At 31.7% G+C, this 72,089-nt stretch overlaps 3 protein-coding genes, 1 long non-coding RNA gene and 2 pseudogenes across 16 annotated transcripts; 4 read left to right on the top strand and 2 right to left on the bottom strand.

Annotated features, from left to right (window-relative positions):
• Window positions 1-406: 406 nt before the first annotated feature.
• LOC123896901 lies at window positions 407-4,905 on the bottom strand. 13 transcript variants are annotated; one of them, XR_006804675.1, is made up of 9 exons: window positions 4,400-4,885; window positions 3,969-4,278; window positions 2,905-2,938; window positions 2,691-2,764; window positions 2,544-2,593; window positions 1,567-1,699; window positions 1,317-1,393; window positions 1,047-1,130; window positions 407-790 (listed from the first exon to the last, which is right to left on the bottom strand). It is a non-coding gene; the product is annotated as an uncharacterized LOC123896901 (long non-coding RNA). The 13 variants fall into 13 exon arrangements; XR_006804677.1 differs by having other exon boundaries at window positions 2,544-2,764; window positions 2,839-2,938; window positions 4,400-4,894; XR_006804678.1 differs by having other exon boundaries at window positions 3,969-4,876.
• Window positions 4,906-16,506: 11,601 nt separating this feature from the next.
• LOC123896900 (inducible nitrate reductase [NADH] 2-like) lies at window positions 16,507-22,148 on the top strand. The gene is made up of 4 exons (XM_045947323.1): window positions 16,507-17,557; window positions 17,650-17,790; window positions 18,627-18,859; window positions 20,199-22,148. Exons 1-4 carry the CDS (start codon window positions 16,576-16,578, stop codon window positions 21,531-21,533), a joined length of 2,691 nt encoding a protein of 896 aa, XP_045803279.1. The 5' UTR covers window positions 16,507-16,575; the 3' UTR covers window positions 21,534-22,148.
• Window positions 22,149-22,614: 466 nt separating this feature from the next.
• Window positions 22,615-28,005, top strand: LOC123895834 (annotated as a pseudogene).
• Window positions 28,006-31,582: 3,577 nt separating this feature from the next.
• On the top strand, window positions 31,583-36,249 carry LOC123896899 (inducible nitrate reductase [NADH] 2-like). Its single transcript, XM_045947322.1, has 4 exons — window positions 31,583-32,659; window positions 32,826-32,966; window positions 33,054-33,286; window positions 34,745-36,249. Exons 1-4 carry the CDS (start codon window positions 31,708-31,710, stop codon window positions 36,050-36,052), a joined length of 2,634 nt encoding a protein of 877 aa, XP_045803278.1. The 5' UTR covers window positions 31,583-31,707; the 3' UTR covers window positions 36,053-36,249.
• Window positions 36,250-47,649: 11,400 nt separating this feature from the next.
• LOC123896898 (30S ribosomal protein S13, chloroplastic) lies at window positions 47,650-48,921 on the top strand. Its single transcript, XM_045947321.1, has 3 exons — window positions 47,650-47,878; window positions 47,957-48,181; window positions 48,552-48,921. The coding sequence occupies exons 1-3, from the start codon at window positions 47,771-47,773 to the stop codon at window positions 48,711-48,713; spliced, it is 495 nt and encodes a 164-aa protein (XP_045803277.1). The 5' UTR covers window positions 47,650-47,770; the 3' UTR covers window positions 48,714-48,921.
• Window positions 48,922-64,462: 15,541 nt separating this feature from the next.
• On the bottom strand, window positions 64,463-69,758 carry LOC123895833 (annotated as a pseudogene).
• Between the last annotated feature and the right edge of the window lie 2,331 nt (window positions 69,759-72,089).

Genomic DNA, 72,089 nt, shown 5'->3' with positions numbered 1-72,089 from the left:
CTTTAGCGACCGATTTAGCAACCGAATTTCATCAAAATCAGTCTCTAAATCTGTTAGCGACCAATTTTGCGACCATCTAAAATCAGTATCAACGACCCTGGTCGCTACTACGTTGTGACCAACCCAGCGACTGATTTTGCTAGCGACCGATTTAGCGACTGCTCGTAGCGACCGATTTGGCGACCGATTTGGCGACCGAAATCAGAGACTGGCTTAGAGACTAGTTGGCGACGCTCGTTGCGATGCATTGTCCGACGCAATAGCGACTGATTTAGAGACTGATTATAGCGACTGACTGAGCGACCGATTTATTTAATTTTTAAAAAAAATTTGGTCGCTAATTTGGTCACTAATTTCAATTTTTTTTAAAAAAAATTGTAGCTCCATATTAACATAACAAGACACATTAGTAAGTTAAATTCTTATAAAGCTCTGCTTAATCAAAGATTATATAGAAAAATTACAATAGAAATAGTGCAAATCAGGAATTACTCAAAATTCATAACATAGGAATGGTCAATACATACATAAATTATTTTGTCAAAAAAAAAAAAAATACATACATAAATTATATCCATATAAAGCTTAGTTTTTTTCATTCTAATACACTTTGTAACTATAAGAGACTCCAACACCTTCATAGCTTCCTTTCATCCGGCAGAAAGTATATCCATTATTGTATCATGTGGTGGAGACACTCCAAACAAGAAGATCCATTATTGTATCATGTGGTGGAGACACTCCAAACAAGAAGGCTCTTTGACCAAATAAACCAAAAAGTACCTAGTACCTGCATCAATGATAGTCGCGTCTGATCTGAGCACCAAATCAAATTTCTTCTCATAATGTCTTCATTGTTTATATCATGTGAACAAACCCAAAATAGTCACTTACTAAAAAACAAACCACTATGATCACAAATCTCACTTAAGTCACAAATGTTACTCTGCTGGTTATTATATCTACCTAATCTAACAAAACCACTATGATAAAGATAGAAATTTTTAATACGCAAAATTCAAGCACAAGGTTCAACGAAACCATACCAAAAGAATATGTGTTGGCCACGTAAACAGAGATCGAGCAGCCATAACCTAACAGTCCAAATTTTTGTTTTACTACATATATCCCTGAGATGAAAATTAAGTACCACCAAAGATTAATTATGACATTTCTACTTCCTTAATAACAAATATAATAATTATTGGGAACTCTTGTAAATAAACGTAAAAATAAAACCATTGAATTTCAATTAGATATGCATTTTAGTTAGTAATATGGTCTAAGAAAATCTATGTTGAAAAAAAAAAGCTAACCATTTGCAACTCATAGTAAAGCTTTTATGAATGCTTCAATTTAAGGCAAAGAGCTTCCGACGGGATGAACTTGACCTCTGAACAAACATAAAGTAACACAAGCAATTAAGTTAGCCTTCAAATCATGTTCTAAATGAAAAACATCACCAAATCAGCTTATGCAAAAAATGTACCCATCGAAGCAAAAACACCACCAAATCAGATTTGAATGAATAAAATAAATGAGATTGAGAAAGAGAGGGAAACAAACTTGTCTTCAACATGACGCAGTGTTAGACGATGTTCATGCTCGCACTGACGCAGCATTGGATCAAGTCATTTGATCTAAATGTATTCAAGAAGACATTTATAAGATTTTTCCCACCATATATGCTTCTTTAGATCTGCATATTAACAAATCAGCGAGTCTTAGGCAAGAGTTCTATGCACCCAATTAGTGACAGTTATGGTTCTACCAACAATAGCCATACTTTCAGCAAAATACAATTATGGTGGTTCAAAGATGCATATAGAAAATTTAATTGGACATAAATATGGCATGTAAGTGACAATTGAAATGCATACAAGAGTCTTAGCTTAGCTCAATTGGCACAATATAAGTCACTGTCACTATAGAGACTATTTTATACATAACTATAGGAACATAAAAAAGTTCTTGGTTGCTTTCCCAGTACCGAGGTATACCATCCCCCACACAAATTAATTCATAGACCTCATTTATAGAAACATAGCAGAAGTAGATTCTGCACACAAAAATAGGAAAATGATGAGAATTGAGAACTGACATGGGAATACATTAATGTTTAGCTTTTACAATTAAAACTTGTTTATTGTTTTGACCTCGTGATATACTAAAAAGTTTAGCCTATGCTGAAGTTTCATTAACTTGAAAGAAAAGCCTACACCACTTATTCCTCACCAAAGAACAACACTAACACACAAGCCAAAAGAAATAGAAAATAACCAGCACCAGACCATGATATCGTTTGCTAACACAACCCAAACCAATGCACTCACAATTTAGAACAAGAGAGCCTTCCAGCTCTCTATAGCCCCAGCCACTCTGATTTATGCAGTTGTAATCTACATTACTCGATGCGTGATTAAGAGCCGACAAGAAACGACAACATCGATCAACAAACTAACACATTAATCAGACCTTTTGCACTACATCACACAAAACCAAGATATATCTACGCAAATGACAGCAAGGCAGTTACATAGTACCTTGTCATCTCTAAGTAATGCAGACATCCAGAATGCTCTTATTCAAGGAGCTGGTTTGCGCACATGGATAAAGGCTAATATTGAACTTTCAAAAAATTCAAAAAGAAAAAGTCAGACATTGAAAAATGGAACAAGTAAAGCACAAACCTCTAATAACTTTGGCGACCTACTATAGTGTAGGTAACAACCCTATCTTTCTCCCGTTTCAAACACTCCTCAGTCTGTAATGAAAACTACAATATTAAATAAAAGCCATATGATATTGTAGATGAAGAAACCAAGTTATAGCTATCACCATTAAGGAATAATATGTTGAGCATATAATCAGGACAAGAATCTTCTAGTAACAAAACATATTTACCATGAAACTAATCTTAGCAACTGCTTCATGCTTCCTGCAACATAACATTCACAAGAAAACTCGGTCCTTAAAATTCTAATTCAAACATATATAGAAAAAAGGAGAAAAAAAACTTGAGCACATCATTCTTTTAAACTATCAATTGCTTCAAATTCTAATTCAACTATATGCTGCTACAACTGTAACTTTCCATTTAAACTTGGGAAAAGTAAATAGAAAGTCTGTTCTAGTTCAAAATAGAACAAATTGCAAATACACCAAATCAGATAATTGAACTTACCTTTTAACTAAGAAGAATTCTCCGAGTCAATTTAGTTCAAAGTACTCAACAATAACTCAATTCAATTCAAACTACCAACGACAATTAATTAAGTTCTTATATATCAATTAATCACAATCATTAAAAATAGATTAGTAATTAAAAATTGAAATATCCATCTAACCCATATCAATCTCCAATGTGTTTTTCTGCATACATTTATCCTAAAACTAGCCAACATATGAAGACAATAAAATCAGAAAAATAAATAGAAGCAATAACTTTCTACAATTTAAAATCTATTAATGGGAACATTTCATTACAGGAGAAATTCCAATAGAATTTAACTAGGTGTATCGTCTAACGAAACTTTGCTCTTGAACCAATTGTGACATTAATTTTTCTCGCATTTGAAAGCAGGTGCAGTTAATTAAAGTAGCAACACAGTACAATGTAAAACTAACAGAGGAACAAATAGGTATGTTTATTGAACACATTGCTGCAGATAAAAAAAAGGAAGGGTAAGTATGTAAGCATTGACCTAATGTCAAAGGACAGGGTAAGTAGTAGAAGCCAGTTTGCATCATTAATATCTGGTTATTAATTGTTATTATTCCAGGATAACTACAAACGAAGAGTACATTTTATTCAATAAATCAGGCATGACCGCAGTTATCAAATTCACAACACAAGTAAACAATCAAACTACACTCTGAATGATGTGATACCAATTAATCCAATATATGTAATAGATATATAGATATATACAAAGATAGACACATTGCAATAATTGAATAAAGCTTACCTGTACCAAAGAATAACCACCAGATGAGTATATGGTTTCAAAGGACTCCCATATTGACGAGCCAACCCAAAATCACAAATTGTTAGCTCACCCCTGTTATTTAAAAGCAGGTTTGAAGTCTTCAAATCCCTATGAAGCACTCAGTTGTCATGAAGTTACTTCACACCTTCTAAAAGCTGGACCATGAAGCACTTCACTTCACTTTGGCTATATGGTTGCTTCATTGACTCTAGTAATCCTTTAAAGATGGGTTTTGTGGCCATCAAAACACTATCAAGGCTACTTCCAATCACTACTTCCTTGACATCAACTATGTTTTGTGGCATGAGATTGGTTTTGTGAAGGAACACATGAATCAAAAACCCAAAAATCTACTCTCAAATAGAATAAAATAAATCAATATATAAAGACGGGTTTTGTGATTCACTTACTAACTATTGAGAATGAGTGATACGACTGCGTCTGTGAAGAAGCCCTTGAGCAAGAAAATCGCTGATGATTAGAGATTCGTCGTCAGTACAGTGGCTGATGGCGAGAGATTTGAAAGAAATCAAATTAGATCTAAAACACAGAATGATATAGAGAGAAAACGGAGAGAGGTGCGATCAAATGGTGTGACAATGGTTGTGGTCGATGTAATTGTTTGCAGTTCAGGGTGGTGGCTCTGCTGATTTTAGGGTTTCAGAGAAAGGGTTGGGGAAAAAGAAACCCTTGCTCAAATGAAAAGAAAGAGCTCGTACAGAGAAAGACTTCGAATAGGTGGTCCGGTGGTGCAGGAGTGAATCAATTTGTGAAAAGAAGGAGTAAACTTCGAATTAAGTGAATGAACGAAGGAAGGAAGCCAGAGAAGATTTGAAAAATATGTGATCGAACGAAAAAAATTATATAATCTATTACCGTTCTCACCAAAAAAATATATAATCTATTAGCGACAGATTTGCCGACTGATTTTTCAGTCACTAAAAATTGGTCTCTAATTCAGTCACTATATTTTGTTAGTGACCGATTTGGTTACTGATTTTTTTTTGCATTTGTAGCTTAATATTTCGGTCTCTAATTTGGTCTCTATAGTGACCAAAAATTTTTGGTCTCTAAATCGGTCTCTAAAAGCAAAATTTCTAGTAGTGAGATGTAAAACTGGGTTCATCTTAAATGGGGTGAATAGCAGCATCCGACATGATGTAAAACTGTGTTGGCTTATCCAAGGGAGATAAGATGGTTCGGTAAGTTCCGACATATCCAGCATGATATAAAACTGTTCTTGGTCCACCGTTGGTGAGACGCTTATCCAGCATGATGTAAAACTGTTCTTGGTCCACCGTTGGTGAGACGCTTATCCAGCATGATGTAAAACTGTTCTTGGTCCACCGTTGGTGAGACACCTTGGTACCACATGCATTAGTCGTGTCTAGGGATGACATGACATTGGATAATTGGCATTAGATGCATTAGGGTAAATGCACATGTATTTGATAATTGTTATGTGACAATATCTGATTGGATTGTAATGTGTTTTCCGTATGTGTTAAGCTTTGGAATTTACTAATTGTTTAATACTGTGATTGTTGCCATGACTTGGTATGTGAGTAGAGTCCGTCATGACTATAAAATGAACAAGTGTAGAGTCAGTCATGACTATAAAATGAACAAGTGTAGAGTCCGTCATGACTATAAAATGAACAAGTGTAGAGTCCGTCATGACTATAAAATGAACACTTTAGTAGTGTCCGAGAAGACGTGAAACTATATGATTGGTGTGTTTGTAAATGAATGATTGATTGGTAGTCGTATTTGACGATGTATGTGCGTGAGTTAGAAATGTATGATAGCGTGTGAAGTGTGTAGTATACTACTCACACTTATATTTATGTTTATGTTTTCTAACTCTCTGCTTTGTGTTAATTGCTGGACCTTTGGGGGTCCAGGTTGACAGGTTATGTGTTAGCCTCGTCCGAGTGCAATGGTGAAGCTCTGCTCTGATTGAGACACGGGAAAAAGGGGTTTTTATATGTATATGCATGTAGTCCTCTTAGTATACTCTGTTGGTCTTAAGCTTTCATTTGAAAAGTATCCGTTTTGTATAACTAATAACGCATCGTTCGATGCGAGGTTTTGTTTTTAGTTCATTCGAATATTTTACTAGATAAATGTATTAGTATTATCTTTGAATGAAGTTTGTGATATTCAAACCAGCGCTTTATAAATCAGATTTTCAATTTTTCCGCGGCGTATTTTCGAAAAAGATTTTATAAAGGCAGAGTTAATTAAATAACGGGTTTGGGTGTTACAAAGTGGTATCAGAGCAGGTCGTCTTCGGACTGTGAGGTTACGTGTCAATCAGAGCCGGTCTGTGCAGTCAGATCGAGTGAGCGTGTGTGCCAGTTGTGTCTGTCTTTTCTTGTTGTGTGTACTTGATGCGATTGATACTTATCATTGTTATAAGTTATCAAGTCAAGTAGTGGTTGAGTATTTTTATGCTTAAGTTTTAAAAATTTGTGTGGTTTGAACTTTTGGTTTGTAGATGCTTATTGCTAACAGTTGATGATCCAGCATGATGTAAAACTGCATGTGATGAAGATTTTGTTGAAAATATAAGATTATTTTCTTTTGAGTAAGTGAAAATGAATTTTTCACTAGAGTGAGAAAGGAGTAGGATGTAAGTAGATCCTAATGTGTGTTGTTATATGTTTGTTTATAACATGTGGTAGATTGATTACTAGTACTTAGTGTGGTTCTTTAATTGAACTATGTGAATGTATTCTCATGATGAGAACTTGTTTGAGAACATGCTATGTTTTATACATGTTTGAGTAGATGTTGTAAGTATGCGGACAAACGAAATGTAATGCATGTACTTGACTCGATGTCTTGTGTACATGGATGTTTCATTGTCTTACATATAGTTTAGTTATAAATATATGTATAGACATGTGGTAGTAATTATGTATGCTAGTTGTTACGTAGGTTGTTACGTTAGCATAGACGGGAATAGTGTGTTTATGTATTTTGCAGTGGTGTGTTTGTCAAGAGGACTGCACAGGGGTTTTGAGTAGATGCTTAGATATCTTACCTTATGTTTACCCTTTTCATACGACATGCATGTGAATGCTGTCGGTATTAGATTTCTCTTGGGAGGAATAAATTTGGAATCGATAGGACGGTTAGGTGCTTACACCGGATGTTCTAGTGGAAGTATAAAGGTGGGTTTGAGATAAGTGGGGGAGAAGATTTTGTCTCTCCAAGATGTTTCGAACGCGAGAAGTAAGGACGAATAGAGATGTTCTTGAAGTGGGTTGTTTAAGATTGAGTAGCGTTGTTCGAAGTGGAATTCTTATTTGGAGAATACTTTGGAGGAAGTATCAGATGATCATTTCGGAGTGAGTCGGAATGAAGTTGTTTAGCCGTAGGGAGAATGTGGCCATTGGGGAACGATGGAGCAGATTGAATGTTAAGTGAACACCGTTGCTGGGAAACGGAGAAGACGTGTGCATCAAGGGTAAGAAAACCTAGTGATGATCATACGACGAGTATGCGAATGGTGAATACCTTGAGGGTTAAGTTAAGTGGGAGGTTGATGTCAAGGATGGAAGGTGTGGTTAGGGAACTGAAAACCCGACTACAATAAGTGGGACTGGTGGTGTTTCTAGCGGAACTCGTAGGAAGAATGTTCCATTGTTTGGTTGTCTTTCACTTGATGGTTCATCCTCAAAGAGGAGGAAGAGTGATAAAGATGGAAGCTTTGTTGATGAAAAGTTTTCAGAGGAATCTGATGAGAGTTGTGTTGGAATCAACAAGACGGAGATCATGGTTGTTTGGAAATCAACTTTTGATAGTAGCTGAGATTAAATATGGAATTACTAGGTGATCGAGAAGAGCCTAGGAAGGATTTATAGCGGCTGAGTGTGTTAGAACCGAGTAGTCATTTCTTGGAAAGATTTGAGAAGCTTAGAAAATAGATGTGAAGGTTGGAGAACCGTTAGTGTTATTTAACCAAGGAAAAAGAAGTGAATTCTCAGAAGTAGATGAGAATGGAATTAAGAAATACCGTGTTAGAAATTGGTATACTTGTTAAGTTATCGAGTGGTAGTGGATTGTACGAGTAGTAGAGTTATTCCGAGATGGAAATGGGATAACAATTTGATGGATTTTGAAAGAGTTTGTCGAGAAGGAAATATTTTCATTTAGATGGTGATCGGACAATTAGTGTCGAGGGTGGATGAACCTTTGGAGGTTGAAATAAAGCTAAGTGTGAAGTGTCGTATTTGAATAATTGGAAATATGAAAGTATCAGAGAAAGTGTTTTGTACCATTCGGAAGTAAGAATGAGATTGACAACGACTTATTGGAAAAGTCGGTGGAGACTAAGTGATGTTGGGAACATCGTATATGTTAGAGTAGTATAGTAATACTATGTGGGAAGGAAATAAATGATTATGGATATTTTCGTCGTGAACGGTGGGATGATAGTGAGTCGACGAGTGACTTAAGGTAATATTTTGGATAAGAATATTTCGACGGGAAATGATATCGGGAAGGTCATGTTAAGGAAGTCAGAAATTGGATAAGAGATTATTTGGAAAATAAAACAGTTATGTTGAATGTTCGACGCAATGATTTGGGGAATTGCAAGGAAAAGAATTTGACGGTTGGATAGTATATTTTTGGCATGTGTTAAGAAATTTGAGAAGTTAGACAGCAGATGAGCGTAGGAGTTGTGCTACCGAATGAATGGTTGGAGTGAGATTCGACGCGGTTAAGAACTTATGGAATTTGAAAAGTTGTGAAGTGTGCAACGGAAGGGTCTTTCGGAGTATTTTGGGTTAAGTGGTTTTGTTTTGGAGTGGTGCTGCGAGTACCGTAAGATGTTAAGAGAAAGTTTTAAGTAGTTTGATGAGAATGGTTTATGCCATCATCACGATTGTTGACTATCTATCGACAAATCAAGGGATTAGCTGTCCTTGATCTATTGTTGATGAGTAGATGAGATTGTGTCGATTGGGATTGACTGATTTTGTCAAACTTGGTTTGGTTTGGAGTTTGTATGTTTTGTTGGTACGAATCCGGAAGAAGTGTGAATTTGAATCGGAGTTTGTGTAAGAGACCGTATCGGCTAAGGTATTATGACTAGAAAACCCGTTGGATTGAATGCAAGTTGGGAATTAGAAAGTCGGATGAGGGAGTTTATCCGGAGTTGTGTTTTGGTCGGGTAATTTTCGAGGGCGAAAATCTTTTAAGGGGGGTAGAGTTGTAACGACCCAAAATTTAGTATTCGTTATTTAATTATTTTATTACGCGAGGGCGTGATTTATAATTAAATTATTAAGCGGTGAATAATCATTTAGCGAGAACGTAAGTTAATGAGCGAGAAGTTATGTTGTTTGGGCCTTTGGGCGTGGAATAGGCATTGGGCCTAAGCCAAGTGGGCTTTGATCCATGAGAATAGAGAGAGAGCTATAAGTAGCCAAGTCAACCATGAATAGTCTCATAAGTTGCAATTCTTGAGAAGTTGAAGAGCTTAGCTAGGGCAAGGAGCTCATGGGGGAGAAAGAGAAGAGCAAGCTTGTGGATTCGTCGAGCTAAGGTACGAGAGTTAGATTACATATTCGTGAGTGATTCGGAAGAGGGGAGGATGTCGATTCCTCCATTCCCAAACTCTTTCCACTCTATTTTCTTGTGGGTTTTGTGGGTGATTTTCTTAATGGAAAATGGATTCTTTTGATCCTAACATGTGTAGTGAACTCATGGTAGATGAGGTAAACAACTTTGGGGAGTTGAAAATGGGAATATGTAGATGTTTGATCAATGATTTGCATGTTTATGCAACTTTGCTTATTTTGCAAGAAATTGGCATGATTTTGATTATTTGAGGTATTTGGATGTTTGGAAGGGATGATTAATGTTCCTTGATACCATATATGTTTGGAATGGCTGTTTATATGAATTTATAACATGTTTGGATGAATTTTTGAGTTGATTCAATGTTAAACCGCCTTAGAAAACTCAAGAACAGATATTTCTGGTGTAGTTCGCTACGGATTCGCTACGGATTCGCTTAGCGAATAAGTTCGCTACGGATTCGCTACGGATTCGCTTAGCGAATAAGTTCGCTACGGGTTCGCTATCTGTTCGCCATGTACCTGCAACCCTCTGATGTAGTTCGCTACCTGTTCGCTACAGCGAACGTGTTCGCTACGTGTTCGCTACGTGTTCGCTACGTGTTCGCTACGGGTTCGCTACGGATTCGCTCAGCGAACAGCACTGTGACAGCAACTTTTTGATAATTGTTTTAAGTGCAATTAGGCGCTTGTAACATGGTTTAAGGGTATCCTTACATGTTTGTTGATACATGTTGATGTTGTTAATGCTTATTGTTAATCGTTATATGATTCGCACGCGTATGCAATGACTTGTAGTTCAAGTGACTATGTTTATGTTTTAGCATTAATTTACAATGTTAAGGAAATGATGTGTGTTTTATGACATAAGTGTAAATGAAACCTTATGTGTATAAAAATGGTTATGCAGATAATTATCATGTGAATAATTATGATTGGAGTGATAGGATATTGTGTTATCCTAATGTGTTAGATGTTGGAATTGTGTTTCCGCATCAGTGAATGAATAGCTTCGAGCTAGATAGCGTCATGTATTTGATGTGTTTAAAAGTAATCATGCATTCATGAATAATTGTGTTATGGGAATCATGTGAATTCCAATAATTGATGAAAATGGACTATGTTTATGAAAAGTGGCCGAAGATGGGATTATGTTATCCGAGATCTGGAGCCCATATCCAAACATGATATAAAACTGTGTGACTCCTCTTTATGGGAGAGATGGTTGATGATAACCATATCCTACATGATATAAAACTGTTATTGAGCTTATCCAAGGGAGATAAGGTGGTTCGGTAAGTTCCGACGCATCCAACAAGATGTAAAACTGGGTTCATCTTAAATGGGGTGAATAGCAGCATCCGACATGATGTAAAACTGTGTTGGCTTATCCAAGGGAGATAAGATGGTTCGGTAAGTTCCGACATATCCAGCATGATATAAAACTGTTCTTGGTCCACCGTTGGTGAGACGCTTATCCAGCATGATGTAAAACTGTTCTTGGTCCACCGTTGGTGAGACGCTTATCCAGCATGATGTAAAACTGTTCTTGGTCCACCGTTGGTGAGACACCTTGGTACCACATGCATTAGTCGTGTCTAGGGATGACATGACATTGGATAATTGGCATTAGATGCATTAGGGTAAATGCACATGTATTTGATAATTGTTATGTGACAATATCTGATTGGATTGTAATGTGTTTTCCGTATGTGTTAAGCTTTGGAATTTACTAATTGTTTAATACTGTGATTGTTGCCATGACTTGGTATGTGAGTAGAGTCCGTCATGACTATAAAATGAACAAGTGTAGAGTCAGTCATGACTATAAAATGAACAAGTGTAGAGTCCGTCATGACTATAAAATGAACAAGTGTAGAGTCCGTCATGACTATAAAATGAACACTTTAGTAGTGTCCGAGAAGACGTGAAACTATATGATTGGTGTGTTTGTAAATGAATGATTGATTGGTAGTCGTATTTGACGATGTATGTGCGTGAGTTAGAAATGTATGATAGCGTGTGAAGTGTGTAGTATACTACTCACACTTATATTTATGTTTATGTTTTCTAACTCTCTGCTTTGTGTTAATTGCTGGACCTTTGGGGGTCCAGGTTGACAGGTTATGTGTTAGCCTCGTCCGAGTGCAATGGTGAAGCTCTGCTCTGATTGAGACACGGGAAAAAGGGGTTTTTATATGTATATGCATGTAGTCCTCTTAGTATACTCTGTTGGTCTTAAGCTTTCATTTGAAAAGTATCCGTTTTGTATAACTAATAACGCATCGTTCGATGCGAGGTTTTGTTTTTAGTTCATTCGAATATTTTACTAGATAAATGTATTAGTATTATCTTTGAATGAAGTTTGTGATATTCAAACCAGCGCTTTATAAATCAGATTTTCAATTTTTCCGCGGCGTATTTTCGAAAAAGATTTTATAAAGGCAGAGTTAATTAAATAACGGGTTTGGGTGTTACAAATTACACTTAAACAATTAACAAAAATGTTGTTGTCACAGTGCTGTTCGCTGAGCGAACAGTAGCGAGCAGTGGCGAACCTGTTCGCTGAGCGAAGGTTGCCGAGCTCTGGCGAACCACACCAGTGGAACACCTGCTCGTGGCGAGCAGTGGCGAAGACCTCCTGTCAGGAATGCTCAAACCTTGCGTTTTCCACTCAAATTCACCCAAAAATTCCATTTTTCATGTTATAAACCTCATATAAGTTTATATTTAAGTGCAACAAACATATCTAAACACAAAAGGACCGTTCATTTCACCGATCTACAATTTTTACTACGAAAAAGTAATGATTTATCATTTTTACTCAAAAACTCATAAACCACAAAGTTCTTGATCAAACATCTACAAATTCCCAATTTTAACCCACAAAATCGTTCATGCTACATGATACAAGTATATTAAACATGTTATGAACATTCTCTATCATTTTCTTTAAGAAAATCACCCAAAAACCCAAACGAAAATGGGGTGGAGAAAGTTCGGGTACGGAGAAATCGACATTCTCCCCTTTCTCGAGTCACCCACGATTATGAAACCTAATCTCATACCTTAATCCGACGAAAGCTCGACGATTGACTCTTGACCTCTCTTGCTCAAGCTTGCCCTAGCTCCCTCTTGCTCTCCCTTCTTTCTAGCTCCTTCACAAATGTTGAGAAAATGAGTTTCTCTTAAGTAGCGCCCCCCAAACATGAGACAAGGCCCATTGGGCCTCAAGCCCAATAACTTGGCCAACTCGCGTTAACTCTCACTAACTCGCGCGTTAACTAAAACTCTCGATAAATAACTTAAAGTTACTATCTTATTTAAAATCACGTCACCAAATAATTAAATACTTACATAGTGAATAATAAATTTGGGTCGTTACAAAAATCGTCATTCACAGCCCTAAAATTCAATTTTATTCAAAGTGATGAAGTGTATGGGGTTTCACTGGTATAATACACTACTTCGGTTCGTAAAAACCGAAGACTAACGTTTTCGTACGGTATAATACGAAACAAAGCAAGTTCGGGTCTTAATTTACAAAGTCATGCGTTTCTTGCTTTTTGCCATTTTCGACCTCATGATGTAGCCATAGGACACTACTTCGGTATGCGCGAAACGAATTGGAGCGTGTTCGTGTCATGTGATACGAAATATTTTGCGTTTCAGATTGTATGAACGTAATTAAATTGGATTCAAAACCAAGGATATTTTGGGATTTTTTTTGGGGGGGGGGGGGTTTAAGAGTCACATAGGGGGCTTAAAAAGCAATTTTCCCTAGGATCACGTCAACCCAATGATAACATTCGTTGTTGGATTTTTCTTGTCCTTTTCTCATTACGTACCTCTGCTTTCTAATAATAACATATATGTTCACCTGCCATATTCCTTGGTTGAGACTAGGGTTGAGTAGTGGGCGGATTCGGGCTCAAAATATCAAAGATATATAAAATTAGAAAACCATTGTTTGCCCTTCCCTATTTTTATAAATATTCAAATTTTTTAAATATATGTACTTTCACAATTAGAAAACCATTCCTTTCTTCTTTCAATTTTTCTTTTTTGATAAAATTTTACAGTTTTTATTATTTTTATCTGCAAAAGCAGAAAGACAAGACAGAAAAGTTGGTGTATCGATCTCAACGTGTGCACAAATAATGTAAATTAGTTTTACACTTAATTTTAAAAATAATGTGGTTATAAAGTGCAATTACGTGGCAAAACACGACTTCTCATTAAATCTTAAAGTGTATCTCTATTTAAACTCTAATTTTTAAATACCCGATTTATTTTTATTTTTATAATATATGTTTCAATTTAATTTTTTTATTTCAATTTTATGACTTGTATATTATTTTTACTCATCTAAATTTTGATTTAAACATTTATGTTCTACTTTTTAAATTCAAATTTAAATTTGAGAAATGTTAGTTGTTCGCTGGAACTTTATACATTACAGTTAAGATCAATCAAATTCGTATTTAGTTTTTGAGTTCTCTTTTTGAGTTTTCTTAAGTTATAGTGTAAATTTAAATTTAAAATATATATATGATTCAATTGTTAACCTTGTTTAGAAAGGAAAAAATCCCTACCAAACACATTAACCTTATATTTTCTTAAAATTATCTTAAAGACATATAGTTAATCATTTTTAATCATTTATATATATATATATATATAGAGTTAGGATCCGTTGACACCAGGTGTCAAATATTAATTTGACACCAAATCTCAACCGTTTATCTTTATATTTATTTTTTAATCTAAAGGCCACAATTGTTTGTTAAGTTAGCTCATGTGAGCCTTTCTCTCCCACAACTAACTGCCTTTATTTTAGTCAAAAAAACTGGCCTTTATTTTTTGCTCAAATTTGCATCAACGTCGTCTTCAAGCTTTTGTATAGTTTGTTCCGTCATCATCAAAATTAATGAACGCGGGAACACACAGAGAATCACAGAGAATTATGTGCATATATGATATGATAAATAATACGACGCAAGCAATGGAACGAACAAGTATTTTTCTAACCCATGTACTTAAGAATTGATATACAACAAGCATGGTTTTTGATTTGTTAGAAAAAGGGTTTTAATTTTAATTTGTTCATGGCCAGAACCTCCTTTCCCAAACTTCACTTTTAGTAATTGTGTACCTCATACTCTCCTATGACCTTGTAAATCGATATTGAAAAAAGATAGAGACACCATGATAATTCCTATAGGGTGTCGCTGGGGATTGAAATTAATTAGAAGATTGTTAGTTGATCCACCGCGGAGCAGGGATGTAAAACTAGAATTGTATTTAGCAACCATCAAATAAAAACCTAAAACACGTGAGTCTAAGGAGAGTCCACACAAGTTATCATGTTGCATAAATATTAGCCGCTTGATAAAAAATTTAGACGGATAAGATTTGGTGTCAAATTTTAGATTGACACCTGGTGTCAACGGATCCTAACTCATATATATATATATATATATATATATATATATATATATATATATATATATATATATATATATATATATATATATATATATATATAATACTACCTTCTATCCTTTTTATAAAAGACATATAAATTAATAAAAATTAATATATTTAATTTATAATTGGCTTAATAACTAAATTTTTGGTCCCTTATGTTTATTTTAGGTTTTAATTTGGTCTCTTACGTTTAAAAATTATCAATTTGGTCTCTTACGTTTCCATTAGGTTTCATTTTAGTCATTTCCGTTAGTTTTGTCACTAACACCGTTTGAACTATACACATGTCGGTGTGTCAAAGTGTTCACGTGGCTGTACACATATGCAAATTGGATGCCACATGTGACAAAACTGATAGAAAGGACTAACTAATGTAAACAGTAAAAACGTAAGGGATCAAATTGATACGTTTTAAACGTAAGAGACCAAATTGAAACATAAAATAAAACAGTTATTATAGTATATCAACGGGTAGTACCTAATTGAGATTTGGGTGATAGAGAGACATATATTATAGGAGTGACATAGATAGCCACCAGAAAACCAGTGACTCCATGCTTCATCAAAGAGCCAACACGATATATTAACCTTCTCAGTTTTTAAGTAGCCGCCCCTAGTTAGAGACTTGTGTGTCCCTTTTTTCCATTCTCATTTTGTTGCCAAATTCCAAAACATGACCCATCCAATTCATATGTCTTTTGCCTTTGTTACGTAAACTAGCTCACTGTTTTGCTTAGAGTAACGATGCGCCACTTCACATTTGCATTTTTTGTCCCTCCCATTTTGTACCAATTGACTAGTACCAATATAGTACTTTGCTTGTCCCTTACGGTTTAATTTAAATTATATATCTGCACTGTCACACTGTGGCACCCTGTTGTTATTTTATTTTAACAATATACTACTAGTAAAATATATGCTGAGCATTGAGCAATTAAAGTAATCTTATTTTTGTAATATCCTAGTAGTCACAGACAGGTCCATTCAATTAAGATCGGATATTTCCAACTTAAGATAAGTAATTTAAATTAAAAATTAAGATTGAACGATCAAATATGTCTTGAATGCATGAAAAACTCGATTGCAGTAAATTGAATCTCGTAGTACTAGTACATCCTATAATCCAATATAATAGAGATAATATTGTTTGTTTGTGTGCTAGAAGATAAACTACTGTTAGAAGCTAGAATGACCTTGATTCTGTGGGTGGGTGGGTGGGTGGGTGAAGAAATACTTAACACTGAATCAGCTGCCCGATTAACTTTGAATATAAGTCCAACCAGGTTACTATATTACACAAAAGAATCAATATAGTACCAGCAAAGTAGCAATTAATTAAATAATAATTTTCCATATAATTTGATCACGTCACATCTCTCCCATAATCCATCATCCTCACAACTTCTCTATAAATATTCCAAACATTTACTCCATCTTTCCCCACTCAAAACCAATTCACCTTTTCCATATATCCAAAAAGCAAGCAACTACTGATCTCATCAATGGCGGCAGTAGATAACCGCACAGTTCATGCCTTCAGGTCAACCTCAGACGTCAAACATTTCTATAAATCATCACCCAAACCGCCATTACCATTCGATAACTATTCTTCTTCCTCAAGCGACGAAGAAGATGAGATTGAAACTGAGAATTTCAACAACAACCTTATCATGAAATCGAAACAAACAACCGAAAAAGAGTTAAAACAACCGTCCATCTTCGTTACTCGCGACGACGAAGACGGAACATCCGATCAATGGATCCCACGGAATGCCTCACTGGTCCGTCTCACAGGCAAACACCCTTTCAACTCAGAACCACCACTCCAAAAACTAATGCAACACGGTTTCATAACACCCGTCCCACTTCACTACGTTCGCAACCATGGGCCTGTTCCAAAAGCCCAATGGGATAATTGGACTGTTGAAGTAACAGGCCTAGTCAAAAGCCCAGCCCAATTCACAATGGCCCAACTAATCAACGATTTTCCAAGCCGTGAATTCCCCGTTACACTCGTTTGCGCTGGTAACCGTCGCAAGGAACAAAACATGATAAAACAGAGCATTGGTTTTAATTGGGGTGCTTCCGCTGTTTCCACTTCAGTGTGGCTCGGTGTACCGTTACGTACCGTACTCAAGCGGTGTGGAATTTATAACCGTAAAAGTGGGGCCCTTTATGTTTGTTTTGAAGGTGCTGAAGAACTGCCAGGTGGCGGTGGGTCTAAATATGGAACTAGTATCATGAGGGAGGTTGCATTGGATCCTTCCCGTGATATTATACTTGCGTATATGCAAAACGGTGACGTTTTGTCACCTGATCATGGTTTTCCTGTGAGAATTATAATACCGGGTTTTATTGGAGGGAGAATGGTGAAATGGTTGAAGCGTATTATTGTTACACCTCAACAATCTGATAGTTATTATCATTACAATGATAATAGAGTTCTTCCTTCTCATGTTGATGCTGAACTTGCCAGTGCTGAAGGTAATTTTTTATTTTATTTTTTAATTTCATTTATAGTTATTTTTTGTTTTTAATTTATGGAATTATATAAATTAAACAAGTTAGTTTATCAGCTTGGTGGTACAAGGCGGAGTATATTATCAATGAGCTGAATATAAACTCCGTGATAACGTCACCCAGCCACGATGAAATACTGCCCATCAATTCATATACTACTCAAACGCCTTATTTACTTAAAGGTTACGCATATTCTGGTGAGTTTTAGCATTATTAATTATTTTTTGTTAATTTGAGAGATAAACTTTTTAACATTTTTTTGACCCAAGATAAAAACTTATAACTAAAGTCTAAAGGTATTTTTATATATACCTTCTGAGTTTGACTATTAATAAAAATAATTATTATCCAGATTTTATTTTATTCACATAACTACTCTTTTGAAAACTAGAGAATTACTTAAAAAAAATTTAAATATGTTTTCGGTCCCTATAGTTTTCTATAATTTTTCTTTTAGTCCTTGGAGTTTTTGTTCATACTTTTTAGTCCCTGAAGTTTTTTCGTAAATGTTTTTAGTCCCTACTTTTCGTTCACCTCGTACATACCATTTTAAATTTTAAATTTTTTTTTGTGGTCATGTTTAGCACATTATATGAATATCTATTACAAAGCTTTATATTTTTTTAACAAAAGAAGAATAAAATATGAATTTTTTAGTTTTTTGTACATAAAAATTCATAATAATTCATCTTATGTTAAAAAATTCTAAATTTTTATCGAAAATGTTCTTATAATATTATAAACATGAATATAATAAATCATTCAAAAATGTGAAAGTATACACGAATTGAATGAAAAATAGGAATTAAAAACATTGATAGAAAAAACTTCAAGAACTAAAAAATGTGAAAAAAATCTTCAAAAACTAAAATGAAAATTTTGAAAAATTATAGGAACTAAAAACATATTTAACCTAAAAAAAAATACAGCATGAAATAGGAATAGGAGTATGCAGAATTATAGTTTCCGCTTGGAAGATTTTATAGCTGGTAACTTGTTGTGATATGTATTTGAATTATTGAATTACTTGTAGGAGGTGGTAGAAAAGTGACACGTGTTGAAGTAACAATGGACGGTGGTGAAACGTGGCAGGTATGCACATTGGAGCACTCAGAAAAACCAAACAAATACGGTAAGTACTGGTGTTGGTGCTTTTGGTTCTTAGAAGTGGAAGTGTTGGATCTTCTTGGAGCCAATGAAATTGCTGTTCGAGCTTGGGATGAGTCTCTCAACACCCAACCTCAGAAACTCAATTGGAATCTCATGGTAAGTTTATTTAATCGCGGATCTAAGTTCTCTACATTTTAAGTTTTCATGCATTTAAATAAAGAAAATGCTAAACAATTAGAGGTGGGACAGGCCAGGCCGGCCTACATGGCCTTAAGGCCTAGCCAACATAGGCTCAGGCCAGGTCAGCCTATTTCTTTAAATAGAGCAGGTCAATGCTTTTTTATAAGCCTATTTAGCTAAAAAGGCCAGGCCACATGCCATTAAAAAAGCCTTTGAGGCCTACTAGGCCGGCCTATTTAAGTTAACATGAATAATATTTTTATTACGATTATTATTTATATATTAAAATTTATACTTTGATTAAATTATAAATCTATTAACTTTTTAAGTAATTTAAGTTTATTAATCTACATTAGTTTTTAACATATATAAATGTATTATTATAAACTAGAATTGAAATATGATGACATATATAGTCAAATTCTCTAAAATATCAAATGGAACATTATTTTATTAGTTCATAAGTATATTTCAAAATAAATATAATTATTTATTTAAATATGTTCATATGAAATAGGCTTTTAAACAGGCTAACAGGCCACATCAGACTTTCAAAAGGCCAGGCTCAGGCCTAGAATTTAAGCCTATGATAGGTCACAGGCCAGGCTCAGACCTTCGATTTTTTGACAGGCCAGGCTCAGGCTTGGCAAAGCCTAGCTCGGCCTAGCCTATTCCCACCTCTATAAACAATGAAGTAAGGCAATTTTTTAACATCTTAAATAATAAGGTTATGTAAAATATTTTTGGGAATCCCTTAAATGAATCTTAATTATTTTAAGAGAATTAGTCTCTGCACTTACGCGCAGAAAATATTTTTGATTTATCAACGAAAAAATCTTTAAATGAAATGCTTAAAGAGTATCTGAGGATACTAATTAGCAAGACCCTTTAAACAAATCTAGAATGTTCGTTCAAGATTTAACTACTCACAACATATCAATAAAAAATAATTAATTTTTTAAATTGCCATGCCACCTTGATTTTGTCAAACACTAGAATTTCAAAAAGGACTTAAAACTAATTTTTTTACTCAAAATTCATATTACTGCTTTCGGTTCTTATTATAAGATAAATTTTATTTTTTAAATATATTGAGTAACTAATGTATCTAATTTATATTATAGATCAGTTGCCTTAAATTAATTATTTAATATATTTAAAAAATTAATTTTTTCTTTTATTAAAAATCAGAGGAAGTATTACATAATAAATCATAAAACACATTTAAAACATTTCTTTTTTTTTTTTGGTCAAGATTTAAAACATTTCCTTAATAAAGTATTTGAATAAGCTTTGATCACTATGTGTTGTACAGGGTATGATGAATAATTGTTGGTTCAAAGTAAAATTTAATTTATGCAAGGCTCACAAGGGTGAAATTGGTATATCATTCGAGCACCCAACCCAACCTGGGAACCAATCAGGTGGTTGGATGGCAAAAGAAAAACAGTTGGAGAAATCATCAGCGTCTAACTCAATCCTCAAGAAGAGTCTCTCTTCACCTTTCATGATCACTAGCTCAAAAACCTACACACTTTCTGAAGTAAAAAAACATAAAAATGTTGATTCGGCATGGATCATCGTCCATGGCCACGTCTACGATTGCACACGCTTCATCAAAGATCACCCTGGCGGTGTAGACAGCATCCTCATTAACGCTGGCACCGATTGTACGGAGGAGTTCGAAGCCATCCATTCAGACAAAGCTAAGAAAATGATTGAGGAGTATCGAATCGGTGAACTCATAACCACAAGTAGTCACAACTCCAATTTGTCGCCAAATAACTCAATGCACCACAATAATGCTACCACAAATTTGGCCCCTATCAAGGAAATTATGCTTATACCCATGTGCAGCAATATAGCTCTAAACTCGCAAGACAAAATCCCATGCAAGCTTCTCTTAAAAAAGACAATCTCTCATGATGTTAGGCTCTTTCGTTTTGCATTATCCAATGAGAAACAACTCTTGGGATTACCTGTGGGGAAACACATATTCTTATGTGCAACTATCAATGAGAAGCTATGTATGCGGGCTTACACACCAACAAGTGGTGTAGATGAGGTTGGATATTTCGATCTAATTGTCAAGATTTACTTAAAAGGAGTGCACCCAAAATTCCCCAATGGTGGTATAATGTCTCAACATTTAGACTCTTTGTCTATTGGCTCTGTTTTGGAAATAAAGGGTCCATTGGGACATATTGAGTATAATGGTAAAGGAAATTTTCTTGTTCATGGAGAACACAAGTTTGCAAAGAGGTTAGCTATGTTGGCTGGCGGAACTGGGATAACACCAATTTACCAAGTGGTTCAAGCAATTTTGAAAGACCCAGAGGATCTCACTGAAATGCATGTTGTGTATGCTAATAGAAGTGATGATGATATATTGCTAAGAGAAGAGATGGATGAATGGGCTAAGAAGCATGAAAGGTTCAAGGTGTGGTATGTGGTACAAGAAATTAAAAGAGAAGGGTGGGAGTATAGTGTGGGGTTCATTAATGAAAGTATTTTAAAGCAACATGTTCCACGCGCTTCTCAAGATACGTTGGCATTGGTATGTGGGCCACCACCCTTGATTCAGTTTGCAGTAAAGCCCAATTTAGAGAAGTTGGGCTACGATGTTACCAACAACTTGCTCCTCTTTTAACGCAACCTAGTCCGAATGGTTACACTACAAAGGTGCAAACAATATCTTTTGGTAAGACTACATTAGCGAAAAAATATTTTTGATATGATTCGCATTACTGAGTAAGAGGTTGTACTTGTATGTATGTATATACACTATAGTCTATAGGCTTGTCTAATATGAACAAGTTGATCAAGTGGTGCATGGTGCACCTCTATGCCGAATACAAGTTTTACAAAATTCATCGTTGGATTGAAAATTTATATCATATAGATCATCTATACAAATTTTTTTAAAAAATGAAAATCGTTTTATGTGTTATTTAGTATTTAGACCCATCAAGATTAACCGTTTATAAATTTTTGTTGAATATCGTTAATCTTGGTGGGTCTCAATAACACATCAAATGATTTTCAATTTTTTTAAAACTTTATATGAATAATCTATATGATATAAACTTTTAATCCAACAATGAATTTAGTAAAATTCGTATTCGTCGTAGGGTTATTGATAAGTGGTGCCCCGTGCACCACTTGATCAACTTTTTCATGATAGAACTCGAGTACTCTATGAATATGAACGAATATATCTTTGTATAATATGAATAAATAATTTCGCCAGTTCCGTTGTTTCCAATTTATTTTTTTTATATTTTGAAATGCTTATTTACTATCTCACTAGTTGTTCATGCAGACGAAAAAAATTTAGTGTGTTCAAATGGTGTAATCAGAGGATTTAAATTTCCATCATAATTTTTTGTCATTTTAAAAATTCTTCCAAATTAATCATTCAAATAAAAGAATTTAAATAGAATTTGAATTTTCTCAAAAAAATTACTTTACCTCAAAACATGTTATCATCTAAACACGTACTCTTAATGTTTTTTTCTAGATTATTCTAAAAAAATTATGAATAGTTTATCTAACAACCAATAAAAATTAGCCATATAAAGAAATTTGTAAATAAAGTAAAAGTTAATTTATAAAACATCTCTTCCTTTGTCTAATAGTTGCTTATATCACTTTTTTTAGCATGCTAAAGATGGAAAAATATTTTAAAAGGAAATTCACATCAGACTTAGAGTCTCAAGAATCTGTCGAGAATGGAAAATTACCAACACGTACTTGCATTAAGGTTAAATGTGCGTGTGGAAAATACATTTTTAGAAGTTGATTTGAAAAATCCTGCAAAGAGGAATAAAATATCATTTTATCATCCAAATGACCGAGATAACATCCGAAGAGCTTATAAGCAAAAAGGACCTTGTCAACCAAGAGAGCATGATTTTCCAAAACGAAAAATTGGAGCTCTTTTTCAGAAGTTTAACCCTGATTGGTTTTCAGAATTTGGCAATTGAATGGAATATAAAGAAGCTGCATTTCACAAATATGTGGTGATGCTTTTCCAATTGACGGCTTTTCCAATTGGAAGAAAAATGAAATGTTGGATATCCATGTTGGAAGCTTTAACATTGCTCATAATCAAACTTGGAGAAGTTGTGAGGCCTTAATGAATAAAAATAACATGTTGAAGTTGTTATTAGTAAACATTCAGACTTAATGAAAAGGGAGTATAAGATTCTTTTGACTTCAACAATTGTATGTGATCAATACCTATTGAGGCAAGGTGTAACACCCCTTTTTCGGCGAGTGAGAAAAGAGCGTCACATTTAAATAAAACAAAAGATTACTTATATTTTATTTCTTTATCTTAAATAAAACAATAAGTCCTACACTAGAACAATAGAATAGGAACCAAAACATCTTGCACAATCACTACTCAACACAGACCTACAGAATTAAGAACATGAAGCAGCATCTGGAAAAGAAAAAAAAAAACAGAGGCGTGAAACATGCCTTCCCCATGACAGGAAACAAGTTGTTCTCAATACATATTCAATAGAGATTTTGATCTCTATTTTTCATTCGAAAAATTAGTGTTTTATACACTAATCTAAATCAATTTTTCATGAGGCTAATAATCCTTCTACATTTATGACTTTAATTAGTCCTTGAAATTACATATCATTAACTTCCTAACCCGCATACCACACTTCATTAATATTATACAACCCTGTAGTCTAAGAATCATTGTTTTCAAGAGTCATCACAACTACTATCTCACAAGGATGAGATAAACATTACAAGACTTATTTAGCTTAGTTAGGAACAAACTAGCTTAGACTTCTTAGACCACTTAAGTTAGGTATTTTCAAAAGGAGAATTTTTAAGGGAAAAATATTACAAAATAACTAATTTAGACACCCTTAAAACTCTAGTCCACGTTAGGTAGTCATGCGCTTAGAGATGGTCGTTTGGACGGAATTCTCCTTCCTCCCAATGAAGATAAGGATCTTCTTCCGGATCCTCTTCTTCAGACATAAAGTTAATTCCATTATCATCTTCAACCACTTCGTCGGGAACGACAACCGGCACTTCATTTTGAGGAACCAAGGGTTGTTGAGGTGTTGCTACCAAACATCATTAAGTAATATAACCTTTCAAGCGGGAACGACAACCGACACTTCATTAAGTGGATTGACTCCTGTTTGTGCAAGTGGATTATTACCAAACATCTGATGTAATGATAAATATAACCTTTCAAGCGGTACAGGTTGTTCTAATGTCTCGCGAACTAATGACACACCGTATCCCGTAGCCATATTAACTAGTCCATTGAAGATTAATGATATGTTTACACCGTCAATCTCCCATAGATCAATACCTGCTTCCTCAATAAACTCAATTTGTCGGACGCCCGAATGAGCTAATTAAACGATTGGGTTCACCTATAAACACTCGACATATACAAAGAAACAACAAGATCCAAAACAAAACAGAAAATAAGGTGAATTACTAATAAACAAGTTTAATATCAATTATAGCATGTTAAGCATATACACAGTTTAGCATAATGAATTTGAATTATAAGTAAAATCATTTTATAGGAAAGATTCACATAAACACAGTGAATAAATGAAGACATAGCCATTTACACTATAACAAAATTTATCATACTAATAATGAGCAAGCAATACCATTTTGTTAGATTAGTTTTCATTTCGTGAATATTATTGAATGTTATTAGACTTATACATGAAATTTTCCCTATCTATTTCTCTCTTTGATTCTTTTCTCTCTTTCCTATTCTTCCAAAACACTACTCCATGGAGTTTACATACATCCTAATGAGCATAAGGCCGTTTCGGCAACTCTAACATGACTGTTTAAACTTTAGGTAGTCAAACCCCAAATCATTCTAGTCCGATCGGACAACCTTATTTCTATATAGTATAGTTTTGTCAGGCTCACCGTGTCGGGTTTTACGAGTACCTTTAGTCCGGAAGCAATCCCCGACTATTGATAGGCGTTCGAAACACAAGTGCCCTTGATAGGTCCTCAAAGTAACCAAACCATAATTATCTTCATTCCCATCTACACATAAGTGCATAAGGACTTGTTATTGCTCCTCTCTTGTCCTTATTTCCTCTTAACAATTTTTATGTCAAATAATTTCTCAAATTCAAGACATCTCTCCGATGCATAGTATATCATTAAGAAAACATAAGTAATAATTAAGACAAAATTACAATATAAGTTTATCACGATCATAGACTATACATAAAGAGTATTAAATTAAATTACAAAGATAAAATTTTATAACTGTCAGACATGAATTTACCATTCATAAAAGGGGATTTATTAAAATAAATCATGTGAGTTAGAATTTTCTTCTAGTAATTTGTAGCTATCTCTACAATCATATTGTCATTCAAAATTTATGTAAGCAACATAGTCATCATAGTCATCAGTAGCAGACATCTTTTAATTATCATATGGTAATGAATTTTCTTAAAAAGCATATGTGTATTATATAAGTCATGGTATTTTGTTTATCGTCCAAATTAAACCAAGAATAGAACAAATCAGTACCATACTATTTTTCTCTTTTTATTAACTTACTTTACTCATCGATTAACACATCCTCAATAAAAGTTCACACGAGTTTACTTACATATAATCAAACATTCATACAATTTATGCAACTTTTAAACTTGTTAGAAGTAATTCCCTTTACCGTGATCAAGTTCTTCGAAATCTTCTTCGTGAGTTCCGAGGTTACCTATTAACTCATAAACATATTACTTATTAGGTTATCACTATTAAAATTGTAAACTTCATTTTGTTCTTCCTTAACTATCTGATTTTACTAGTTTTCCAAAATATTATATTATATGTAAAAATAAATGTTTTTGAAGAAATCAGGTTAGAATAACTCTTTATGTTTCCAGTCCTAATTAAAATAATATCTTTGATACAATTACTGAAATTTTCTGAACATCTTTTAAGGTAGAAATTAGAAGAGTAATTAACACAACATCAATTTCTTTAGGATTTTGAAGTTTTAAACTGAAATTTAACTTTTTTTTCTTTACGTAACAGTGAACCCTAGTTTTTTTTCCCCATTAAATTAGAACTTTGGGTCAATAAAATTAGGTCTTAAGTCTTCAATATATAGCATGAGCAGCATGAGCTTTGATGAGCAAACGGGCTGCACAATACTTCAGCTCCAAGCAACCTTGTAGAAGAAAAATATATTTTCCACAAATATATTTTCACCAAATATTTATTCCTTCCATAAATATATTTATTGTCCATAAATATATTTTCAGTAATAATCTCCTTGAATATATTTTCAATAATAATCTCCTTGAACCACAAAGATTTATTTGAAATAAATCTTTTATATTTTCTGCAACAATCTTCACAAAATATATTTTAGAATCAAATCTTTTATCTCTAAATATTTTATGACAATCTTGAGGAACAAGTAACATATAAACCGCCTTCTGAAGATTCTGGAAACACCTGTGTCTTGGCACAAAAGTTAAAAGGCGTGGATTAATTCTTCAATCAAATCTTTCAAAGATCTCACACAAAAATATATCATTCGCGAAAACAGAGCGCACTGAATGTGGTATCCAATGTTGAAGCACTGGATGTCGTATCCAATGTTGAAGCATTCTATCCAACATCTTGCTTGAATATTTGTTTTAGCAAAATGAGGCCAACACAAATCTCCAACAACAAGGTAGAAGAATAAAGAATATGAGAAAGGGAAAGAACACTAACCTTGGTTTCTCTTCTTTCCTTTTTCTCAGGTGTTTTGTGAGCATGTTTTTATGTTTGCTTTTGGGGACCGGTACCGCTTATACGGGGAAGTTGAGGGTGTACATGTGATATGTATGGTGAAGCAGACAAACTATGTCTGTTAAAATATTTGTATCGTCTCTGTATTTTTTTTTTCTTTTTAATTCAAATAGGTTGATTGCTAAATATACATCTTTATATTTTTTTTTTGTTATTTTAAACTAACATTTATACGGATAATAATATTAAAATTTCGGGGTGTTATTCAAGAGTTGACATTCCGCGGGCATGACGAGTCAGTTGATTCCAAAAATAAAGATAATTTCCTTGAGCTTGTAGGTTTAGTTGCCAAACATGGTAAAGAATTTTCTATGGTGTTCTACAAAATGTTCGTCGAAATCTCAAATTAGTGGCACCTTCTATTCAAAAGGATATTTTGGCAGCTACTGCCTGTGAGACCACAAGACTTATTGTTGATGATGTTAGAGATGACTTCTTTGCCATTTTAATTGATGAATCTCAGGACATATCACTTAAGGAGCAAATGTCTGTTGTTTTGCGCTATGTAGATAAAAAAGGAAGTGTCATTGAGTGATTTCTTGGTCTTGTTCATGTTACAAATACAAGTGCTATATCATTAAAATTAGCATTGGAGTCATTGTTTGCAAAGCATAATTTGAGTTTGTCAAGAGTTCGTGGACAAGGTTATGATGGGGCAAAAGTTTAATCTTGAAAGAAAGCAATTCTGCATTTTTTGCTCATTGTTTTGCTCACCAACTTCAATTGGCACTTATGGCAGTAGCCAATAGACAAATTAAGACGTTGGCTGTTTTTTAAGTTCGGTTAACAAAGTATCTAACCTGCTTGTTGGAGCTTCACGTGAACGACAAGAGATTCTTAGAGAAAGTCAAACTCTTAATATTCATGAAGCATTAAATAATGGGGCTCACATTTTGGTACACTACTTAGCTTGATCTCTTTGTTTAAATCAGTGATTGATGTCCTCGAATATATTGAGGAATGTGGTGTAACATCAGAGCAATGAATTGATGCTTGTCATTTATTGAAATGTGTACAATCTTTTGAATTTGTTTTTAACTTTCACATGATGATGACTAATTTTGGAATCACTAATGATTTATCTCAAGCATTACAAAGAAGTGATCAAGATATTGTAAATGCTAAGCTACTAGGTTTGGTCTAGTGATAAAGGGTTTGGGTAGTACGATATAGGTTATGGGTTCGATTCCCAGCTCATTGTATAAAAAAAATAAAAATAAATTGTAAATGCTATATCATTAGTTATAGTGTGCAAGGAAAGATTGCAAAGTATGAGAGATGATGGTTGACATACTTTGTTAAATGAAGTATCATTATTTTGTGAGAAGCATGATATTAGCATTCCAAATATGGATGGTGCACTCATTACACAAGGAAGATCGAAGCCTAAAGCTCAAAACATTTCAAACTTACATCGCTTTCAAGTTGAGTTATTTTATGAAGTTAAATGGAATTGCTGATCTTCCTGAAATGTTGGTGAAAACTAGAAAGCATATTGTGTATCCAATGATATATTTACTTCTGAAGTTAGTTTATTTGATTTTGCCTGTGGCAACTACGACTGTTGAAAGATATTTCTCTGCCATGAAATATGTGAAGAATAGATTGCGCAATCGTATGAGAGATGAATGGTTGAATGATTGCTTAGTTACATATATATAGAGTGACAAATTTGATAATGTTGATACTGACAAAATTCTAACATTTTCAAAATATGAAGTCTCGGACAATTGTAATTTATTTAAGCTTTTATGTATAATTGTGTAGTTTTTCTTTTTTGGGTCACTAATTGTGAATGAGTTAAGAGGGCTTCAAACATGGTAGGTTGTTGGATTGAATGGTATTGATTGTTTGTTATCGAAAAAAATATATGAAGAATAGATTGCGCAATCATATGAGAGATGAGTGGTTGAATGATTGCTTAGTTACATATATAGAGAGTGACAAATTTGATAATATTGATATTGACAAAATTATCTAACATTTTCAAAATATGAAGTCTCGTAAAGGACAATTGTAATTTATTTAAGCTTTTATGTATAATTGTGTAGTTTTTCTTTTTTGGGTCACTAATTGTGAATGAGTTAAGAGGGCTTCAAACATGGTTGGTTGTTGGATTGAATGATATTGATTGTTTGTTATCGAAAAAAATATTAGACACCATTTTCTAGCCCCCACCACCTAAAATTCTTGGATCCGCCACTCGTGTGTTTTTGATGAGAACAGATCCTTTCAATTGAAAAAATTGTGAACCACACTTATTAATTATGTATCACTGTATGTGGTCAAATATAATTGAAGGAGTAGAGTCACATGTGCTTAGCTCAGCTGATAAGGGACATCGTATTGTATATTCAGGGGTCGGGGTTAAAATCCCATACACCCCATTTATCTATTTTAAGGATGAAATTTCTAGCCACTATACTATCTGACAAAAAATTAAAACAGTAGGATGTGTGCCGGACAGTCTCCAATAAAAAGCCCACGGGAGCATACTTCGTGTTTGATAGTGTTATTCTTAACACTATTAAACAATATTTTTCTCAATAAAATAAAGGCAAATACTAACGAGCGTTCCCGAGACACTCTTTAAAACCTTAAATAGTAAATTTTTTATAGAATTTTAATGGATATGTGTAAAGTCAACGCATTAAAAATTTGTGTTTAATCGTTTGAATAAATTTTTTATTTAAATACCCCTTAGCAAGACCCATAAATCTATTACTTACTTAATATATTAAAATCGATTACCACTAAAGTTACTAATTTATCCTTATTACTTTTAACCACGTTGCTAGTTTGATATCCTTCATTTTAATTTCACTAAAAAAATATTTAAAAAAAATATAGAAAAATGATAGGCTTAAAAATAGAAACAAAACAGATTATAGACAGGAAAAAAACATAACAGTTTATACATAAAAATAGGGAAAAAAACAAAAAAAAATGATAGAAAGTTTTGTCAATAAAAAAATATAGAGAGAATATAGAAAAAAATAAGAAGAAACCCCATAAAAATAGAAATAAAAAAAATACTCTCTGAAAAAAAAGAAATATAAACAATATTTTTCTTCAAAAAAAAAAGAAACATAAACAATTTTTTTTCTTTATAAACGAAACATAAACAATATTACTACAGAGTTTACTACTAACCGTTAATAATATATAGTAAAGTTAGTTAGTGTCAAACTTACTAAATTACCCTAAATATTCATAATAAAATTTTTAATTTTTGATTAAAAATATACACAGGACCATTATTTGTCACTGAAACAAAAAAATTGAATAAATAAATTTACAAGAAATAATTAATTAACACAATAATTCCACTTATATTTTAACAATATTACATAACAAATTTTTAAATAAATTTTCAACATTAATATAGTGACAAACTCAAATATCGAATAAAATTCAATTGACCCGTACATTCTCACGGGTCTTTAAACTAGTAAATAAATAAATAATTTAGTTTCTTGTGAAAAACTCCTTCCCCTCGCACAGTTCTTTAAACTAGTAAATAAATAAAATAATTTAGTTTCTTGTGAAAAGTTCCTTCTCCCAACATCTACTATAACGTGCCAAAATGTATTTCATGCTAGTAAAAATAAAATAAAAAAGTAATGACGTGACAACAAGAAATTAGCATGTTCCTTGAAAAGAAAAACAAGAAAATAGCAAGTTTAAAATTCATCCCAATATTTTTTATTTTATTTTCTTATGTTTAATTGAAATTGAATCCAGAATCTCTATCATATTGTTCAAATCCTTCACCATTAGACAAAACACAGTGGCTTAAATCCATTCCATTTTAATTATTATGTGGTTGTTCTTTTTTTTATTTTTTTATTTTAAACAGCTCCCTTTTGTTATTATTCACTTATTCCCAAAGAAGAAAACAATGTCAATTGCTGGAAAGGACTTACTAAAAGGATTTTTTATTTTTTTATTTTTTTATTTTGGTACAAACTTACTCAAAGGAATTTATTTACGCTAAACAACTATAATAGCACGGAACATACGTGATCATTACTTATATTTTGTATAAATAATTAAATATTTGTATTTTTTTTACTTATAAATATTTGTATCTTGTTAACTAGTGTCTCTAATTATAAAAGCACTAAAAAATTTATATTTAAACTTTAAAAAGGATAGATACAACACAACTTTTTGTTATATATATATATATATATATATATATATATAAATCCTAGATAGTTGTACAATTGACTATCTAAACCCTAATCCACATCACTCACTTAAACCAATGAAAACATTTCATTTAGCCGCATCACCCACTTATATTAATTAATTTTTTTTTTGGTACATTATATTAATTAATTTAATGAGTGGTACTAATTGTTATTATTATTTTGAGTTACTATTTATTTTTTTTTTCATTTTATTATTTTGTGTATTTTATTATTTTTGGTTCAAAATAGTTAATGTTTTTGCTAATAATCAATTTACTATCTATACAAATAATTTTTTGACGTTATAGTATAAAACAACGCATAAGACCCGTGCATCGCACGGATAATCGTCTAGTAAATATATATATATATGTCTTTAATAAGTGTCCTAAGTTAAACTTTCTATATTTTTTTTTTTTTTGGTTTTTACTCGAGTATTCGGCTCATTAGACCATTTAATTTGATTTGGGGTCAGTTATGATGGTTTTAACCTGATCGTGATTGTTATTTTGTAAATTAAAAAATTGCAAAGAGTGTTTGACGGAAATAAAATCACTTTAAAAAATCATTTATTATGGGAGAGGAAATAAAAACGTGATAGATTTGATTCACCATCGTCCACCATGATGCCTCTATATAAACTCCCCTCACTCTTTCATTTTTCATCACAAACTAAGATTCCATCTTCCCTTGTACCAAAAAAAAAAATAAAAAAATTCCATCTTCCCATTTTTCAAGGGGTCTTGCTAAAACACCTTGAACAAACTGTACTAATATCAATTTCTCTCGATGTCTACTTCGGTTGAAAATCGTCGAACCTACTACACTACCCTTGAATATGGCGTTGTTGAACCCTTAAAGTCAATTAGCTCAAAAACCTCTTTTATATCGAATTCTTCAAACAAAGAAGATGATGAAAATTACTTGAACATGATAAAAAACATAATCTTAAATGGAAGATCCGAAGTAGAACCTTCGGTGTTAGACCCTCGCGATGAGGGTACCGCGGATCACTGGATCCAAAGAAACCCTTCCTTGATCCGTCTCACGGGAAAACATCCTTTCAACTCAGAGCCACCACTCCAAAGCCTCATGCACCATGGCTTCATAACTCCCATTCAACTCCATTATGTTCGTAACCACGGGCATGTTCCTAAAGCCCGATGGGAAGATTGGACCATCGAAGTAACAGGTCTGGTAAAAAACCCGACCCAACTCACGATGGACCAACTTGTCAATGACTTCCCAAGTCGTGAATTCCCTGTCACGCTCGTTTGTTCTGCAAATCGTCGTAAGGAACAAAATCTGGTGAAACAAACTATTGGCTTTAACTGGGGCCCAAGTGCAACTTCCACTTCGGTGTGGCGCGGTGTACCATTGCGCAACGTGCTCAAGAGGTGTGGAATCTATAGCCGTAACAATGGAGCCCTCTATGTTTGCTTTGAAGGTGCTGAGGAACTACCAGGTGGTGGTGGGAGTAAATACGGAACTAGTATCTTGTGTGAGGTTGCATTGGATCGCACACGCGATATCATCCTCGCGTATATGCAAAATGGTGATGTTTTATCTCCTGATCATGGTTTTCCGGTGCGGGTTATCGTGCCTGGTTTCACTGCAGGGAGAATGGTGAAATGGTTGAAGCGCATCATTGTAACAACCAAAGAATCTGATAGCTATTACCATTACCACGATAACCGTTTACTTCCCTCACACGTTGATGCTGAGCTTGCAAATACTGAAGGTATTATTATTCATGAATCACGATATGAAGTCATTTTATAAAAAGAAAAAAAAAACTTAACAATTAGACCATCTCCAATGGAGAGTACTTATTTTTCACTTTCAATAACTAACTTTTACTTCTAATATCTATATTGATTTTTGATTTTATTTCAAAACTATACTAGCATGGTTCTACAAACCCGAATATATTATCAACGAGTTGAACATAAACTCTGCAATAACCACACCAAGCCATGGCGAGATATTGGCCGTCAACTCGGACACTACTCAAATACCTTATTTACTCAAAGGCTATGCATATTCCGGTGAGTTTTATTCTTATATATGTCATGCGTGCATCGATAATTAAGAAGAGTGATTAATTTGTATGTTATGTATTAATGTGAATTAAGGGGGTGGGAGAAAGGTGACAAGAGTTGAGGTGACGATCGACGGTGGTGAAACGTGGAAGGTATGCAAATTGGAGCATCCGGAGAAACCAAGCAAATACGGTAAGTATTGGTGTTGGTGTTTTTGGTCATTAGAGGTTGAAGTGTTAGACTTGTTTGGAGCTAAAGAGATTTCAGTGCGTGCATGGGACCTGGCTAACAATACTCAGCCTGAGAATCTCAATTGGAATCTTATGGTAAGAATGAATATTCGATCATATAATTAATTAGAATCTAATTTATAATAATTCTTAGTTTAAATTTTTTTTTTCTCAAACAACAATATGATAACCCTCAATGATAAAAAGGTCAGAAGATTATGAGGTGACAAGTTATATAATATATAATTATAAGGGTCTTGTTAACATGTGCCCTTAGGGCACATGTTAAGATATACCAAAATAGAAATTCATCATTTAATGATACAAGAAATTTAATGCTTCAAAAGTTAAAATGCACAAATTAGCATTTAATAATTTCTATTTTTACTTCCTTAACATGTGCCTTAAGGGCACAAGTTAACATTCTCCTAATTATAATTATATGGTGAGATAGAAAAGAGAGTACCAAGATAGAAGGAAGGGTAACTATAAACAATAATATTTCCGTACCATAAAACTTGGTTTGCTATTAAATTAAAAAGACCTTATTTTATGTTATTAAACTTGTACCATAAACAATAATAGTGTATGATCAAGAGTCATGACCACCAGGTCAAGGGGCACAAGACCTTATTTTATGCCACCATAAAAAGTGCTTCACCTTAAACTATAAAAAGCCGCCCGGTACTATTTATTTTGTAGGGCAGGTCTTATTTTATAGACAATCAAAGTCAACAAAAAGAATTCACCACAACGCCAAATAACTATATTGATGTAGTGAATTATTTGAGGATTAAATTCAGTTTTAACTCCTTATTTTGATTGAATTTGAATTTTAACTTCCCTATTTAAAAATTTAGAATTTTAGGTATATATTCGTTATTTGAAAATAAATACTTTTTCCTTATATTTTATTATTTGTTTTATTGAAATTTTTACTTGTATTTTTCTTAGTTTTTTACTAACAATTAATTTTATACTACTTTATAGTATTTTTTTATTTTTTTTTTAATTTTATGGTATTTTTATTTATATTATGACATTTTTAAAAATTGGGGTTAAAATCCAAATTCAGTCAAAAATATGTAAAACAAAAATTCCATATTTTAAAAATACGAGGGTTAAAATCCAAATTTAGTCAAAACAGGGGTTAAAATTTTCAAATAGAAGAGTCAAAATCCAAATTCAATCAAAATAGGAGAGTCAAAACTGGATTTAAGTCAAAATTTAATAACACTTTTTTTTTAAGTAAATCACTTTGATGTATAGAATTATTAAGTTCTTATATTTTGTAAGCCAATTAAAAATGTTTGGTCATGTAAATACAATTTAAATTGTAGCTATATAAATTTGATATTTTGGAATAAAATTTCGAACCTGCAATTTCTCACTTTTTTTATATTTAATGCGTAAAATTTTCGTCATTAGACTATTTGAAGCAAAATAAAGAATTTACATTTTAATTTTGCTTGATACTTTGATGTACCGAATTCAATTCTCGTCATTAGACTATTTATTAATTGTGTCTGCATTTTTACTTTTGTAATGTTACAGGGCATGATGAATAATTGTTGGTTTAGGGTAAAAACAAATTTGTACAAACCTCACAAGGGAGAGATTGGCATAATGTTTGAACATCCAACTCAACCAGGAAACCAATCTGGTGGTTGGATGGTCAAACAAAAAGAAGAAGTTGATAAAAAATCATCGATTTCAGACCTAACTCCTATGAAAACAAATATTGTGTCCTCATCACCTCAAACAAACACTACTAGCTCAAAACTGTACACCATGTCTGAGGTGGAAAAACATAATAACTCTGATTCTGCTTGGATCATCGTAGACGGTCATGTCTATAATTGCACTCATTACCTCAAAGACCACCCTGGAGGAGTTGATAGCATCCTCATCAACGCCGGCACTGATTGTACCGAGGAGTTTGAAGCCATCCACTCTGATAAAGCAAAGAAAATGCTTGAAGATTACTTGATTGGCAAGCTTGTAACCAATGACACCAATGGGAATAATGTTGAAATCACCAACAAAGTTATTATCACACAAATGCATAACAATGTGGCTTTAAATAACCCACGTGATAAAATTACATGCAAGCTTGTGTCAAAAAGATCAATCTCCCACAATGTTAGGATCTTTCGTTTTGCTTTACCATATGAGGACCAACTCTTGGGTTTGCCAGTTGGGAAACATTTATTTTTATGTGACAATATTGAAAAGAAGCTATGCATGCGAGCTTTCACTCCAACGAGTGGTGTAGATGAAAAGGGTTATTTTGATCTAGTGGTTAAGATTTACTTCAAAGGAGTGCACCCAAAATACCCCAATGGTGGCTTAATGTCTCAACATTTAGACTCCTTGTCTATTGGTTCTATTTTGGATATAAAGGGTCCATTGGGACATATTGAGTATAATGGTAAAGGAAATTTTCTTGTTCATGGAGAACACAAATTTGCAAATAAGTTAACTATGTTGGCTGGTGGAACTGGGATAACACCAATTTACCAAGTAGTTCAAGCGATTCTGAAAGACCCAGAGGATCTCACTGAAATGCATGTTGTGTATGCTAATAGAAGCGAGGATGATATATTGTTGAGGGAAGAGATGGATGAATGGGCTATGAAACATGAACGGTTCAAGGTGTGGTATGTTGTCCAAGAAAGTAAAAGAGAAGGGTGGGAGTATAGTGTGGGATTCATTACTAAAAGTATATTGATGAAGCATGTTCCAGAAGCATCGGAGGATACACTGGCATTGGCATGTGGACAACCACCCATGATTGAAGGAGTGAAATCCAATTTGGAGAAATTGGGATATGACATTAAAAACAACTTGCTTGTGTTTTAGGGTAGTGATCATGATGAGTAGATGATCATGATCATTAGGTTTTATGTATAATTGTATACTTTATTGCTTTTAGTTAAATAATTATTATCATAAATAAATTCCATCATGTATTACAAGAATTTATCCATCATGTATTGCTATTTCAAGAAATTATATATTTTTGGCATATTTTTATATATAATTTTTGGTTTTTTCTACACTACCTTTAGATAATTTGGAGTATTTATCTAAAATCAATGAGAACAAATCATATGCATGTGAAGTAAAAATTGGTTAAAATTAGTTGTGGGTAGAGTACATAAATGCAGGGTCAATTCTAGGATTGTTGTATTTTGTTTTGTTGAAAGGTGTAGTCTACCATATTTATAACTCTTTACATTATAAAGAAAACAAAACAAGCAATTATAGAAAAGTTTTTAGAAGATTATAGAGCTCAAGCCCACCAGATACTCTTATGTAGAAATTAAGAGAATTACAAATAATTTTAGAGACAAGTTAGCTGTATATATAAAGGGAGATTTCAAAAGAATTCATAGTTTAATTTGCTGTTAGGATATTAAATTTTCCTCAAGGGATGGGCAAGATTTCCTCAATGAAGTTGGTACAATGGGTAGAATCCACCATATGTTATATTGTTCTATTGGTAGAATTTTGTGCAAATGGCTTTAAAAGAGCTCTTATTTGAGTTTTTGTAAGGGTGCATTTGATCTAATAAAAAATAAGGAATTAGACAGGACAACTTTAATTTAACCTTGTTTGATTTTAAAACTGTTTCTGGTGCTAAACAAACTGAGGGTCAAGTGACAAGACAAAAACTGAAAATTTTGTCTCCCGTACTGAATCATAGAACAACTTTTTGTCCTTTGCACAAGTTGTCTAAAATATCAAAATAACATTTTCTCCATCAAACATCGTACAACACAAAATTTGTTCAATACCTTAAATGTTTGTTCTTTGTTGTTCTACTTGTATTTTGATGTACTGTTTTGTCCAACACGTACTTATATTTTACAGATCAAACGAATCCCAAAATTATAATAAATGTAACAATGGACGGGCCGAAAAGTTCGACTTAAAAAAATTGTTCATCAAATGAAGATTCACAATATTAACTTTCGATTTATTTTACAATTTCTTGTATATATATTATGTTTTTAAATTATTTTTTTATAAAATTATACTTTTAAATTCGGTCCCCCAAACTTAATTTAATGTTCCGTCCATGGATGAAAGACAAGAAATGTGAATTTTTTTTAACGGAAAATATATTATTAATAACAATTAGGTCTCTGCACAAGACGAACAGAGAACGATAAAAATGGGTTACAAAACAAAGGCGTCGTATATAAGGAGAACACCAATGAAAATACCAAAATAGACACAACCTAATTGTTGGGGATTAACCCAAAAACAAAGAAAACGAAAAAGAAAGAAAGATGAATGAAGAATGAAAAAATGAGAGAAGATGATGAATTAGAATAAGCAGAAAAATTGAATAAAGGAAAAGTAAAGTCTTATTCTTCCACAAAGGGCCTGGATTGTTTATATACAATAGGTTGTTACTTCAAATGCAAGTAACTGCATAACTACCTAGAACAAACAAAAATTAACTGAATTACAACTGTACAAAACTAACTAACTGCTTTTAAAAGGCTAAGAAAACAGAAACGCGTATCAGAACCAAAACAAAGCTTCGGAGCCTCCTATACTTCAGAACCTATATCAACTTCAGAAGTTGCGAGGTTCAGAGGCTATATTGCCTCAGAGGCTGAAACGCTTCAGAGCTTGGATTACCAATCAATTGGTCCACAGATATCAGAGTGTACAACATTTAGGGCCCGTTTGGTGCACAGGATAAGAGACAGGATATGATAACTGTATCATATCCTGCCGCAATCCAGTGTTTGGTGATACAACAGGATATGATAAGTTAATCCTGAAGCTTATCCTATCTTGTCTCTCTAGTTATAATTTTTATCCTGAATTTGAGCCGGGTTACCAGCAGGATAGGATAAGAAGAAAAAAAAATTACTGATTTATTTTATAAAATATATTTTAAAATACATAAAATAAAATTAATAAAATAATTAATTTTTAAATATATATGTGATTTTCTCACAGGGATAATTTTGTAATTTATATATTCTAAAAAATCAAAATTTTACAAAAATTATAATATTTTAAAGTAAAATGATTATTAAAAAATTGACAAATAGGGATATTAATTTAAATTTTATAAAAAGTTAAATATAATTCTTTTGCAATAGTAGTTTTATTATTTACGTATGAAATATATCATATATATATTTGGCTTATCTATCATGTATATATTATTGAGTTATTTATTTGATCATGATTCATATAAAAAATTAAACTTGATTATTTTCTCATGATTTTTATTTTAAATTATATAAAGTTATTTGATGACTTATTTATATTTTTTATTTATAAAATTCAAAGTATTACAAAATAATTTTAAAAAAATAACAATTGTTTTACAAGAGTAATTTTGTCAATTAAATATATTATATATCTTATCATATTATTATGAGCAAGTATGTATTAAAAACAAAATATAATAGTTATCATGTTTGTTATCCTGTGTGCACCAAACATAGGATATGATAACTGAGTATAACTGTTATCCTGCTGTTATCTTATCCTATCCTTATCCTGTTTTATATCCTATCCTGTCACTATGTTATCCTGCGCACCAAACAGGCCCTTAACACTTCACTAGATCTCATAGGCAAGTTACTTTTATAGGATGATCTAGGATGCTTCCCTAACAGGCATATAGTGCATGTGTTGACAGATGCTATAGCATTTGGTAGTCCTAACACCATGTTCTTTGAATTAAGCATAGACAAGCTTTTGAAATTCAAATGACCATACCTTTTATGCCATAAGTCACTATCTTTACTTTCAGCAGTTGCAACCAAGCATTCAGCTTCAATTGCGTTGATTTGACTCTTGAAGGTTCTATTCTTGCTTTGTCTTGTTTTCAGAATCAATTTGTTCTTTGAATCAAAGAGCTTCAGTGCTTCATCTTCTAGCACTACCCTGAACCCTTTCTCAAGTAACTGACCTACACTCATCAAGTTACACTTCATACTAGGCACATATAGAAATTTCTCAATCACTGCTTTCCTTCCATTGTTTCTCTGAATCACTACATTTCCAATGCCTTCAGCTGCAATGGAATTACTATCTGCTAGTATGATCTTTGTGTTGAAACACTTGTCATATGATTTGAGCACCCTGTATCAAAGTACCAAACCATGGAATCTGCTGCTTCATCAGTAATTGTCACCATGAAATTCACATCATCTTCTGATGTTGAATCATCCTATGCCACATTTGCTTCTTCTCCACTGATTTGACTTTTGTTTTTCTTTGGAGCCTTACAATCTTTAGCATAGTGACCATATTTGTCACAATTGTAACACTGAATGATGCTCTTATCATTCTTTGGATAATTCTTCTTTTTCCCTCCTCCTTCTTTTGAGGATTCAGGCTTATCTTCAACACTTTCTTTCCCTTTCTTGGACTCTTTCTTTTTCTGCCATTTTTTTTTGTCATCTTGGTACTTTTTAAACTTTACAAACAAAGCTTGCTCATCTTCTTTGCCATGGTTTCTCCCACCATGCTTCATCTCATGAGCCTCAAGTGTACTCTGCAAGTCTTCAATCTTGATTTTACTTAAGTCTTTTATTTCTTCAATTATCACCACAATGTGCTCAAATTTTGAAGTTAAAGTTCTAAGTACCTTTTCCACTTTCTTGTTCAGCAAGATTACTTCCACAATTTTCATCTGATTAGTGAGAGTCACCACTCTCGTGAAGTAATCTGCAATTGTCTCATCATTCTTCATCTCCATCAGTTCATATTGTCTCTTCAAGGCTTGTAATTTCACTTTCTTGACCTTTGCATCACCACCATAACTTTTCTGCAGAGTGTCCCAAGCCTCCTTGGAAGTTGTGAAATCTGCAATTTTCTCAAACATCTTGGCATCAACACATTGATGAATGAGAAATAGTGCCTTGCTATCTTTTTTTTGTGCCTCTCTAAATGTTGTTCTCTGTTGTGCTGTTGCATTGGTTGGTAATGGATCAAGAACTGTATTCACTTGTTCATCCACTTCTTGAACAATGAATATCAAATTCGCATGGAAATTACTCTTCCTAACAATGATTGAATCACTGCAACCTTTGATTCTCTTTCTTGGTGAAAGATCTGAATCAAAATCTCTTGGATCGTGAAAGCTCTAGATACCACTTTGTAGGGGATTAACCCAAAACAAAGAACACAGAAAAGAAAGAAAGATGAATGAAGAATGAAAAAATGAGAGAAGAGGATGAATTAGAATAAACAGAAAAATTGAATAAGGGAAAAGTAAAGTCTTATTCTTCCACAAAGAGCCTAAATTGTTTATATACAATAGGTCGTTACTTCAAATGCAAGTAACTGCATAACTACCTAGGACAAACAAAAATTAACTGAATTATAACTGTACAAAACTAACTGCTTTTAAAAGGCTAAGAAAACATAAACGCGCATCAGAATCAAAACAAAGCTTCATAGCCTCCTATACTTCAGAACCTATATCAATTTCAGAAGCTGCGAGGTTCAAAGGCTATATTGCCTCAAAGGCTGAAACGCTTCAAAGCTTGGATTACCAATCAAACCAATACTAATAGGGGTCATTTTCTAATCTCATTGTTAGAAAGACACGCCTCTAGGCAAAGTTTGATGTCTTGTATTAGCACCTAACATGCAAAAAACTAGATATTCAAATATTAGAGCTATACTGTCATGTGGTATAAAAAATTAGATATACAATACAAAATAAAATAAGAAAATGAAGCATCACATGTTTTTCAATTTTCATGAATGAAATGAAATGCAAGCATCGCGTACTAAAAAAAAAAAGAAGAAAAAAAAAGTTGAATTATAAAGAAATTACCGGAAATTTGTCAAAAAAAAAAAAATAATAAAATACCGGAAACTTAATTAAGAGCCAAAGCCAAAGCCCTTTTTTTCATGCATAAAGAGCCAAAGCCTAGGCATCTATATATTTTAGCACATATACTTTTTGCTGAAATGAAACTTAATTAGGATATCATGAATCATGATCGATCACTACTAAAATAATTGAAATATCTTGACAAAAAATATTGAAATATATGTGCTATTTCATATCTTGCTACAATGAAATCGATATCATAAAAAATAATTGAGCACTAAAATAATGTAAAAACATAACAACTTGTGATTTTTAATAAGTTAAAAAGTTTCAAGGTATTTCATATTTTTTTTTTCGGTATACGTCTCAAGCGAATATGTCATTCCCTAACGGGTTGTGGATAAAATAATTTGAATAATAAATAGATTTGACATTACCTTTTGACAAAATTTAACGTTTGATTGCTAATAAATTATTACTAATCAATGTTATTGGATGAGTCCCTCACTTACGTGAGTTACATGGTTGAAATTATTGATCATAATTTTTGTTTTTTTACAGAAATTATTGATCATAGTTTTTGTTTTTTTTACAGAAATTATTTATCATAATTGTTTAGTTTTATAGAGTTTTTTTTTTTTTGATAATCAAATGATTGTATTAATAAGGAGTACAAGGAGTACTCAATCCTTACAATACAAAAAAGAAGCTAGGAAAATTCAAATGCTTTGTAAACAACGTAGAGGATTGATGCACCAATTCAAATGTTTAGTTTTATAGAGTTGATTTATATTGTAACCAAAAAAAAAAAAAATAGAGTTGATTTATATATTTCTCTTTTATAGGATTCTTGTGTAAAAATTTCATATCGTTCGATATATGTAGGTCCGGTTCAATGTCATGTCTCAGGTGTACGATAGCATTGAACCATCAAATTTTGGAAAAAATTTAAGTCATATTATAATAGTTATATATTGTTAATCTTCATAAAACATTCGATGTGCATCAATAGATTAATGGTAGTTTAGAAGGTATTTGATGTTTTTTTGTAATTGTAAGGGTTGAAGTACACCTAATACTTCCTTAATACAAATCTTTGCTTATAAAAAAAAAATAGATTAATGGTAGACTATGATGTCATGTAATGTTAGTATTTGTAAGGTCTTTGTTCAAATCTCAACATTGTCATTTTTTTTTTGTATAATTTTAGTTCTAGTCATTTTAAATTAAATTAAAACGGTTAAATTAAACCGTGATTAAATTTTTTATGTGTCTTGTATGATATTTATAATTTAAATAGTGGATGATTCCTTTTTAAAAAAAAATGCGCATATTTTATTATGTGTTTTGTATGATATTATGGGTTTGATTATAATTAATTTCAACAGTTGGTGGTGGAGTGATTCTTTGAATTGTCTTGGTTATGTCTCGTAGTAATTTTTTTTTTTTTTTGTGTTGTTGTTGGATGCAAGTTTTGAACTAGAAAATTCTTCAAACCAAAAGCTGTCTACAAACTGGCCTTTTTTTTAATGGTTGTATTTTGGCTTGATTTTATGTCTTTTGCCTTAAACCTTGTTCATTTATATCTTGTTAGCTTATTTCTTTGCACACCTTATGTTGGAATGAGTAATTTTTATATATTATTTTTTAGCCGTCAAAAAAGAAAAAATCATTATGAATCAATCTACAAAAACTCATCATTCATTCTCAAATAGATTTTTAAGAGATTGTTTCATATAAGAAAGAAATATAATTTTTTATTTGTTTGATGTATTGCACTTTATTCTTTTGGAAAGGAAGGTGTCAAATAAATGTAAAAAAAATAAATATATTATTGTACTTTTCAAAAAAAATAATATTATAAAAATAATTTTTGATAGTTGGTTTCTATTGAAATTATAGAGAATTTTAAACGTTTGTAATGTGCTCATCAAATCATTTTTTTTTATAATTCATTAATTTATTTTTAATTATATCTTCTATCTTAGCCCGTACAAGGATGAAATTATGGATCTGTCCTTGAATATACTTCTTTTGTTTTTTTAAGTGTTGTTTGAGAATTGTGCGCACTATTTATATAACATACTTTAACCATATTTTTTATTGATATATAAAAACAAATGTTAGCATATAAGATATTGTTCAATTTGTCTCGATGAGTATTTTCAAAATATTAAATTTTCATAATTTTTTATAATATATAATTAAAAATATCAGTGATTAAAGTTGTGCATTAACATGTGCAGTGACGGAGCTAGAAATTTTGAATAACGGGGGCACTATGGGCCTGTTTGGAATTAGCTTATTTTTTAGCTTATGTAAACAACTTATACAATATAAATTAGGTTTTATGCTATTTTATAAGTTCACACCGGTGAAAATTTTCTTTTTATAAGCTATTTTATTACAAATTACCTTGACAAACTTATAATAATACATAAAAATTTACATAAGTCGTTTGCATAAGCTCAATTAAGCTAATCTAAACGGGTATAACTTTAATTTGTAGCATTAAATATGATTTTTTTTCTACAATATCCTTTGATAATTTGAGGGTATTTAGCCGAAAGAACAAGTCATATGCCTATGAAATAAAATTTGGCTAAAAGTTAGTTGTGAGTACGTTATATGACATCTTTGGAAAATGTTAAATGATTTTTTCTTTTCCAATATCATTAAAAACCAAGATAGATGCACCACTGAATTATTCTTATATGGCCACGTGACCAAATATAATTTTCTTAGTCTCACTCATAAAATTTACTTTTCATTTTATTTTTTTTATTACTTTATAAATAATCAAAAAATCATATGAGTGTGTCATTTCATGGTCACGTGACCATGAAAATCTTGCTCAACACCACTCAACCTATCAAAAAGAACCTCCTACACCCAACAACCTATCAAACATGCAAAAGCAAAAAAAAAAAAAAAAAAAACAGGGGAAAAAATTAAACAAGTTTATTCCAAGTTTATCCATATCTTCTTACTTGAAAAAAAATTAAACCTATTGTTTTATGTCATTTCATATTTATATGCCACAATCGTTAATTTTACTCAATACTACGAATTCAAGTATTTTTCACAAACAAAGTTAAAGTTGATTATTATACAATTAAAGTATATAACTTAAAATAATACACTATGTATAACCAAAGAATTGAAATCTAGTGGACTATAAACTACTATTTGCACTAATATTTATACTAATATGTATGGAGAGACTTACAATCATTAATAATAATCTCTAAACTAATATTTACATCAATATTTGTACGAATAATAATTTAAAATTATTTATAAAATTATTATTATTAATTTTAAAAAATATTTGGGCTAGGCTGTTGTGGCTATAGCCACACCAAGCCTCACACAGGTCTGCCCCTGGCTCTCTCTATATAAAAATCCTTAAAGAAATTTGTGCAGGCATGTGCCCACATACCTTACTATGTGGCTCCGTCCCTGAACATGTGTACCGTAATCTAAAACGATACTTAAAAAGAAACGGAGGGAGTAATAGAAATGTATTTTGAAAAGATAACAAAGATAACGACATGATAAAATAAACTTTTGTATTTAAAGAAAATAACGACGTGACAAATGAAAGAATATTTATCTGGCTTATTTTAAAAGGATGTGAAATTAAAATATAACGAGAGAACGATGTCAGTTGTGACAAAATAAATTTTTGTATTCAGAGAAAAAGTCATACATGTATTCCATTGAAAGTTTATGGGAGGTAAAGTAGAAGAGAAAATTTGCTCCAAAATTTGGTTAGATTTTCTATAAAATTTTTTTTTAGTTTAGCACATACACAACACACTCCATATATCGAAGGCTACTTATGTTAGAATATTTTATATTTAAATATTATATTTCAATAATTATTACATGGATATATATATATATATATATATATATATATATATATATATATATATATATATATATATATATATATATATATATATATATATATATATATATATTAATTATATTAGCTATTTATCAAAATTAAGAGACTAAATTGATTAAGTGATCAAATAAAGTTAAAAGGTTAATTGAAATTTTATTTTGAATTAATTAATTAGTTAATTGGATGTTGGCTCAAATGATGGATGTCAGGATGACAAATGAGAACTCTACTATCGCCAATATATTGTACTTAAGCAAACATATTTTTCTTCCCATCTGAAGGAATCAATGCATTATGATACCGGTTGAGGAATAATCATATGCCGCCAAATATTTTGTGTTTCAACATTACTATCAAAATGTTTTTCTCCATAGATCCAGGTATATATTCTTAAAGATCAACTTATCGATTCATTAAATTTAAACTTACTTGTATGACTATTTTGTTTCTGCACTAAAGTATAGGTCATAATATAATAAACATGTATATGAGATTAATCTTTAATGATTTAATTCCAACAAGTTATTGTATTGACAGAAAGATAGACAATGATAGAACAATATGATAACATATATTTACCCAAGATGTGATGAGAAAAAATTGCAATGAAATATGACAATACAAAAGTTACTATTTAGAGAAAAAGTCATACACTAGAATTAGGATGATAATTAGATCATGTACAACTGATACTCTTAAAGAATGGATAGAGTAAAACCTGTACTACATGCATGAAAGTGGATAAGAATAATTATCCGTAAAATTAAGTGGGTATAGGTGTGGATACACTTGTATATATTTCGCTCCACACTCGACCAAAACTTGAAACAATATGGGGATCAAAACTGCATTTAAACCTTAAAAATATTTACATTGAACATGAATTAAATCATTTTTAAAATTTAAAAGTGATTTAATTTGTTTGTGAAAAATAATTATGTTTGAAACATGTCCACCCAATAATACATTTATATAGTGCTGCTTATAAAAATAAAAAAAACAAATAAAAAAAAAATTAATTATATAGTGCTCTCTGAAACCCTTTAAAAGATATAAATGTATATATCTTTGTTAGTATTTTTTTTGAACTCTAAAATCTTTATTTTTTATAGGTGAACCCTAATAAGGTCTTAGTCAATCTTAATTTGGGACATTATCTGTTACGCCTATCGTCGTAGAATTGTTCCTAGTTACAATAAATTATTGTTTGAGTTTAGAGCTGTGTAACCTGGTGTTTGAACCTTCTAGATTTAAAAAAAAGTAGTTACATCTCATAAACTATATAAGTTGTATTGTTTAAATTGTTTTGTATCATGTGCAAATTTGCGTTTGTTAATTAAGAAGTTAAAAATAGTAAATTTATATTGAAACTTGTACATTTTATATTAAATGAATAAGTTTTTAATACTTATTTTTAAATGTAAAACATCACGTTATCTGACCTGTACATTATGCATATACTTCTACTAAAAAAATTATTTTCAAATAATCGAAATACTTATTTTTAATTGTTAGCTATATTTTGTCAGAATAATATGGTAATATTGTTGATTTTCAAGAGTTTGAGTTAAATGAAAAAATTGGGTGCTTAGAAATGGACCTATGTTTATATTTAAATACAAAATATTGCTGGCTTACTTTTTTTCTTTTTTGTAGTATTGTTACATCTATTTTTACGATCAACCACAAAATTACTTATAAACTTAAAAATGTGTCTATTAAATTGAGTTATTAAATCTAAATTGTTATTTTTTGAGTAATTTTTTTACACATATGAAAGTTTAAGCAGCCCTATATAAAAATTTAGAGCTCCTGAAATTTTTTTAGACTCATCCCACACAAAATGGGACCCTGGGCGTCCGCCCTTTCAGCCAATGCTTTATATAGTGGCTTGCCCTGCACAAAAAATTACATATATGAAAGTTTTATTAGCCATATATAAGAATTTAGAGGTCCTCAAATTGTGTTGTCTGAAACTACACTACAAACACGTGATTTTATTGGTGGGGGTTGATTCAATTGATAAGGATGCGAGTTCAATTTTTATTAACGTGAGGACCTCATTGGTAGATAGTGATACTTTATAAATATTTCCTTAAATGCTCTATGAACCTCGAGACTTGCTCTGACTCTAGTGAACTTGTAATACCAACTCACTTTAGACGTGTATTCTAAAAATAAAAAATAGGGTTAAATATGTTTTTGGTCCCTATAGTTTCACAGAATTTTCGTTTTATTCTCTAAAGTTTGTTTTCACATTTTTTAATCCCTGAAATTTTTTCACTCAAGGTTTTTAGTCCCTACTTTTCACTAAGGTTTTTAGTCCCTAATTTAAAGAGAAATTTTCGAAATTTTCTTGGTGAAAAGAGAAATTTGGATGAAAAAGGAAATCATGAAAAGATGTTTTTTCTTCGGGCCCCCCACGTATCTTTTATACCCCCAAATATTCCAATTTTGCCCTTGATAAAAACTTCGGTTCGCAGAAACCAAAGTTTTTTCTAGTTCAAATTCAGGAAAATTTCGGTTAACAGAAACCAAATTTTTTTTTCAAGGCAAAAAAAATTCGGTTCGTAGAAACCGAAGTTTTTATTGAAGGGCAAAAAAGTAAAATCCAGAGGGTGAAAAAGAACCATGGGGGGCCTAAAGAGAAAATATCTCATAAAAATTCATTAAGATGGGCCCAAATATAACAGCCCAAATTGAAAACGAGTCAATGGGCTTTCGAATTCAAATCAGCGTGTCTGAAAAAAAGAAGATAATGATGATAAGGATATGGCTATGGTGAATACTTCATTTCACATAAGCATTTCGTGAGAGAGTAAACAACAGAAGAAGAATGGTACAAACGCTTGCAATGCCTGTGGCACCTTCACTCTCAATAATCTCCAAACCCCAATTCTCCAATAGAGTTTCCTTCCCAATTCTCAACACTCCAAAACCAAAGGTAAAATAATTAGGGTTTCGAATTCAGCATATATTAAGCTAAATTTCCAAACGCGATTTTGATTTGATTGAATTTCAGGTTCAAAGGTTAAACATTGTGTGCGTTCGTGTTGGTGGTGTTGAAATTCCAAACAACAAACGAATTGAATTTTCGTTGCAGTACATTCATGGAGTTGGAAGGAACAGAGCTCGACAGATTCTAACCGATATCAAAATGGATAATAAAGTTACAAAGGATTTGAGTGAAGAAGAGCTTATTAGTCTTAGGGATGAAGTTTCTAAATACATGACTGAAGGAGATTTGGTAACCTCCGATTATCTTATTTTTTTGTTAAGTTATAATGAATCAAGAGACTAATTTGTCCTCAGTATAAAAATGTAATGTCGGGGATTTTAGCTCAGAGACTAATCTCTGTGAGCTTAGCTCAGTTGGTAGGGATATTGCATTTTACATGTAGGGTTTGAACCCGGACACTCCACTTATCCAACTTAAGGGTGGAATTTCTAGCTGACCAAAAAAATATAAATGCCGGGGATTAGTGTGGGTTTATCTTTTGGTGGGGACTAAATTGGGCCGAGAGAAAATTGTGGTGACTAAATTGGGTGTTCACACTTTTAGTTTACTAATATTCTGTTATGTAATTGTAAAGGTTTGAATTTTTTGTGAATTTCAGAGAAGGTTTAATGCACTTAATATAAAGAGGTTGAAGGAGATTCAGTGTTACAGAGGAATTAGGCATATTCAAGGACTTCCTTGTAGAGGACAGCGTACCAAGAACAATTGCAGGACATTGAAGGGTAAGAAGGTTACCATTGCTGGCAAGAAGAAGAAGTAAATAGTTACGTTGTTGATATAGTCACTTCACTTGTGTAAGGTAAAAAAAAAACCGATGTTTTGGATAATGCAATTGTTTTCATTAAATTTGATGTAATTTTGTTGTTGTGGAAGTTTAAGTAAAGTTTATTAGTAATATATCGGATGAACTGCTGATTGGAATCTGTTGTGTTTACATAGAGTAATAAAGTTATATGATCCTCTTAGAATCTGGTAGTTGAGTAAAATATACTGTTTTTATATCTTGTCTATATGGTATTGGGTTTAATGCATTGCATATGCTGTATGTGTTGTTCAACTATAGGGATGATTTTTGGTTATTAACTTGGTGTGGTAGACTAAATAGAATGTGCTAGTCTAGTGTCATCAAAATTTGCAGATGCTATTAAATGTTCAATCTGTGCATTAGATGAGGCTGTGTTCAATGCATGATTGGATTTGGATTAGCGGGTGAAGTGTAAGGGAATTGAATAAAATAGAATGCAAAGTTACCATACTTGTTTTTAGATTTTTTTTCCCCATCAGTAAATTGGAGCCACGGATTAGAATAACCATGATTGATTTTTTCCTCTGTGATATATGGATCATGTAGTGCAAGCAAAAGTAGAAAACCTAGCAGATGCCATGGAATAATAATCCAATTCTTCCTTGGTTTATCCTCCTCCTGAACCTGAAACATGATTCAGTTAAGACTGATATCAGTGATCATGATGCCCTATATATTTCCCCGGCCTTCAAAGATCATTGACTTGATTGTTGTATTCTTTTCCAAAGGTTTCTGGTAAATGATTTTTCCTATCAGAGTTCTCCTTGCTGTCCTTTCTCAGCCACATTGTTGATAGCCGACAGAGGAAAAACTATATTTCCTCCTGTCATGCGGTCTCACCAGAGGCGGAGTTTGACCGATTTCTTTAATTTTATATAATATATCCAACTATATATATAAATTTGTGTCATTATTGCTTGTGGTGATTAATCATTTCGAAAACAAGGCACATAGACACCGAGTTTGATTCCTGTAATAGGCATTTTGTTATTTTGGTGGCAAATTCTTACAATTGAAATAAAAAGAGAAGCTGCAATCAATTCTAGGTATTTTTTTTTTTGGGAAAAAAAAAAATCAATCCTAGGACTTGTTTACGCAGGCTATACCAATGTATCTCTTCAATGTATATATACTCCGGTACTCCACTATCAAGAAGAAAAAAATATGGGGTTCATGGCTCCCTCCTGTCACAATGTACATATTCTGCGTCACACTCACCACCAGAGTGAGAATCATTCCCATGCAAGAGAGAAAGTATAAGTTCCCATGAGGAAAATTCTCACGAATAGAGAAGAACACCTGAAATAAATTTGTTTAAAAATTTACAAAAGATCGCATCCTTACTTTGTGGGATGCCTGCAAGCTCGGATTCAATGCAAGAACCTTATTTTCTTCTTTGGAAAAATATAGCAATCCAAAGACAGCATGTTATCTGCGCCATTTGCATTTGTTAGTTCCAAACGCTGTAATTTGTGGAATAAGTTGAACATGTTTATTTAAGGCTTACTACCTTTTCCGCTTCATCTCCTCTGATAGCAGTATAAAGACTTCATACCTCTCCAAGCCTATGAGCTTCAACACCAGCTCTTCCAGGTCCAAGGCTTTGTGGTCCCCGATTGGTACAGGAGTCAGATCCTACTAGTTTCTTATTATCTTTCCACTATTTAAGTAGAGAACGTGCAAAGGAAGATGTTTATTTTGGTAATTTTGTAGGGCGTACGAAAAAAATTGGTAGGATGGCAAAAGAAAATTTCATCCTTATCTAGCTGACCGGAAGTATTGAATAGAAAAGCAATCAGGTGGCGGACTCATTTTGGGCCTTCTTTGTTGTTATTTAAGTTGATGAATTCTCTTTAGGCCCTTTAATATACTCTTTAGGCCCTTGAATTCTCTTTAGACCCTTCTTATTTAAGTTGATTATAATTTTATCAAATTCACCCAATATCAAACAAGCACTTAGTACTATTTTCTCTTTCAAGTGACGACATCATGTCACAATACTTTTCTTTTTATTATCATTCTCTTTTTTGGCAGATTTTTCACGTTAACTTCATTTGGTAGATGTCTTCGTTTTTTTGTTCAATCTTTATTCATTTGTAATTATTAAGGATCTGGATCCTCTCATTCTCTCTCCATCCTCTCTATCTCACTCTTAATCTCACTCTCTCTCATTATTATTTTAAACCTTTTTAATGAAGAGAGAGATTGAGAGGAGAGTGAAGGAGATGATCCAACCAAAACTATTAAATATCTATCAATATTTTTTGTTAGATAATTTACTACAGTTATGTTGGTGATACATGCTATTGCTTTTATAAGTTTATAATTTATAATTAAAATATTTGTGTTTTTTCTTGCATTTTGTATGCTTCTGTATTATTTTCATTACTTGGCCTTGGTTCTTCTTTTGGGCAACTTGAAGTTCAAATATGGAGACCCAGTCTTATCAAGGCCCAAGTTGTTATACAATTATATAAAACCATTTATTAGTTGTCTTTTAGTCTTAATTAAAAACTATTAGTTGCCAAGCCAAAAGCAATTTTGATGGCTAATGGAGATATTTTTATTAGATTTTCTTGGCACCCTGCTTGTGTCTATTTTTACTTTTTTGCTATATTTAAGTAGCGAATTAACTGACACCTCTATACATGCAATTTTCAAGATTTTATATTATTTTTTACTTAAATGAAAAACTGTGTTAGCTACTTAACTAGTTAACATCCCATATATATGAATTTTTCAGGATTTTACAACTTTTGGAACTACAATTTAAAAACAAGCACATATTAAACAAAAACTTAGAGAACGCTAATCGACCAAAACAACTACGAACAATGACTTTAAACATTAGAGAATCATCAAGGAAACATACTAGAAATGACTTCGCCTAGCTTCATTGTATAGCTACTATGTTGTATAGCTTCGTCGTTGCGGTCAATTTTCCCAGAAAACGCACTACTCTCTGTCGCTCTCACTATCCCAGAAAACGCAAAACCCTAATTCTGATTATCCCCTATAATTCTTTTATATTTATTTTTTGTTTTATTTTAATTAATTGACAATTACATGGCATATGATTGGATTAAAAATTCCAGGTGTTTGTTCATGTGGGGTTGTTGTTAGCCACATGTAAAAAACAAACGGTGTTGGTAAAAAAAAATAACGGAAGGGACTAACTAATAGAAATGTTGCTAACTTAAGGGACTGACTTGAAAAAATTTAAAATATAAATGACCAACTTGAAACCTAAAATAAATATAAGGGACCAAATGTGCAATTAAGCCTATTTTTTATTATATATTGGATTTTCAACTGATTATTTTTTACTAACTTATTGTGTACCGTTTTGTATACTAGAATGTACCATGTACCAAAATAGCGTACCGACTATGTATATCTCCACGTACTTAGTATACTGACGCAGTTGGAAGTGGTCACATTAGGAAAAGAACTGGAGAAACCTGCTCTGATACCAACTGATCACTTCCGACTGCGTCAGTTGGTATTAGAGCAGGTTTCCCCTGTTCTTTTCTTAACGTGACCGTTTCCGACTGCGTCACGCGTATCCAAATTCGTACCACGTACCGAAGCAAATTAGTGACTATGGGACTGAGGTATGCGGATTATTATGGGGATAAAAACAATTTAGGCTTGTTAATTAATACAAACATTCAAGTCTCAAGGGGGTCACACACTCACTTTCACACCATTGTCCTCAACCATTTCAAGGACCACAAATAAGTTGCCTAAGAGGATTAAGTCACAATAATAGAGGCAATCATGTGATGTTGTATTTATCAAAATTGATTTGGTCCCTTTCATGTCCAAAAAGATTAAAATTAAGCATGATCACTATTCATGCAATATGTTAGTCCCAACAGTATGTGGGCATAAACCAAACATCCCACAATAGTGTGTATGGCCAATGTGTCAATTATATTGTTTTGGTTGACATAAAACCACAACTATATTTAATTGCTAAAGTGGGGTTTATTTGTACTCAGGTTGAGAGACCTTATACACACTCTTCTTTGTCTACTTTAATTGCGTATGTTTTTACATTAATTTTAGGAGAATGTTAACTTGTGCCCTTAAGGGCACATGTTAAGAAGATAAATGTGGAAAAAAATTATTGAACTTGTGGTGTATTTAATTATCTAAACATTAAATTCTTTGTATCATTAAATGCTATATTTCTATTTTTAGGTAGCTTAACATGTGCCCTTAGGGCACAAGTTAACATGACCCTTAATTTTATGGTCTATATTTTGATGAAGGGGCCTCTTTTTGGTTCGATAATGACACCCACAAAAGGGATCTTATCTAATCTAACACAAAACAAATCTGCACACATCCCTCATTCATTTCAAGCCTAAAACACCCTCAAAACATTTTTTTGAGATTGTGATGTTTTAGATGTGAATTCTACACTAGGTTAGAAATTAATTTCATTTGTCTAGGATCAATTAGTTAAATTGGTAAGGATCTTGAACTTCTTAAAGAGGTTCGATTCATAATTCTTGCGTATGAAAAAATACAATAAAAACAAAACTTACTTTGTGTGCCCGACATATTCCCCTGACGAAGAATATTTTGTATTTACCACTAAATGGTGGTGAAAATTTCATGCCTATATCATAATAACTCAAAAAAAAATTGGTTTTGTCAAAAATTAATCTCAAATTTTTCAATTTTAATTTTTTTTTGCATATTTGTGTCAAAAAAAAAAATTGCATATTTGTCGTACAACATCTATTTCATATAATTACATATCTATGGATACATTTATTTGTATTTTTTAGCATGAAGGTTGTCATGTAGATGTGTTATGTGTATACTCTACCCAAATTATGACATTCCATAATATATATATATATATATATATATATATATATATATATATATATATATATATATATATATATATATATATATATATATAAAATAACATGCATTCATTCACATTGATTTTTATAACATTATCGATGTGTTTTGATTATTCTATGTTAATTTAGCTCTAAATATATGTTTTGCGTAAAAAAAAATAAAAAAAAAATATGCTTACTAGTTGACACACAACATTGATGTATGTCTAATGTAATACTTAAATATCGTTTTTTTTATACAGTTAATACTTAAATATCATTGTTATTCATTAATTGGTGATAAAAATTTATAAATCATAACTAACGTGAACTCTTGTGTCAAAAAAAAAAAACTAACGTAAACTCTTTTGAGTTTTGACGAATTTCTCCTCATGTATTTCATGGATTCAAAATACTAGTAGTACAAAACGAATTTGCACATACCCCTCCTTCCTTTCAAGCCCAAAAAAAACCCTCAAAAACAATTTTGAATACTAAAAAGATTAACACGATATTAGTGACGTCCTTTGAATTCACTTACGTACGTATTATAGTGAAACTAGATCTACAAACTAGACATAATATATGCTAGCAAGAAATTCATAATTTTCCTGACCTAATTTTTGGATTGGTATAAACTTTTGGTTATAACTAGTACACCAGTTAAAAATTGATCTAAATTTTCATTAAGCCAACATTCACGTAATAAGCATTATAAGAAAAGCTATAAAATGCCATTATTTTCCTTTCTGTATACAGTATGAGATTCCACTTAATTACCACCCACGTGGTAAGGCACTTATAAGAACAAATGATACAAAATATTTGAAAATGAGTTTCACTTCACCTAAGCCAAAACACAACAACAAATGGCAAGCAGGGCCAGTCATTTATGGAACATTATCTATATATGCGTTGCCTTAGCTTTCACGCTATTTAAACTAACCAGAAAAATATGCACCTTAATTAATTCAATTTGTCTATTACTATTTGCCTATAGTACACACCACTACTACTCACATTAGTTGTATATTATTGATTCTTTAATTCGAATAAAAATGTCAACATCTAAATACCCGAATTATACAAAAATCTTATGTAATTCGTTACATTCACATCATCCATAGAATTGAATCGTATCGTATCACAATTCACATGATGGAATATTTGATTCTCTATTCATAGATGTTATAAATTTTGATTTGTGGTATGAGGCGGCGTTCTAAAAAGTTTGGACGGCCCCTTCAAGAAAAAGAGAGGAACAAACAAACAAATAATATAGCTATTGCAGTTGATATTGATAAAGACGGTGATGATGATATTGGTCTACTCTATCCCGTGGTAATTTTAAAAGTAAGTGTTTATCGAACCATCAATGAGAACAAGCCACACATATACATATACATGTATTGAAATATTTGTTCTCGTTAGTTGTTGGATAAATATCCTTAAATTATTAAGGGAAAGTTTAGAAATATTTGTTCAGAACAAAAAAGTGCATGTCTATCCTGCTTTGTTACCGATAGTTTGATCAATCTTAGAGACAAAAGGTGGAAATAATAATCCAACGGTTCCAATTTACACAGGAGAAGTAGCAGTTTGAAAAACACGGGAGAGATCCACATCCTATCTTTGCCTAATATTCTAGTACTCCCTCCGTGACAATATATAAGCAAAAATCATCTTTTTAGATTCATTGCATAATTAATGTATCTAACTTATAATATAGACCAAATACATTAAATATACAATGAACCTAAAAAAATGATTTTTGCTTATATATTGTTATGGAGGGGGTATGTATCATGGAGGAATATAAAGTAGCTTAATAATATTAGTAGTATTTTGTAGATAATGTTTCTTTTGAGAAACGTAGACAACATAATGAAGCCTTTATTATTTAATTTGTTTGCATATAAATTGGAGGGGCTCAATTCTTCCACATGGGGTATGTAGCCAATATCAAAGTGGAAGAAATTAAGAAAAATAAACCAATGAATCATGGAAGAGTGTCGAGTTTGTTGGAAGTTGGAACCATTAACTAATTCATTGTCGATTTAGTTGGAACAGTGTTTAGTAGGGATGCCTAAAACAACTTTTCATGTCTATCAACTTTTCTCAATTAGGCTTTTAGAACTTTTTAGACATACGTTCAATAAATAGTTCAAGTGAAGGTGATTAATCAATTAATAATTACCAGCATTGTTTGTAGCTTTTGTTGCAAGCCCATTATCAAAATTTTGTGACCAAAGTACATTATCACCGGAGGCGGGGTAGCTAAGTAGAACCATAGAAGGGAACACGTAGATATCAATAGAGCATAATTTGCAAGTCAGTTAATAACTTGATTTGCCTATCTATAAATGTGTGAGATTTGAACTTGTCAATTCTTTATTTTAAGGCGATTAATGAGGGAGATAATTCAACTCACTCATGTACATGAGGGAGATGACATGAAGGACACCCCTGATTTATCAAGGAAACAGTCATTGTTAAGTCGAACTTCAAAGAAACAAAATGATAACCTTTATCCCACACCAGTTGGAGGGCAGTGTGGCCCCATAGTTCAGCCATGAGTACCTACATCGACCCGACCCTAAGTTCCATACCACACACCACCAATTCAAGCTCCCGACTCATCTCGGATCATTCCACCACAAGCACACTTGAAGAGAAATTCAATTATTAGACTAACTACACTATTAGAAATTTGTAGTTTACCTGTAATTTTTTCTGCGGCAAATAATTCGCAGGAATACCTGAGGATTTTAATGCAATATTGACTCATGGAAGGAACTTCCCAATGGATTTTAGCTAAAAGCATGTTTGTTCCAAAATAAATTTTAAAAAAAAAAAAATCATCTCCTTGTTATAATTTTCTTTAAAAGAAAATGTGAAAACGAAGAAAAAAATTATAAATTGTTTGAAACGGGAAACTGCTTTGAGCAAGACCCAAAAATTTTAGAATGGGTCTGATTCCTTATTTTTGTCATAGACTCAAAGCATGTGTGACTCTTCAGTAAGGTAAAGACTCAGTCATGCCAAGAGACGAGGTAGTCCTGAAAAAAATAGGGACCCGTTCAAAGGACTTGGTCTTCCTACCTTATCTGATAAAGGCGATACCTAGTCACGTCAAAGGGGAGATAGGTCCGGAAAAAAATAGGGGCACATGGCACATGGGACAGCTCCCGTTACTTCCTCCATTAGTTCCCCTATTCTCTCAACCACTCCCTCACTATTTCCTCCACTATTCTTAGGGCTCGTTTGGCCCAGCATTTTTTTAGAGCTTATGCAATATAAATTATGTTTTATGCTATTTTATAAGTTCACACTAGTGAAAATTGTAATTTTATAAACTATTTTATCATAAACTACCTTGACAAACTTATAATAATATATAAAAATTACATAAGCTGTTTGCATAAGCTATAAAAAAGAGTTAAAAAAGTCAGGCCAAACGGACTCTTAGACATCATACACATGAAAAATGATACATTCTTTTTTTTTCACAAATATACATATTCTCAAATTTCATTTTTTACGTAAGAACAAAAACTATTTTGAATAATTTCTTCAAAAAATTATTTTCATCACGGTTTTTTCTAGAAAAAGTGATTTTCATTCTGATAAGCAAATAGACAACAGATTTTACTCTTTTTTAGAATAGCACCTTTTTGGATTTTTAGTGCTCTATTTTATTTATGAACTTTGTGTATTTTTCTATGCTTTGTACTCCTTCCTTATGCTTTGAATATATCGATTTTGCTTATTTAAGTTATATCTTGCTGGCTTTAAAAAAAAACAAACAAACATGCCCTAAGTTTATCGTGCCAAGTCATGTCTTCTACCGTAAAAGGGAGATCTTCTTTCATTGTTGGGCCCATATTTCCCGGCCCACGTAAGTTGCTAGATACTTCTAACAGGCATATGGCCCATTAAATACTTTATAATCAACAGATATTTATGAAGTCTAATTTCCTTGACTAAACGGTGTAATATTTTTTGTTATCAAGTAGTCTAGTGGCTAGAAAATCACATTAAATGTGAATAAATTGAAAATTTGGGGTTTAAATTCTGACTCCTGCACATATGATAAATCACTAGTGTGATATCCCTGCCAACTGAGTTAAGCTTACGGGAACAAAAAGTGTAATTTCTCTAGTCACAATTACAAGTGTTAAAATACTATTACATTAGAAACTTACAACTTGTAACTTCTGTTTAAAATTCCAAATTGAAATGATAATTTTGTGTGTACCAATTAATTATTATTTTTGGGCAGGAATTGAAACAACTAATTTTCAACCAGATCAAACCATAATTTTTTTTTACCGGATCAAACCATAAGGTTTTAAATGAAAAAGAAAAATAAAGAAAGAAAAAGAAAGCAACTAGCAAACAATTATTGTCTATACATTTGAAAAAAAAATAAAGATAAAAAAAAATAAAAAATAAAAAATAGCCAACAACTCAATAGGAGCTACATATTTCGAGTGGAGAGTACTAGGTATTGTTGGCGCAACAAGAAGAATCAAACACACACACTGTACAATTTGCATAGGCTCAAGGCAAGCCTAGGAGCATGAACTCTGTTTCGAGCAATTGTGTTTCGAAATAGATGAGTGAACTTCGAATGAGGAAGAAGAAGAATACTCGAGATTGCTAATGAAGAGAAAAGAAAAATTTTATTCTTCCACTATTGGACCATGTAAAAGTTGTATTACAAGTGATACACATGATCTTTATTTATACAATCTAAAAGAACACTTGTTTTGAAAGCAAGTAACAAACTTCCTAATAAACTAACTAACTTGGTTGTAACTAACTCACTTAGTTAGTTGTAACCAACTTTATTCAATCTAACAAACTAAACTTCTAGTTATGATATTACAATCTAACACTTCCCCTTAATTTCATAACTAGAACACACATTCAAATTTTTATCAGACCAAGCTTCTTCCTTAAGTATTCAAATCTGTCCAATTTCAATGCTTTTGTAAAGCCATCTGCTAGTTGCTCTTCTGTTGGACAATACTGAATTTCAACCATTCCATTTGCCACTTGCTCTCTAACGAAATGGAACTTGGTCTCTATATGCTTACTTCTCCTATGGGAGATTGGATTCTTTGCTAAGCTGATTGTAGACTTGTTATCAACTCGAAGCTTGAGTGGTTTCTTCACTTCGCACCCTAACTCCTTCATCACTGAATCAAGCCATATCACTTGGAAAGTTGCAAAGGTCCCTGCAATATACTCAGCTTCACATGATGAAAGTGCAGTCACTGGCTGTTTCTTTGTGCACCATGAAACTACAACATTATTGTGCTTGAAGACATAGCCTGATGTACTCTTTCGATCAATTATGTCTCCACACCAATCACTATCTGAATATCCAATTAAAGTATATTCTTTATTGCTAGTGCCATAAGGAAATAGCAAGTACCTTTAAGATACCTAAAGATCCTTTTAGTAGCTACCAAATGAGATTTTCTAGTATCATGCATGAATTTGCTAATCACACTCCCTGAGTAGCAAATATATGGCCTGCTGTTGCACACATACCTCAAAGTACCAACCATTTGTCTAAACATTGTTGAGTCAACCTTCTCTTCATTGCTGCACTCATTAAGTTTAGTATTTGTCTCGGATGGATTCGAAATTGGATTGCAGCCATTCATTTCGAATTTTTCTAGTAACTCACCAATGTACTTTTGTTGATGCATCACTATTCCATCTTGCACTTTTACAAATTTCATTCCTAGGAAATATGATAACTTGCCTAGATTAGTCATTCCGAACTCTGATTTTAGCTTACACTTCAGCTCTTCGATTTCACTGGCTTTGCTTCTAGTTATGAGCAAGTCATCAACATATGGGCAAATTATCACTGTATTTTTTCCATCAGAGTTCAGTTTCACTTTGAACTCCCACTTCACATCTATTTTCTTCTTCTTGTTTGGCAAGGCAACTAGCTTCCAAGTGTGATTCTTTTCGATCGACTTAAGCTCTTCTTCCATAGCCTTCTTCCACTCATACTTTTCAAAGCATCTCTGAAATTCACCGGTTTAGAGTTAACTCGAAGTGCAAAATGAATTAGCTCACCTTTATCATTAACTGCACTGTCATGAGTAATTTCACAATCATTCGATCTGGCTGGTACATGCTTTATTCTCTGAAGCCTTGCTGACAGATGAATTCTATCATCACCATCACTTGAACTGTGCATGTCTACTTCATGATTGATACCTTGATTTTGATCACCACCATTGACTGGTTCGACTTCTTCATAACCCTCTTCTCCATCTGATTCATCACTTGAATCTAGAGAGATATGATTATATTGAACCTCATCTTTGTACACAGAATTTGTCTCCTACTTCCATTTCTCAGCCTTATTCACTATCACATCTGTCCTTAAATTCTTGATTGATTTATCACTTTCTTTTTCAATTAAGACTTTAAATTTTTTGAACACATCTAAAGCTTCACTCTTAGGCTTTATTGTATCCAGCCACAACATTCTTGTATATTCATCAACAAAAGTGATGAAATACTTGCTTCCTCCCAATGACAACACTTCAAAGGGACCACAAATATCTAAATGAATCACTTGTAAGGTTGCACTAGCTCTCTTAGGCATATCAGATACAAATGAATTTCTACTGTGCTTACTCTTCACGAATTTCATTTCTAATATTAATTTTAGGCAAGCCAATCACAAATTCCTTAGAATTCGAATTACTCAAGCTCCTAAAATTCAAGTGACCATACCTTTTGTGCCATAATGCTTCAACATCTTCACTCGTTGTTGTAGCCAGGCACATCATAGCATCAATTGCAATGTTGCATTTATAGGTCTTGTTCTTTGACAAATTGCACATCAAAACCAAACTCTTCATTTTGTCGAACAGCTTCAGTGCATTATCTTTCATGTTCACTGAGAACCCTTTTTGCACCAATTGACCTAAGCTAAGCAAATTACACTTCATCTTTGGCACATACAATACCTCCTCAATTATCACTTTTCTACCATTTTTGTTTCTGATGACAATGTTACCAGTACCTTGTGATGCTAGTTTGCTATTGTCAGCCAACCTTATGCTTGTCTTCTTGCTTGCATTAAAGTTGGTTAACCATTCTCTGTGTGGTGTCATATGATTCGAGCACCCTGAGTCAAGATACCATTCTTCACTTTTCACATTATCATCACAAGTAGTAGCCATCATCAACACGGCATTAGCATCACTTTCTTCTACTGCATTGGCTTCTTGTTGGTCCTCCTTGTACCAACACTCATTAGCAAAGTGACCATATTTTTCACAATTATAGCATTTTACCTTACTCTTATCAAAGTCCCTCTTCTTCTTATTTTGATTCTTGACAAACCCTTCTTCTTTAGAAGATTCATGTTTATCATATATCTTGGACTTGTCATCATTTTCCCAACTACCTTTTCCTTTCTTTTTGTAGTTTTTGCTACTATCATCTTTTTTGTTGGCTTGAGCCTGTAGGGCTTGTTGATTTGATCTCTCTGAACCTCTACTAAGCACTTTGATCTCATGTGCTTCTAAAGCACTTTGTAATTTCTCAATTTTCGTAGTGGTTGTATCTTTCGAATATTCTATAGCCACTACTACATAGTCGAAACTTGGAGTTAAAGACCTTAAAACTTTCTCAACTACCATTTCATCAGTGATATTCTCTCACAGTTTTGCATTTGATTCACAAGTGCAAGAAGTATCGAGAAGTAATCACTTACCTTTTGATCTTCCTCCATCACCATCGACTCATACTCTCTTCTATATGCCTACAACTTCACATTCTTTACTTTGGCTCCACCATCATGATAGCTTTCAAGAATATCTCGAGCCTCTTTAGATTTTGTTGATTTAGCAATCTTCTCAAAGTGTTGAGCATCACAGTTTTGTTGAATGTAGAACAAGGTTTTGCAATCTTTCATCTTGTTCTCTTTGAATGCATTCCTCTGTTCATTTGTTGGATTCTCTACCAACTCTTCATAACCACATCAAGACAATCTTGAGCTCCAAACAGAGATTTCATCAATGCATTCCACCTATCCTAGTTCTTTCCATCAAGAACCATAATATTGGTTCCAAAACCATGAGTTTTCATCTTGATTCTTCAAGAAATCAATGCACACAACTCACTCAGTGTTTCCCAATTAATTTTCCCTCACAATTCACTCGTGTTTCTCTGTAATTGAACCAGGCTCTCGATGTCAATTGTTGGCGCAGCAAGAAGCATCAAACACACACACACACGCTGCACAACTTGCATAGGCTCAAGGCAAGCCTATGAGCATGAACTCTGTTTCGAGCAACTGTGCTTCGAAATAGATGAGTGAACTTCGAATGAGGAAGAAGAAGAATACTCGAGATTGCTAAAGAAGAGAAAATAAAATTTTTATTCTTCCACTACTGGGCCATGTAAAAGTTGTATTACAAGTGATACACATGATCCTTATTTATACAATCTAAAAGCACACTTGCTTTGAAAGCAAGTAACAAACTTCCTTACAAACTAACTAACTTGGTTGTAACTAACTCACTTAGTTAGTTGTAACCAACTTTATTCAATCTACCAAACTAAACTTCTAGTTATGATATTAGAATGTAACATGTAGGACATATAGTGGGGAATTATGTTGATTGAACGGAGGCTTTATATAATTCTAGGAACATTATTATTCCAATCGAAATTGCGAAGAAAAAAGAATGAAAATAGTGAAAACGTTATTTTTTGGCGCAACATGTGTCATAAAATTAGATAGTGGTGTTTTAGGCGTCTAAATGCGCAAAGAAAATGTTTTTATTAGAGAGGAAAAAGAGAAATCAAACAATGAAACCTATCTACTCTATAAAATTAGAAATATACTATTGCATGGAATACCATGCTGACACACGTCAATTAATGATACATAGTTATATTTTGTGAAATTATGAATTTGATTTTTGAAATAGATTGATGCATGCATATATATAGGTGGTGACAAAGTGTACAGGGATAATAAAGATAATTGTATGTTTGTCAGAGGCATATATACCCATTCTGTGTGTGGATTGTGTTGATGATCATATGGATAAATGTATACACGTAAATTAGAAGTATGGGAGTGCAAATTAGTTCAATCTTCATTCATATAACTCGTGTGTCATTTATTTTGCTTTAGAAAAAAAAGAAAAAAAAAACTCGTGTGTCATTATTTGTCGATTTGCCGTGCAAGTATTTTCATCGTAATATCATACGTACCTGAGGACCTTACCGAAAAAAAAATACGTACCTTAGGAGTAGTCTCATCTACAATGTGCTAACAACAAATGGTTAATTTGAATCGAACTTATTTGCCTCAGCATGAATAATAAACTTTAACCTCTCAAATTCCAATCAGCGCCGGCATTGAGCAAGGGCAACACGGCCCTTCACGCATCGTCTCAAAAATAATGGGTTCAAAATTGGTTTGTTAGGTATTTCTAAAACATTTGCTAAGTAGTATATTTTTTCCGTTCCAAAATATAAGTAAAAATGCGTCAAAAAAATTTGATGTATTTGACTAAAGATTTGGACCAAATACATTCACTTTTGTTGACCAACTTTTGTTTATATTTTAAGACGGATGGAGTATTTAAGTATTGGTTTGTGTGAAATATTACGTGTGGTCAGATACGACCCAATTTTACTAAAATCTTTTATCTTTTAAAGGGTCTCGATTTTTAATTTGCCACTGACCTCAAAATGTGTCGGACTGGCCATGATTCCAATCCATCTCAATTAAACAGAAAATTTGTTGAATAATTCTCAAAATTCCAACACTCCCTGCCGTGTTTTAATTCATGTCGTGCGTGCTCAAATTCAAACCAATTCAAATAAAAATCGTAAATCAATTCAAAAAAATCGAAAACCGTAAAAAACTGAATATTTTTGGATGTTTTGGATGTCCGTTTGAGAAAATCGCTAGATCGAATTTCAGTTTGATTTTTCAAAATCGATCCAAACCAGACCAAACTGCATACATATATTTTAATACTTATTTATCCTTTTATTAGTATGAATATATATTGGATTAACCTTCATGAAAACTTGTTCCATAACATTAGGCGAGTTATTAAAAAATAATATAAATTAATTAAAGTATATTTTGAAAATAAACTAGTATTATATACCTAGAGTTAGTTAAATTTTGCTTATCTATTATTTATATGTTTAGGAGTTTCTCTCTCTTGATCACTTTCATATGTGGCATCCTCTCATTTATCATAATCTATGTGACAACTTGTGAGAGCATGTTTTCCTATGAGGCAACCTTTGAGAACTTCAATAGAAATTATGTAATGTATGTACTCATACTAGTATGAGACCCGTGCCAAGCACGGGGGTAAAAATTTACTTATTTTTTTTTATAACATAAATAAAATCTATGATGAATAAAATAACAAAAAACATATGATGAAAAACAATGGTCAATTTTTACAAAATCAAACAACTCATACAATTTCTTTTCGTGATATCTAAACTAATGGTCAATATTTAGGAAACCAAACTTATAATTTATTGACACCATTAACAAAAATATATCATCAAACGGTGAATCTCATTTGAAGTAATAACAGATTTGTGCTACATGGGCTCACACATCTCGATACACCTTCGCATAATATCAATGAAAGTTATTTTTATATCACTGTTGTTGGTTGTGTACACCACTTATACGTAATTCACCTTAAAACAATATAAATGCTTTCTTATCCAATAAAAAAAAATGATTCAACATGAATAATAAATAAAACGATTGTCAACACTATTTGAAACTTCAACATAAATGTGCATATATTGAAGCGTGTTTCATAATAGTAATTTGTTATTAATAATAGTCTGAACTGCAAAAAACAAATGTAAAAAAAAAATGAAGTTAGAAAAAAGTACACAAATAATAATAGATGAAATTTAAGAAACAATAATAGTATATTATAATGTTAAGAACTAACCTGAAAAGTTTAGAAATCTCTATACGTTCTGAAAAACTTCCCGATACACAACATTTGTAGTCTCACTACAAATATTATTATCTTCATCCAAAATCAACAACTTCAATCCCTTTCTAGATGTAACACGCGAGATAAATGCCTACATGAGATAAAGATTGACCTTGACTTTTATTGATGGTCATTGCAAAACAAAGAGTTATTGGAAATTGTCTACGCTTAAATTTAAATGGTAGACCAGGATCACTTGGTAGCAAATTAAATCTAGGAATAAATATTTTATCACCCGTATTTTTTCCTATAATGACCGTAGCACTTATACTTTTCTTTCTTAGTTGGGTCACTGTTAACCTCGTACCATTACATAAACCATTTGTCTGATTAATGTTTCTCAGGAGCATAACAGGACATCCCACTTTTGGTTTTAATTTGTGATTAGGAATCCCCGAAACCTTGATATCATTCAAAAATTATGTTGTGAACCAATCTCCTTGAACCTCTGAATTTTCATCTGATCGAACCCAGGAGTCAGAGCTTAAATATTCTCTCTCATCGCCGGGAATCAATGACATAAGATAATCATTAACATACTCAACTGATTCGAGAGTCGGGGCAAGAATTCCCGTTTCTTGAAAAAAAAATGGATTGTTTTTTTTTAGATGAAAAATTTGGATCGTTAATATTATCCAGAAAGTTTGGATATACAAAATCGACCAAAGACATCAACGGATTTGTAGTATCAGTTATAAGCAAATCTTCAGGGATTTTAATATTGCTCTGACCATCTTCATCTGCATTGTCATCACTGTCACCAATTGATAGTATCCATTTACCAAATTCTGCAATTTCTTTTTGTCCAGCCGGTATAGATGATGCACCCAATCTCATATTCACAGTAAGTCGCATTACAGTACAATGAGCCCATAATTTCGAAGAATTAATTGCCAAAGAAACAATATCTTGTCTTGACCCTCTCCTGATTACAGGTAATATCTGTCTAAAATCACTGCCAAGAACCATTGTTATACCACCAAACGGTTTGTACTTGTTGAGCGAATGTTTCTTTTTCATAATATCTCGCAAAAATCTATCAACTTGGCTTCACAAATTAGCTCTTCCTGTAGACTATCCTTAAAGTTGGATGTAGACAACTCATTAATTTTAATAGGGATTCCAAAAGTTGAGTGTGCAGTTCTTCCACCCGGTAATAACAGTGATGCAATTCTGCTAGAAGTTGCATTTAATACAATTAACCATTTTGATCTAACGACAGCAGACAATGTTTTCTATATAAATGTTTTTCCAGTACCCCATAACCATATAAGAAAAAGAAATGACCGTAACCTGAAAGAACAGATTCCATAATCTTATCATATACATCCCTCTGCTCACTGGTCAACATGGATAATAGAGAAGCATGTGTCTTTGCCAATTCAGTCCTATCATAATTAAGGGCATCTACGATAAACATATTTGTGAAGGTCGACATACCGGTATGATATGGATGTGGCATAGGCTTGTACTTCTCAAGAGTTTTTCCATTTAAAAGAAGCACCATTTCAATCTATATTAAACACAAATTCTTCAAATCATTTTCAAGTTGGCGGGAATTTTGCGGGAATTTTTTTTTTACTATTGTGCAGAAAAAACTGTTGATTCTTCTATATTTTGCACAACATTTAGCATATACACGTCATTTGCAAGTTTCACCTTGAAATAGTATTGGTTTTCTTTAGCAATTAATTTCAAGTTATAGCCATATCACAATAATAAATGAATAAATAATATAGTACATGTTCAACAATATTAATCAGACATATATTAATTCAAACTCTAAAAGAAAATAAATATCGAACATTTGACAACAAATGTATCTACTTGAATTATGGATTACTAAGGATTCCCGTTCTCAATATATTATAGAGACTTAGAGTTCATCTTCTTATAACCACTTATCTTCTTATAACCACTTATCCAACTAACATTTACATAAAGAATAAAAAAGTCTACATAAAAAGTATGCGTATGTCTTTATATAACCATTCATCAATAATTGTTGTTTTCGACCCCGTAAGACATCTCCAAGTATTCTTGAGATTGAAAATAAACTTTTAAATTTTCTCTTTGTAGCTTCCTTTACGACTTACATTACTTGAAGAAAAAAAAGAAAAAAAATAGGACATTAAATCATTATAAGGTAAAAGAAGAATATAATAAATTAAGAAGAAAAAGTTAATGAAATCTAAAGACAATCGAGTTGAGTGAATAAATTGAAAAAAAAAAGTACATTGTTATTAGTCTCTTTGTTAGAACTTCAATATCACTTGTGATCTTTATTACTCAAAATCCTTTCTAACACTAACATCATAACATTAGAATAGCAAAGTATCAAAGAGGAAAAATTGAGGTTTAGAGACGAATTTGGAAAACACAAACTGTGACTATAAACTTTAAAAAGGACAATTTATAAATATAGACTCTCATAGTAATATGAGTTTAAATGAGACATCATATTAATATATGACTATAAATATAGTTCTAAACTTCTAATATGAATTACTAAAAAATAAAATAAAATAGGCCTTTTATTAATATATGACTAAAATACAGTCCTCAAATTAATATATGAGTAAAAATACAACCCTATATAAATTATAAATAAAAAAGACCCGTATAAATTACAAAATAAAAATAAGTCTCTATATTAATATATGAATATAAATATAGTTCCCATATAAATTAAAAAAAAAAATAGTCCTCGTGTAAATTACAAAAATAAATAAATTATTAGACCCTGTAAAAATGCAAAAAAGAAAAAAAAAAAACCTATGTATTAATATATGAGTTTTATATATATATATATATATATATATATATATATATATATATATATATATAAAGTAAAATAGATATGAAAAACTACTTACTTACGGATAGTGAATTTCATCATCGAATAGATGATGAACTTTACTTAAAGATAAACTAATTAGAAGATTATGAGTTCAAATTTTGATTGAATTGATTATTGGACAGACTTTACTTATGGTCTACTTGAATTATGGATTACTAAGGATTCCCGTTTACTTATGTTCTACTTTACTTATGTTCTACTTAAATTAAGACCCAAAAAAATAATATGAAATTTTAAATACTTCAAAAGATTAATCATTGCAGTTGCGCGTAGATCACATATTGAAAAGAAAAATGTCTTGCACAATTCTTCACGTTAATTTGCTAAATTATCTTGAGTCATTAGCATGTCTTGTTTGGCTTTGTGAAGAGAAAACAATGCAAATTTTTGGGTCTAAAACCCCAAAAAATTGCCGATGTACACATAAATTATTTTATTAATTAATATTTGACAACAAATATTGTCTAGTTAAGACTACATTAAACAATATATTATTGAATAAACCAAAAAAAAAAAAAAAACAATATATTATTGAGAGAGTACTTTACTACTTTATAGTTCATTTTCTCAAAACCATTTTTTGACTAACATGCATCTAATAATTGTTGTTTTCGACTTTGTGACATATCTCAAAGTGACCTTGAGATTAAAAAGACTTCTATCTTCTCTTCATATCTTTCTTTCTTTATGATCACAATTAATCCTGAAAAATAGAAGAACATAAAATGATTAACATAATAATAATAGAGTAAAGAAGAAAAAATTGAAGAAAATTATACGGACAACAAATATGAGTAATAAAAAGGGAATAAATTGAAATATAAAAAATAATTCACATCACAAATAATCGTGGAAACAACTAATTAATATTAGTTTTAAAATTTCAAGTAAATAAATAACAATTAAAATAACTAAAAGAAAATATTTGAAAAATTGTGATTTGTAGTATTCACACCGTAGTATTCACACAAAGATCATATATATATATATATATATATATATATATATATATATATATATATATATATATATATATATATATATATATATATATATATATATATATATATATATATATATCACCGTTGTTGGTTGTGTACACCAGTTATACATAATTTACCTTAAAATAATATAAATTCTTTCTTATCCAATAAAAAAAACGATTCAACACGAATAATAAATAAAACGATTGTCAACACTATTTGAAACTTCAACATAAATGTGCATATATTGAAGCGTGTTTCATAATAGTCATCTGTTATTCATAATAGTCTGAACTGCAAAAAAAAAAATGTAAAAAAAAAATACCAAGTTAGAAAAAAGTACACAAATAATAATAGATGAAATTTAAGGAACAATAATAGTATATTATAGTGTTAAGAAATAACCTGAAAAACTTCGCGATACACAATATTTGTGGTCTCACTACATATATTATTCACACTGGTCGGTCCAATTCAGCTGGCTACAATGTCTTTGCACAACGGTCACCTATGCATGGAGCGTGCAACTCAACTATAAAAACAACACTCCATCATAGAGATCATTGACGAACACGTGATCTATTCTTTGCACACTCTTTTTTATACTACAAAGCACCCAAGCTCTGAACCTTTGAATTTCATTCACATAAAAAATACTTTGAAGTCTATTTCAACTCATTGTATTTTAGCTCCAAGGTTTTATTAGTGTTTTGCATTATCACAACAATCTTTATTTATTATTTATATTGAGAAGTCTCTTGCTGTGTGCTCGAGCATTGTGTAGAAGTCCCTTGCTGTATGCTTAAGCAATTGTAATTTTGTGTGATTATAGTGGAAATCCATTAGAAGTGCAAGGGGACTGGACTACTCTCGTTTTGTGAGAGGAACCCGTATAAAATTGACTGTGTTCGTCTTCTCTCATTTATCTCTTTACTCTTGTGTTTGTTTTGTGTTTATCCGTTGCCTTTAAGCTTAAACTTGAAAAAGTTTTTGTTTGTCATAAAACACAATTCACCCCCCCCTCCCATTCTTGTGTTTTCTTATCAATAATGATACTTTTATATAAGTTTAACTGTATTTTTCTCGGCTTTCAATCATGTAATTTTAGCCTCTTTAATTTGTTTAGCGATATGATCATCTACATTCGGTGCAACCACACTTTTTGTGGGACCTAGAGATCGTGAGTTTTGAGGTGAGCATCGATGGAGGATAATGTATATATGTAGTCTTGGCTACCCCATTTTTATATAAATCTTTTGATGGAGAATTTTGTCACTCTTTATATTAATAACCAGCTCAATGAATTAATCACTACAACTGTATGTAAAGAATATTCGAGTCATTAATAAAAAATCTTTACACTGGATTTTAAATGAGACTATAAAGGTCTCTTTACTCTTATAAATATTTCTATAACAATTCGAAATTAAAAATGGATCAAGTTAGGAACATGTAAATGAATCATTACATATATTATATTAAAAAGTGTGTAGTTAGTTGTATAATTCTTGATAGGATAGACATATATTATGGTTACAGTTTTATTTAGTTCTTTTGTGTTGATTCAAAACTCTAATAAATTTGGAGTTAGAATAATATTCTTTTGTGGTGACATGTGCTTTGCCAAGCACAGGATGATTTCGAGTTAGAATAATATTTTTTTTTGTTACATGAGTTGGAATAATATTTAATTATTATTGTGTAAATAAATGTCTTAATTGTACCCAAAAAATAAAAATAAATATCTTAATTGTATAATTGGTCTTATATATGTTGATCACTTACGTTATTGATGTCAACTCGTCTTTTTTGATAAATTTTGAGTTAATTTCGTCTACAACTTTCACGTGTCACCCTCCTAAGTTATTCATGCATGCAACTTTATTAGTTACACATATTTTTCTTTTTTCTTTTTTTATTTTTTATTTTCTTTTATTTTTATTTTTTTTGTTAAAATAAAAATTAAATTAGTTACACATATGATTTAAACAAATGTTTGACTAAAAGGATTAACTTGACACTTTTCAAACATAAGGGAAAAATTGAAATCTAAAATAAATATAAGTGACTAAACATATAATTAAGCCTTAATACATTTAAAATAAATACAAATTAATTAATTTTAAAAATGATAATATAATTATTATTTAGTTTGATTAATTTAAACAATTACTCTCACCCGTAGGATTTTTTTGGTACAATATTTGAAGGGATTCATTCACACAAAAAAATTTGTAGGAATTTTTAGTGATGTTTACTCTAATTAGAATTCGCAAATTATCAAAAAATAAATAAATTAGAATTTACAAATAAAAAAATAACAATTATATAGAATAAGATATGCATTCTAAATATCAAAACTTTGTAACCAAAATAAAAAATATCAGAACTTGAAAAGGGGGCAAAAAAAAAAGTGTAAAAATTTCTAAAGAGAATATAGAACATATATAACTTTTAAAATTTTAAATTTACCTAAAATTGGAGTAATAAACCACTAAAAGAACCATTAACAGTGGATGGCTAGTAAATATTAAGATAGAAATGATACATTGATAGCAATAACATTAACGCCTAATACTTCTTTTTTTTTTTTTTTTACGGAACGCCTAATACTTCTAATTAAGAAACTAAAAACAATACTAATTTACATCTTTAATATAAATCACACGCTTTTCGCCGATTGTATGTATTGCAGAGCTTTTCCAATAGTTTTACTCACATCCTATAAAAAAATGGTTACGTTAAGCAAAATAAATTAATCAATCAATAGTATAAAATAAAATTGAAGAAAAATAAATAAATAAATAGACAAAATTATTTGATAGTACTGGCAAAAGAAGCAACACACCTTATATAGAAAATACAATTTTGACAATCATTCTTATTGACATGTTAGTTTGTTCAAAAAATATATTTTACGAAATGTTCTATGCGCATGATTTATATTGCCTTTTATATTGAATCAATCAATAGTATAAAATAAAATTGAAGAAAAATAAATAGACAAAATTATTTGATAGTACGGGCAAAAGAAGCGCACACACCTTATATAGAAAATACGATTTTGACAATCATTCTTATTGGCATGTTAATGGAAATAAATTAACATTTAATATTATTTTTTTAGTTTGTTCAAAAAATATATTTTAGGAAATGTTCTATGCATATAATTTATATTGCCTTTTATATTGCATAAAATAAATAAAATAAATGTGGGATACTAAATTTGAACCAACATTGACTTTGTACATTATAAAAACCTTTTAAGCAAGCCAACGATTTTCCTATAAAAAAAGTATATAATTATATATTTCACACCAAAAATTGATTTTTTCATCTTAATTATTATATATTTCACACCAAATAAATTAAATTAAAAATGAAACTATTTAACATTTAATATTATATATATATATATATATATATATATATATATATATATATATATATATATATATATATATATATATATATATATATATATATATATATATATTATATATATATATATTGTTCATCAAAATTGTTATTCATTTCAATTCACTGAAACAATAAAAAGTATTACGTACTTG

Source organism: Trifolium pratense, linkage group LG7 (genome assembly GCF_020283565.1).
Source record: "Trifolium pratense cultivar HEN17-A07 linkage group LG7, ARS_RC_1.1, whole genome shotgun sequence".
Classification (NCBI taxonomy): Eukaryota; Viridiplantae; Streptophyta; class Magnoliopsida; order Fabales; family Fabaceae; genus Trifolium; species Trifolium pratense.
The sequence above is the reverse complement of the archived record's forward strand: the minus strand, read 5'-3'. Positions and strand labels throughout refer to the sequence as shown.

Excerpts from the sequence above, each read along its gene's own strand:
- LOC123896900 (XM_045947323.1), top strand. The coding sequence starts at position 16,576 with ATGGCGGCAGTAGATAACCGCACAGTTCATGCCTTCAGGTCAACCTCA. Across the intron at positions 17,558-17,649 it reads TGAACTTGCCAGTGCTGAAG|CTTGGTGGTACAAGGCGGAG; the intron begins GTAATTTTTTAT and ends TTAGTTTATCAG. Across the intron at positions 18,860-20,198 it reads AACTCAATTGGAATCTCATG|GGTATGATGAATAATTGTTG; the intron begins GTAAGTTTATTT and ends TGTGTTGTACAG.
- LOC123896899 (XM_045947322.1), top strand. The coding sequence starts at position 31,708 with ATGTCTACTTCGGTTGAAAATCGTCGAACCTACTACACTACCCTTGAA. Across the intron at positions 32,967-33,053 it reads CAAAGGCTATGCATATTCCG|GGGGTGGGAGAAAGGTGACA; the intron begins GTGAGTTTTATT and ends ATGTGAATTAAG. Across the intron at positions 33,287-34,744 it reads ATCTCAATTGGAATCTTATG|GGCATGATGAATAATTGTTG; the intron begins GTAAGAATGAAT and ends GTAATGTTACAG.
- LOC123896898 (XM_045947321.1), top strand. The coding sequence starts at position 47,771 with ATGGTACAAACGCTTGCAATGCCTGTGGCACCTTCACTCTCAATAATC. Across the intron at positions 47,879-47,956 it reads TCAACACTCCAAAACCAAAG|GTTCAAAGGTTAAACATTGT; the intron begins GTAAAATAATTA and ends ATTGAATTTCAG. Across the intron at positions 48,182-48,551 it reads ACATGACTGAAGGAGATTTG|AGAAGGTTTAATGCACTTAA; the intron begins GTAACCTCCGAT and ends TGTGAATTTCAG.